Here is a 72,089-nt window from a genome sequence, read left to right on the forward strand (position 1 = left end):
TTAAGCAGTACCACTCAAACTTTATTATTACGCCTGAACTTAATCAACCTGCAGGGTTTAGCATAATAAACCTTATTGAGCTCCTTAAGGGGATGTCATTATCTTATACCGGATACGGGTACTAATACAGATAATCAAATATCATATATTAACCGCTATCACCCAAGATACAGAGTACTCGAGTTAGTATATAACTTTCACCCATAGTAAGTCAAAGTGATATACGAATTAATATATATATCTGAATACTTATTAGTATTAAGATTTATAAGTCACCGAGATCTTGATTCTTCACTTAAGTCAGATAGAAGAATACATCTCAAACTGTGGTCCTATCAATACGTAATGACGTACCAGTATAGACAAGTAGCCAAGACAAACTACTTCCATCTATACTGCAGCCTAAACCAATAACTTGTCCTAGAGTTATTTCGGCTGTGATCATATTATATCTCTTAAGGTTATTCCAATTATATGGTCTTCTGTGATCTACAACACACCATATAATCTACTTATATAGAGATAAAGAACATACATATGCAATCATGAACACAATCAGATAGGAGATTAGATAGTGAACTTAGGAAACATTGTATACAAGCATAAAACGTTCTTGCTTTCAGTATACAAATCCAACAATCTCCCACTTATACTAAAGCAAACTTTTAGTATACAATGCGTCTATTTACCAATCACCTAACACTTCTCCCACTTATACTTAAAGTTTCCTAAGTGGGTGGCATCAATCTGGCATCAATCGCATTCCCATCTTTCAATGACCATTTGCGATAAGCCTTTTGTGAAAGATCAGTAGGTTTCTCCAATATGTGAGAATTTATTCTTTGAGCACAAAAACCTCGATTTACGAATAATCGTATAACTTGGTACTTACTCTCCATGTGTTTGACCCCTTGTGGTTCTAGGATTCCTTAGAGTTCGCAACTACACTTGAGGTATCACGAAGGTGATGCTCTCACGCAAACTAGGAATTACCCTTAGATCCTGGAGGTAGTGGTCAAACCAAAAGGTTTTACCTCCCAAGAAAAACACATAGCTCGAGGTAATTATTCTTTGTTCCGGTCAGCCTGGAAATCCGAAATCATATAATCCAAAAAGGAACTAAACTGTCTAACTGGTAAACTATCCTTATTCTCTAGTAAGGGACTTGAAAATATAATTTACCACAGTTCAGTGTCCTTAACTAGGACTATACAGATATCTTACAACCATGCTAACTGCATAGCAAATATAAGATCTCGTACATAGCAATCCATACATGAAGCTATCTACTGCGGAAACGTAGAATACTGCCTTCATTTCCTCAACCTTAATAGGCATCTTAAGACATAGTCTTTAGATAAAGGAACGCCATATCTAAAAGGTAGCAATCCTTTCTTGGCGGTATTCATACTACAACGAGTATTCTCAGTATCAATGTAAGACACTCGAGATAAGCCCAACATCCTTTTCTAGTGATCCCTTATAACCTTGATCACAGAGACGTATACTGTACCTCCTTAGTCTTTCATCTGAGACTGTTCGGATAACTATTACTTTATGTCTTGACAATAGCTCCATATTGTCGCCAATTAGGAGGATATTGTCTACATAAAATGCAAGATAAACCACATCACCGATGACACGAGAGCGATTGACACGAGATGTTTCTCTCCCTCCCTCACGTAACCTCGATGGTTTAAGTGAGCTGCTATGGGTAAAATGATCCGAATGTTCTGAGCATGGTACTTGCGAAAATATCATCATAACCTATACCCTTACACTGGGCATAACCTTTCGCCACCAGTCTAGCTTCGGAAGCTACGACCTTGCTCATTCGGGCCTGTCATTATCTTGCATACTCACTTACAACCTAAGGCATGACTGCCTCCTGGTAGCAAGATTTTCTAGTATACACCCATATTTTTAATGGATTGCTCCATTGAGGTGTGCCAAGATTCTACATTCTCGTCTTTCACTAATTCCAAGTAGATATCTGGGTCGATTCTCTTATATTCACTACCAGGGACTGAATCCAAAGATTCTCCCAAGAACATAAATCGATCGGGTTGTCCCACAACCCTCCCACAACAATGGATCTGTGGTGGCACATGTGTGTCAACAGTGCGTGCAGTGTCTTGTGGTACAAAACTCTTGCATACTTGGCTTGGGTGATGGAATCGCCTGTCTAATGTCTTCAATTTCTTGAAACACACTATCTGACTTGGATTAGTAATTATTCCCATAGTCCACTTCTAAGAATCGTGTGATATTGCTAATAACCACCTTCTGATTCTTTAGGACTAATTGCAAAGAAGCATAACTCATCATCGGACATATTTTTCCAAGAGTGACCTATTTCTTCTCTCCACCACACCATTTTATATAAGGATCACATGGTGTAGTAAACTGGGTTGGAATCCCAAACACTGACAATGAATCAGAAAAGATCATTCCTAACACATTATTGGTCCTTTATCCCCTTTGCCATGAATGACCCGGTCTCCATCTTTTCCTCTATACAGGATTCGCAGGTTCCAAATGGTACAACCTGGATAAAATCCAATGTACTATTTAGACACGAGCCTTTGGATCCTGTTAAGATAGATGTGACCTAATCTAGGGTATCAATATATGTGTAAGATCCTCATGAGAGATTAGCCTTAACTTTTCTCTTTCTTTTGTTCGATGATGTAAATGCAATATAAAAGGTATTTTGTAGACAAGTTATAGTATGAAGAGAGATGTTCAAAATACCAGAATAGACAACTTTGTCATTTCTTATGATAGAAACACCACTATCAAAAATGACATAAGATCCATCTTTTCAAAATTTTGGAACATGATAAGGAACTCTCAAAAACTAAACTATGTCTTTAGAACTTAAAGACAAGGCTTCAATTGCAACAACTGCGACTCTAGTCACGTTGCCTATGAAGACAATCATCTCATCACTTCTCAGCTTCCTTGTCAGCTTAAAAGGCCATGCAAGGTGTAACAATCATTATTAGTTTCTCTCGTTATCCACTACTCACAACTGAGTAGAAAATGAGCTGATATGTCTCAGTTACTATAGCAAGTGAAGTACCTTAACCCTTTGCCTTGAGTATTGAATGAAAAAATCTTCAATACTCAATCTTATCACACCACTACTCCCACTATTTCCCTTGTCTTTCTTGCCCCTTGGACCCTTCTTCTTCCCGTCATTCGACGAAGAAGATGGCTCTCCTTTGGCAATAACAAGTGCTTGCACATCTCTTTCCCACAACTTCCTTAGCCGTAACTAGAGCATTCAACAACTCAAAAAGAGTATTATCTTTCTTGCTCATAACAGCGTTGAGGCGGAAGTTCTTAATTAAAAGACTTGGGAAGAGAGTTCAGGATAATATCGACTTTTGCCTCACCGTCGATACTCCCACTGAGCAAGTCAAGTCTGTCAAGAATTGCATGACATGCTCGTGCACTGAGCTGTGCTCACTCATAAAAATAATAAGATTACTCTCATCAAATTTAAATGAGCAGCTCAGTCTGACTCTCCGAACACTTTCTTGAGATTCAGCATGATGCTAATAGCATCGTCCATGCCCTGATGTTGGAACTACAAGGTTTGTGATATTATACTCATAATATAGCATATAGCCACATTATTCGTCTTATGCCACCATTTATGTAATTCCTTTTTCTCATCAGTTGACTATTGTTCGGACCATAAGAACGTGGAGTAGTAAGCAACACAAAAAAAAATGTGTTTAGTTTGTGATAAAGATAAAAATCCAAAACTGCGTTTCCATTTTATATATGTGGACTGGTTAAAAGACTTTGTGCAAGAATAAATAAACAATAAGAGACATAGACATATCTGAAAGTAACGAACATAAAGCACATAATTCGTAACAATAATATTGTAACCTTTTGATAAAACAACATTAATGAAACCTCCAACTGCCCAAGGAATCTCACGGGTAAGCCACGATCGTGTGGACGTTTACACATGAACCCCTCAACCAGACTATTTACCTAGTCGTTTAATTTCCATCCATGTCAACTTAACCTTTTGACAAAGGAAATTAATAGTTGGACCTTAACTAGACCATATCATATTCAAGAATGGACTCCGATGGGGAGTTGTACATTGTACTTGAAATGATATCTAAGCAGCGACCACAATTTAACCTCGACAGTTAAATTCTCGAAATTAGCATACTCACGAGGACCATACCGCTTTCAATTTAACCTCTTGGTTATCTTATTTAGAATCCATCCTCTAAAGTACTTGTGAAAATTATACGAGTAAGCCACGATCGTGTGGACGTTTACCGCATAACTCCCACTACTTAAATGGATTTAAATATTTTTGATAGAAACCTCAACTTAACAAACTTGTGAAATTGAATATGAAGTAAGCCACGATCGTGTGGACGTTTACTCACATCCTCAATCACTTTGTCTTGAGGCCGCATGTGGAGGTCTATATAAAATTAAGAATAAAATTTTTTAAACAATTACCACAAACTAACTTTGAAATTAAATTCTCGAATCTTGACATACACACGAGGACCATGTCACATTCAATTTAATTTCTTAGTTATCTTGTTTAATTCCATTTTTTAAAGTACTTGTGAAAAAATTATACGAGTAAGCCACGATCGTGTGGACGTTTACCGCATAACTCCCACTACTTCAATGGATTTAGAAATCTCAACTCAACAAACTTGTGAAATCGAATGTGAAGTAAGCCACGATCGTGTGGACGTTTACTCACATCTCAATCACTTTCTCTTGAGATCGTTTATGGTGGTCTAAATAATTTTTAATCATCTATAAAATTATTAATACAGCTTAGTCTTTTTACATTCAAAAGGTTTGAACATGCTCAACACATAATCCTAAACATGCTCATCTAGAACGCAACATGTAAAACATGCTTATAGAATTCTAAAACATGCTTAAGAAAACGATAAACCTAGCATGCTTGTCTAAGCGCAGTTAATAAACACATATTAACAATCAAAGACAAGGACAGCAGGTAAAGAGCATAGGGATTAACACCACGGCATGCAAAGAACAGAAAAAAAAAAAACAAAAAAAGTTCTTCGTGACCCATTCGTGGAATCCCATATTTCTAATCTATTACAAAGAACAGAAAAGAAATAAAAACAAAAAACAAAACTGGCCCGAACATCTCCTATCAAGCCCGTGTAGGAAAATAGGGTTTGGGCCCCCTAGGGTTTGACGAAACTCGCGCCACCTAGGGTTTGGGATCCCCTAGGCGCCGCCGCCGCCCACACCTCGACAGTAGCCGGACGGGCGCAGCAGCAGCAGCCCCGGCGCCGCAGCCCTCGGCGCGGCTTCCCTCGGCACGGCAGCAGCCTCCTCGGCGTCCAGCAACAGCCGCACAGCAGCAGCAGCGGCACGGCAACCTCGGCTCCTGGTCGCGGCAACCTCGGCAGATCCGGCGCGAGGACAGCAGTGGCCGCGGCGCTCCTGCGGGCGCGCAGCGCGCAAAACGCGCACGCGCAGCCCTCGGCGCGCACAGCCCCTGCTCGCCGCCTATTCTCCCTAGCCCTACCTTACCTGACCAGCCTCGGTAGCCCACGGCGTGCAGCAGACAAATGGCAGCAGCGGTGGCACGGCAACGCTCGACCGGGCGCGAAGCGCTCAGCGCGCAAGAGCGTGCGCGCGCGCAGCCCTCGACGTGCGCAGCCACCACCACTCCTTAGTCCAACCGCAGCCATCCAGCCCGGGAGTTTGTGCGCGCGCCGTGGCGCACGGGGCTCGTGGAGTGCGCAGCCCTTCGTGCCCTCGGCGCCCACCGCCTCCCGACACTCCAACCTCCGTTCATTCGATGTTGATTCGTCGTCGTCCTCGTCTCGTTCCCCAGTTTTACAGATTACAAAGGAAAAACAAATACAATTTGAAGAACCTAATCTAACCGCGGATTTTCTCGCGGTGAAAAACGATTACAACGTCAAACGACGTATCCTACGAATCAACAAGCCACGAAGAACAACAGCAGTAAAAACAACGCACATTATTAATCGTACATAAATTAATAATAGAGCCAAGAAAATAATCCTGGGCTCTGATACCAATTGAAGGAATATTAAACTGAATTAACGTTCCGCTTTGCTCGATGATCGTTTCTTGGATTATTATCAATTTATCATACAACGATTAATCCTAACATGCTCCTATGAATTTAACAGCTGCACGTTGGAGTTCAGAAATACCTGAAGAATTCAGAAGAATTCGTCAATCTGTCGCTGAACAGGTCAGCCAACTTCAACGCTCCGTTTGACCCCTCAAACGACCTCCAATCGTATTTTGTGCCGAAATACGATTTCTTCGTCTTCGAAAGAGCTTTCCGTAGCCGCCTGATTCGTCTGAATCGGAGTTCTGTGGAGGAAGTTATGGCCGTTTTACGGAGACTGCCAGAACTTGGTTTCCAGCGAAAAACTGACTCCAGCTCTGATCTTCTCGACTGTATCCCGCTCAATTCCCAACGTTGGATGGACAACGAGCTATGGAAATTCCCAAGACAGAATGACCACTCACGATTTCCTGCGCTCCGCTCTGCTCTCAAAACCCTAATTTTATCAGTCTGTTTTCCTGAGAGCTGACAGCTGTATTTAATAATACAGAAACTGAGAGGGGGCGCCAGTTTTAGTGTGAGGGCCGAAAATCTGCCCTACTTGGGCTAGGAGACATTGGGCCAGCCCAGGGACCAGATACAATGAATAAAGATGGGCCTCAAATAAATTAATTTATCTATGGTCAGCCCAGACCATAATTAATTTATAAATATCAGTTCATTCCACTAGAGAACCGATACTGACTTACCCCTTTATTGCCGGTGATGAGTCGGGGCTTGTATTTAGACTTATTAAATCTCCGTATTTAAAATATCCGACATCCATTAATTAATTAGAGCTCTGACAGCTTAAATTAATTAATCTCTTAATAATTCCTTAAGCAGTACCACTCAAACTTTATTATTACGCCTGAACTTAATCAACCTGCAGGGTTTAGCGTAATAAACCTTATTGAGCTCCTTAAGGGGATGTCATTATCCTATACCGGATACGGGTACTAATACAGATAATCAAATATCATATATTAACCGCTATCACCCAAGATACAGAGTACTCGAGTTAGTATATAACTTTCACCCATAGTAAGTCAAAGTGATATACGAATTAATATATATATCTGAATACTTATTAGTATTAAGATTTATAAGTCACCGAGATCTTGATTCTTCACTTAAGTCAGATAGAAGAATACATCTCAAACTGTGGTCCTATCAATACGTAATGACGTACCAGTATAGACAAGTAGCCAAGACAAACTACTTCCATCTATACTCCAGCCTAAACCAATAACTTGTCCTAGAGTTATTTCGGCTGTGATCATATTATATCTCTTAAGGTTATTCCAATTATATGGTCTTCTGTGATCTACAACACACCATATAATCTACTTATATAGAGATAAAAAACATACATATGCAATCATGAACACAATCAGATAGGAGATTAGATAGTGAACTTAGGAAACATTGTATACAAGCATAAAACGTTCTTGCTTTCAGTATACAAATCCAACAGAACGTACATGGGCGCCCTCGACAAGAAAATATTTTTGTCATGCTTAGAAGTGGGATTCCGTTTTGAAACCTTCTAAGTCATGATTTTGATATTGGATAAACTGCCTTATCATTTCATAAAATTATTTCGAAAACTTGTGCCCACTGAGTACATTAGTACTCAGCCCAAATTATTTTCAAATGTTTTTCAGGTTAGGCGGCTGGTGCGCACGGTGTTGAGCTAGGGAGTGTTTCATATCCCGACGACTAGCTACTCCTTAGATAATCTAGTTGAATTTCTGAATATCATCAATCTAATTCTGTTGAGCTCAGGCTCATTATTTCTATTCTGCTGCACTGTTTGAATGTTAAAATATCAGGGTTGTGAAACTAAACCTCTTTAGATCCCTGGGGATTTCCTCCATATGATGAACTCGTTCTATGTCATCATTAACCATCTATGTAATAAGCCTTTTTATTTATCGTATTTTATTTCTTCCCAAGCCTGGGCTGTCACAAGTGGTAGCAGAGCCTAGGTTTTCTTTCGCATCTCTGATTGCCACAAATTCTTTAAGACCGAGTCTAGAATTAGTTCCCTAGACTCCTATACATCGCCAACACTCCCAGCTCTTCGTCACACCACCGTCTCAAGGTACGTTTCAATTAGTGAATTCAAGATGTTTGCAAATTTTCAAAAGTATTTTGAAATTTATTCAAATGAAAACGAGGCGCCCTACAAAGAAAATAATCACTCCAACAACATTATCTTGTAAAAGGATACGAATGACTCAAGCAAATGACGTCTTGGGATAGACCGAGCCCTTGACGGATCAGCAGGAAACGTTTGTCGAAGAGGGTTTTCTCGAATCCCCTTGACCTAACAAGAACGATTACATGTTGTGGTCTTAAGTGCCACTACCAATAAGGAATGTTTCAAAAGAGTTACCAACCAATAACCCCACAGATTGTTGTAATAACATAGAAAGCCAGGAGTATCTATGAGATAGAAATAGGACCACTGAATTAGGATTTACAAAACTTGAGAATCACATAGGACGTTCGAAGGAAGAGTATGGACCTTAGGCATTGCTTAAGCCTCTTTTACATTTTTATTTATAGTATCTCATATAGAACTTAATATTTTCAGATGGAACCACCCCAACCACCCCCAAGATTCCCCGCACTTAGGGATATGATCGATCAGATGAGGCACACTCAGGACTTGGAGGATAGGCTCCGACGGTTTTGGCTGTGTCAATGGGATCCGAACGAGCCCTTTGGGGCATTTTTGGGGCGATTCGTGCACGCTTGGCAGTTTGTGCGGACGATCGGCGTCACAGACTGTAACACCCTAATCTAATTAAGGAGTTAAATAAAACTTTTAAATAAATATTTAATGCGGAAGTCTTTAAAAATCTAAAATCAGCTTTTTAAAATGAATATTTTGAAAGAAAACAATTTAAGGAAAATAAATCTTTAAATGAAATGGATTTTTAAAACACTTTTTAAAATGATTTAAAAGACATCTAATTTTTTTTTTTTAATAATAATACATTTAAATACTACCTTGATTTAAAATTGACAATCAACATCCTGTCCCAAAGTATGACATAAAGATGTCATGAAAATATTTAACTATTGAGTAAAACTTCAAATACTTGAATCAACTATTTTCAAAATGACTTGATGCGCCTATTCGACCCTCCACGCGTCTCCAACGTGAAAATACCTGAAATTGTTTAATATGGGATGAGCATACAAAGTATAACTCAGTGTGGGAACATGCAATAATTGTCCACGTTAATAACACAGTAAACACATACGGTCACTTCATATATATCCTCAATATTCGCACTGTGGCAATCCAAGGACTATTAAAGTCCCGGACCCTATTTACGGGCCCCTGGCGACATCCTCAAAATAAACATCAAATCGCATTGTGGCAATCCAAGGACGGTGAAGTCCTGGACCCTATTTACGGGCCCCTAGCGATATCCTCAAAATATACGTCATAACACATATGGTAAACACATATTATTAAAATGGACAAGAATTAACCACAGCATGTACTGAAATAAATCCCACACCTGAAGATTTAATTTGAACTTGAACTCCAACTTCAACTTGAAATTTAACTTAAGTAATTCAATCAAAATTTATGTCCTAGTCGCGCCGCACCTAGTCAGATAAAATTCAAATAATTGAAATATAAGTGCCTAAATAAACTTAAAGTAATTTAATCACTTGAAAATTTATTTTATAAGCCACTGATTTAATTAATAAAGTAGAATAATAATAAAAATACTTAAAGATCCTTTCTTTAGGAAAAGTAGCTAAATTTCTAATTTAAAACCAAGTTCGGTTACGTAAATATGTTAATGCAGTAGATCAATCCATAGCAAATTAGAACTTAAGTCCAAGATTTAAAATCCAACATCATTTCCCTTTATTTAAAACAAGGCTAAACTTAAGCTCATCTATGTAAATGGCCCAACACCCATTCTTCTCCATTAAATCTCGCTATCTCTCTCTAATTCACTACACACACGCACACCCTCACACACACACCAGCGCACCCTCTCAGTCTCTCCCTCCCTCGTCTTCCGCCGTCGCCGTCCGACAGCGGCGCCGCCCGACGTCTCCCTCTCCTTCCCAGCCTCCCTCTCCCTCTTCCTGACCCCTTTCTTTCCCAGCCTTCCTCTCTCCCCCAACCTCTCTCTCCCTCGCGGCCAGACAACCATCTGACGCCGCCCCCTGCTCCGGCGAGCAGCCAGCCGCTTCCGCCTCTACTCCCGCCGTCAACAGCGCAGCAGTAGCGCCGCTGGGACAGCAGCAGCCACCAGACGCTCTCTCTTCCTCTTCTAAACCCTATGTCCCAAATCCTCTTCAACTTCTTCTATTTTCTATTCCAAGTTTTCTAATTTCCTTTCTGGAAAAGTAGTAGTATATTATTCTATATGTTTTTCTCATGAATTAGATGAATGATTTAGGGAAATTGTTTGATTAGAAACATGTATATGCTGAATTTGATTCAAGAATAGAAAATATTTTGGAAAAGCTTGTTGTGTTTCTGCATAAAGGAAAAACAAAAGCATATGGTTCTGAAATTTTACAGAATCATAGTCTTACCTCTGCACACAAGGGAAATAAGCTTGATTGAATAGCTGGGGTAGATTTGTATCGTATAAGTTTAAAGGAGGAAAAATGATGGGGAAATTGAGTATTTAAATACAGCTGAAATTTAGGAAAGTATGGCGGTTAAGGAAGAAGCATGGCGGTGAATGACTTGGAGGATAAAGATCCAAATATTTTTCTTTTGATAAATAAATAAAATTGGCGTGGGGGCTATTGGCGGAAGCAAGCCTCAATAAATGAATGAGAATTGGTAGCTGATAGGCTATAAATATTTAAACTCAAAGGTCCATCACAAAATTTGGCCAATAACAAAAAGCCTAAGTATTAAATAAAAATTATAAAATACTTTATGCTTAACTCAAAATAAATATAAGGCCCAATATATATATATATGAATTTATTCATGGCTCAAAATAAATTAAAGTTTTGACAATGAAAACTATTTTTAAGTCATAACATTTATTTCAAATTTATTTATCTAACTAGGGGCACGACTAAACAAAAACATAAATATTATATATTGTAAAATTTTCAATGACTTCATCGTTTAAATGCATCATAATAACTGAAATTTGAAATAATTTAAAATAAATAATTTTAAATAAATCATTTGGTTTCGGGCTGTCACAACCCTACCCACTTAAAGAAAATTTCGTCCTCGAAATTTAACTTAATAGGTTCTAAATGGGAATAATGAGCTAGGATTTCTTCTTCGCATTTTCAGGTAGTTTGATCAAGTCTGTGTCTTGTCTAGTGATTTGACTAATGGTATATCTCGACCTCGCAAAAACGTGCACTTTCAATCTAACATGGCATACTCTTCTCTGCATGTGAGGTCTTTGTTGATTGATCTTCTTAATGGACGATATCACTGGGATCGTGCAAATATTTTCGCAACATAAACACGTGAAACACGTTGGGAACAGTTGACAGCTATGGCGTTGAAGCTAGACAATCGGCTATCTCCTTTATAAACTCTAGGATTTCGAAAGGTCCTAGCTAAAATTCGAAGTCTCAATCTGCCTTTCTTTCCAAATTGCAGGCCTCATTTCATCGATGCTGCCTTGAGGAACACTTTTCGCCAACTTCGAAATATAGCTCTCTTATTCTACGATATGCATTGGATTCCGGTCGATCTTTATTTATTTCGATCTTCCCTTTTGTTTTCTTGATCACTTCAATTGTTGTCTCCACGATTTTTGGGCCTAATACTTTTCTTTTTGTCAAATCTCGTCCCAACATAAAAATGACCTACACTTTCTCCCATATAATACCTCGTACAGAGCTACGTCAAGAGTCGTTTAAAAACTATTGTTATGCGCGGATTCTATTAATAGTAACTGAGCTTCCCAAAACCTTCGGCTATCGTTTTCTTCATTGCTCTCTACCAAAACAAAAACGTTCTTTTAAGATCTCTGTACTTCTTAGTGCTTCCAGGGTGAGTCGTGTATCGTACAATGCGCCTCATCAAAATTTCCTTCATCAGCTCTTTGCTTTTGGTGACACAAATTCCACCTGCATTCATAAACGTCTCATTACTCGCTAGCTAGAAGCATACGATATCGTGTCTATGGTCCTTATTCGTCATTTTGTGGAGAACATCGTTGGTTTCTTGAGCTTTCTCAATTCGATACAGTAACGTGGGTATAATCAACTAACGCAGCTAATCTAACTTTCTGGGTATTCGAAGTCACCACCTGGAATTTCAATCTCTTGAATTCTCTTATCAATGTATCTTCTTGAGTTGTCATCGAAGCGAATTGTTCTTCGTCATTTCTGCTAAGTGCATTTGCCACTGCACTAACCTCCATGGGTGATACTGTATTGGTGCAATCGCAGTTTTTTTCACAAGTTCTAGCTGTCTTCTTTGTCTCATGTCCAGCTCCTTCAGCGTGACAAAATATTTAAACGCTTATGGTCGGTGGAAATTTCACATTTTTCTTCATACAAGCAGTGTCTCCAAATATTAGCGCGTGAACTATAGGGACAATTGCTAAATCGTGTGTAGGTAGTTGTGTCCGAGCGTCTTCAATTGTCTTGATGCACATTGCTTCGATGCTTCAATATTGACGAGGAAATTGTTTGATCCATCAACTATGGCTAACGTCGATGTTGTTGTAGATTTTCTCTTCTTGAAAACTCTGTTCGCACTTGTCAGTCGTTTTGAAGGTAACTTTTTTCCTTTGCTAATCGTGTCATCAAAGCTGCCATGAGAATTCCTCGATGAATCTTCTATAAAACTAGCGAGTCCTCGGAAATTTCTCTTTTCACTAGCATTTGTAGACGTCCTCCAATTATTGATAGCTGAACTTTAGCAGGGTCCACTTTGATTCCTTGAGCAGTTATTACGCGACTAATGAAAATAATTTGACCTAACCAAAAATTCACCCTTCTCAAGTCTACATAAAACTTCTCGCTCCATGAAGTTAATAATACGATCTTGAAATGTTCTTCACGTTGTACATCGTTTCTTGAGTATAACAAAATATCGTTGATAAAGCCTATGGAGAACTTATTTGAAAAGTCGTCTTCGATACATTGCTCTATTCTATCTTAGGTTGATGGAAACCCGACCTCAAATCGATCTTCGAAATTACGTCTGCTCATTTCAGTTGGTCGAATAAGTTTTCTATTCGTGGCAAATGATACTTCTTCATGATGGTAAGTGGATTGAGCGTGTGATAATCTTACTCATATGCATCGTTTGGTTTTTCTTCTTGACAATTAAGAATGGCGTTCCCCATGGTGACACGCTTGGATATAAAAAAAATAAACCTTATGTCTAAAAGCTTCGCAATTTCGTCTGTAACTCTTCTTATCTGGCGTCATCCTATATGATGCCCTAAAATTGGTGCAACTCCAGGTACTAAATTGATCACGAACTCCACTTGCCTATCCAATGGCGGTATGCAAGTTATATTATCGGGGTAGGCTCGAAAAATCACGTACCACTGGCACACTCTCGAGGGAAAGTTCTTCTGTCTTCTTTGCCTTCGACGTTTACTACACGACCCTCACCAAAACCTTGAGTTAACACGTTCATTGTTTTCATCCCGGATATTGTCATTGCCAAGCATCCTTCGCAAGTTGAATGATAGGACAAAATATTTTTTATTCGTTGATATAATTGATGTGAGTGAAAATACGTTCTAGTCCTCCAGCTCTCTTCGACTGTTAACAACCTATCGAGTCTACTGAACCGAGGCGAGTTGTAGTTTCGTAGTCGTTCGATAGCATGATCCGTCGTGATATGAATTTGAGTTACTATAAGCCGCGTAGCTTGAGCTTGAGTTTATTGTTGGATAAATCCTCACAATGCATTCAAAAACTAACTCATAAAACCACTCCACTAGTTGGACGAATTTCTTGCTTCTTCCTTGCGATTCGAAGTAGTGTTCTTGGCATAGTGGGAATATGCACGTGATTCCTGATGGTTCTATAATCATTGGCACTATTGATTTCTAACTTACATATCCTTACAGAAATGAAAGAATATAGAACAAGGCCGTTTCTAGGAAAATTTATAGGTCATTCCTAATTCGAGGACTACGTTTAAAAATAAAAATTTTCATAACTCATACTTTAACATCATGAACTGTGAAATTTCAAAACACTATATTTGCAATAAACTTCGACATGATTACTTATAAATGAACTTTCTCATAATAACCTCAATTTCATAACTCATGCTTTGACATCATGGACTGTAAAATTCCGAAATAAATTCATAGCTGCAACTGATCCTCAACATAATAACTTGTAATATGAACATCAACTTCCTCACAATAATTTCAACAATTGCAGCAATTTCAACATAATTTCGGAATATAAACAATTTATACTCATCCCCATTAAAATATTTTGAAATACATTTACCTTTAAGTCGGAGCGCGTAGTGGTCGAATGGCTTTCTCACACATGACTTATAAAAATTTTAAGAAAAATTTTATTTTGCAGAGTCTACAGGAAAGTAGACCTGCTCTGATACCACATTGTAACACCCTAATCTAATTAAGGAGTTAAATAAAACTTTTAAATAAATATTTAATGCGGAAGTCTTTAAAAATCTAAAATCAGCTTTTTAAAATGAATATTTTGAAAGAAAACAATTTAAGGAAAATAAATCTTTAAATGAAATGGATTTTTAAAACACTTTTTAAAATGATTTAAAAGACATCTAATTTTTTTTTTTTAATAATAATACATTTAAATACTACCTTGATTTAAAATTGACAATCAACATCCTGTCCCAAAGTATGACATAAAGATGTCATGAAAATATTTAACTATTGAGTAAAACTTCAAATACTTGAATCAACTATTTTCAAAATGACTTGATGCGCCTATTCGACCCTCCACGCGTCTCCAACGTGAAAATACCTGAAATTGTTTAATATGGGATGAGCATACAAAGTATAACTCAGTGTGGGAACATGCAATAATTGTCCACGTTAATAACACAGTAAACACATACGGTCACTTCATATATATCCTCAATATTCGCACTGTGGCAATCCAAGGACTATTAAAGTCCCGGACCCTATTTACGGGCCCCTGGCGACATCCTCAAAATAAACATCAAATCGCATTGTGGCAATCCAAGGACGGTGAAGTCCTGGACCCTATTTACGGGCCCCTAGCGATATCCTCAAAATATACGTCATAACACATATGGTAAACACATATTATTAAAATGGACAAGAATTAACCACAGCATGTACTGAAATAAATCCCACACCTGAAGATTTAATTTGAACTTGAACTCCAACTTCAACTTGAAATTTAACTTAAGTAATTCAATCAAAATTTATGTCCTAGTCGCGCCGCACCTAGTCAGATAAAATTCAAATAATTGAAATATAAGTGCCTAAATAAACTTAAAGTAATTTAATCACTTGAAAATTTATTTTATAAGCCACTGATTTAATTAATAAAGTAGAATAATAATAAAAATACTTAAAGATCCTTTCTTTAGGAAAAGTAGCTAAATTTCTAATTTAAAACCAAGTTCGGTTACGTAAATATGTTAATGCAGTAGATCAATCCATAGCAAATTAGAACTTAAGTCCAAGATTTAAAATCCAACATCATTTCCCTTTATTTAAAACAAGGCTAAACTTAAGCTCATCTATGTAAATGGCCCAACACCCATTCTTCTCCATTAAATCTCGCTATCTCTCTCTAATTCACTACACACACGCACACCCTCACACACACACCAGCGCACCCTCTCAGTCTCTCCCTCCCTCGTCTTCCGCCGTCGCCGTCCGACAGCGGCGCCGCCCGACGTCTCCCTCTCCTTCCCAGCCTCCCTCTCCCTCTTCCTGACCCCTTTCTTTCCCAGCCTTCCTCTCTCCCCCAACCTCTCTCTCCCTCGCGGCCAGACAACCATCTGACGCCGCCCCCTGCTCCGGCGAGCAGCCAGCCGCTTCCGCCTCTACTCCCGCCGTCAACAGCGCAGCAGTAGCGCCGCTGGGACAGCAGCAGCCACCAGACGCTCTCTCTTCCTCTTCTAAACCCTATGTCCCAAATCCTCTTCAACTTCTTCTATTTTCTATTCCAAGTTTTCTAATTTCCTTTCTGGAAAAGTAGTAGTATATTATTCTATATGTTTTTCTCATGAATTAGATGAATGATTTAGGGAAATTGTTTGATTAGAAACATGTATATGCTGAATTTGATTCAAGAATAGAAAATATTTTGGAAAAGCTTGTTGTGTTTCTGCATAAAGGAAAAACAAAAGCATATGGTTCTGAAATTTTACAGAATCATAGTCTTACCTCTGCACACAAGGGAAATAAGCTTGATTGAATAGCTGGGGTAGATTTGTATCGTATAAGTTTAAAGGAGGAAAAATGATGGGGAAATTGAGTATTTAAATACAGCTGAAATTTAGGAAAGTATGGCGGTTAAGGAAGAAGCATGGCGGTGAATGACTTGGAGGATAAAGATCCAAATATTTTTCTTTTGATAAATAAATAAAATTGGCGTGGGGGCTATTGGCGGAAGCAAGCCTCAATAAATGAATGAGAATTGGTAGCTGATAGGCTATAAATATTTAAACTCAAAGGTCCATCACAAAATTTGGCCAATAACAAAAAGCCTAAGTATTAAATAAAAATTATAAAATACTTTATGCTTAACTCAAAATAAATATAAGGCCCAATATATATATATATGAATTTATTCATGGCTCAAAATAAATTAAAGTTTTGACAATGAAAACTATTTTTAAGTCATAACATTTATTTCAAATTTATTTATCTAACTAGGGGCACGACTAAACAAAAACATAAATATTATATATTGTAAAATTTTCAATGACTTCATCGTTTAAATGCATCATAATAACTGAAATTTGAAATAATTTAAAATAAATAATTTTAAATAAATCATTTGGTTTCGGGCTGTCACACAGACTACGAGGCCGGTCAGCAACTGATCCGACATTTGCTTTTCGGCTGGAGAGACTGGGCGGATGAGCAGTTGGATGATACCTCGACACGACAGCTGTTCACGTCCCGACCCCTCGGGAACTTTGTATTGTTCAGCATGCGGATCTTCAACAGGTGGGCGAGTCACGGACTCACTGCCCCCTTACCTGCTGTAGCACCAGTGGAGATGCCCCCACCACAGTACCACCATTATCCTCTGAATCAACCGGCAAATGCAGCAGCCCCTTTTCCGCCGTATCCCATGAATGGGGACGAGTATGAGGACAGCCCACCTAGGGGCCCAGTAGTCGATGCACTGGCACCCCCACTAGTACCTCCACCGCAGGAGCCAGCCGATGAGCCCGAGGTACCTAGGCGGTACCGCATCCGCCTAGATGATTACGGGCAGCCCTTTGCTCTACCAAATGAGGACATGATGGGGCCAGAGATTATGCTAGAAGACCCACCTGCTCCCCCAGCCCTCCCAGCGCCAGCAGACAATGACATTCCCATCATAGAAGTAGAGGATGAGGAGGATCCCGAGGAGGATCCAGAGGAGGACCCCGCAGGCTTTCAGGATTGGGAGGATGATGACTCATCATTGTTGGGAGACGGCTCTGTCACTGACTCATCCTAGTAGATGCCGCCATAACTTTTTTTTGACAGTTAGCATAGGTGTCGGAATTTGAATTGTTTTCATTGGGAGCCGGGAGTAGATAGCCCGAGCTGTGTCTGAACACCACTTATCCAGATGTTTTGATTTTGATGATGAATGCTCAGACATATGTTTCTAATGTTATTAATGGTTATTGATTTATTTTGGTACTTGAGTGGACTCTTTATCTTGTTAGTGAATGTGCGTATTTATTTTTCTAACTGGTTTTTACTTTCTATTAATCGATGAAAACACGCACTATAGAATGGAAAACTACAATTATGAATTCGAGGCTGAGATCCCAGAGGTGGATCCCCTCGTCGGTGGATGTGGACGCGGACGTGGTCGTGGTCGTGGTCGTGGACAGGGACGCGGGTGCGACAGAGGACGTGGAGGCCAAGGAGGAGGATATGACTATGAAAACTTTGTACCTCCAGTAATTCCTGACCGCACTGCCGCCGAAAAATTTAGGAAGGAGAAACCCCCGACTTTCGACGGAATGGGTGGACCCGAAGACGCTGAAAGATGGATAAGGGCGGTGGAACGAATCTTCCACTACATAAACTGTGAGGAAAATGAAAAAGTTAAGTGCGCCACGTACCAACTCGTGGACGAAGCAGATTTCTGGTGGGAGTCGGTGAAGAACACCATGACTGAGGAACAGCTTGGGGAACTAACCTGGGCGGAATTTAAGACCAAGCTATTTGAGAAATATATACCAGAGTGCTACCGTCAAAGGAAGCAAAACGAATTTTGGAATCTGAAGCAGAGAAACATGACGGTATCCGAGTATGATCGGACTTTCAACCAATTGTCCCGTTATGCTCCACACCTGGTGGACACAGACGAAAAACGGACAGAAAAATTCTGCAATGGTCTGCGCCATGAAATTTCAATCGTCCTTGCAAGCCAAGGACGCCTCACCTATGGTCAAACCTTGAACAGGGCACTCACCATCGAGTCACTACTGCCTAAGGAGAAGGCAAAGGCCCCTGCCCAATTTGCTCACGCACCACAGTCTGGCCAAGCATCACACTCGGATGTGGGAAAAGGAAAGAGAAAATGGGAAGAGAGAGGAAATTATGAACACGGGAAGAGGCTGTGGGCAGGCAACCAGGGACGAAACTTCAATCAACAGCAGCAAGCCCCACAAAGGCGACCATGCCCGAGGTGCAACAGAGTTCACCAAGGAGAATGCCTAGGGAAAGTGATCGTCTGTTACAACTGTGGTGAACAAGGGCACTATGCCCACACCTGCCCCAAAAGGAATAGAAGAGCTCCACAGCAGTACAACCCTGGCCGCCCACAGAGAAACTTTGGAAACCCTCCCAGAAACCCAGGAAACCAGCAACAGAACCCGGCAAACCAGCCAAGACAAAATTAGGGTCCGGGTGGAAACCAGAGGCCGCCACAGAATGCTAGGGCCTATGCCCTTAATCAGCAACAGGCAGCACAAGGCCAGGGAAACCTAGCAGGTATGATAAATGTACTCACAACACCTGTTATAGCCTTGTTCGACACAGGGGCATCCCATTCTTTTATTTCACATGCTACCTGCAAAATGCTGAACCTGACCCAGGAACTAACCCAAGAGTCATTGGAGATTAGCACCCTGGGAGACGGAAAAATGACAACTAAGCATGTCCTTCTGAACTTAGAACTGAACATAGGTGCTGACACGCTTAGGGCTGACCTATATGTTATCTCCATGATAGAATTTGACATAATCTTAGGAATGGACTGGCTCACCAAAACAAGTGCCACAATCCGTTGCGACGAAAGAAAAATCTCATTCCATATACCGGGAGGTGGTGAAGGTAACTTTCATGGGATCCGGATGGGAGCCAAGGTTCCAATAGTCTCCGCCATGAAAGCCACCAGAATGCTGGGAAAGGGGAACTGCCAGGCATACCTAGTTCACCTAACAATGCAGCTCGAAAAAGAAAAGACGATCGATGAAGTTCCAATTGTTAAAGATTTCCCAGATGTCTTTCCTGAGGAGTTACCTGGCCTACCACCAGATCGGCAACTGGAATTTACAATTGACTTGGAGCCCGGAGCTGCACCGGTGTCGAAAGCGCCATACAGAATGGCCCCACCAGAGCTACAAGAATTAAAAATACAACTGCAGGAGTTGTTAGACCTGGGTTTTATACGACCCAGTGTGTCACCTTGGGGAGCACCAGTTTTGTTCGTCAAAAAGAAGGATGGCTCGTTGAGGATGTGTATTGACTACCGAGAACTCAACAAGCTCACGATAAAGAATAAGTACCCCCTTCCCAGGATTGATGACCTGTTCGACCAGCTGAAAGGAGCGGGCGTATTCTCCAAGATAGATCTTAGGTCTGGCTATCACCAGCTTAAGATAAGACAGGAAGATATTCCCAAGACCGCGTTTCGAACCCGATACGGGCATTACGAATTCACAGTGGTGTCTTTTGGTTTAACCAATGCACCGGCCGTGTTCATGGATTTGATGAATCGAATCTTTCACCAATTCCTGGACAAATTCGTTCTGGTCTTTATCGATGATGTCCTCATCTACTCAAAAATGAAGGAGCAACACGAGGGACACCTACGCATGGTGCTGGAAACCTTGCAAGCAGAACGGTAATATGCCAAGTTTAGCAAATGCGAATTCTGGCTGAGCGAAGTGATGTTTCTCGGGCACATTGTTTCGGCCAAGGGAATTAAAGTAGACCCGGCCAAGGTGGAGGTCGTCAAGGAATGGAGGACACCAACAAACGCCCATGAGATCAGAAGCTTTCTAGGATTAGCGGCTATTACAGGAGGTTCATAGAAGGGTTCTCCAAACTAGCAAGGCCAATGACACAACTGCTAAAGAAGGGAAGCCAGTACAAGTGGACTGAAGACTGTGAACGGAGCTTTCAGGAACTCAAGACAAGGCTAACTACTGCCCCAGTGTTAGCCATTCCGGACGAAAGTAAGAGTTTTATTGTCTACACCGATGCCTCAAAATTGGGACTTGGGTGTGTCTTGATGCAAGATAGGAAGGTAATAGCTTATGCGTCCCGCCAACTAAGGCCACATGAGTTAAACTATCCAACTCATGACCTGGAGCTAGCTGCAGTCGTGCACGCCCTAAAGATTTGGAGACACTATCTCTATGGTGCCAAGTGCGAAATTTATACGGACCATAAGAGTCTGAAATACTTCTTTGAGCAGAAAGACTTGAACATGAGGCAACGAAGATGGCTGGAACTGGTAAAAGATTACGACTGCACTATCAACTACCATCCAGGAAAAGCGAATGTTGTGGCAGACGCCCTAAGTCGAAAAACTGGAGCAAAGCTAGGAAGCCTGATTACCCAACAGGAAGAGTTAGTACGCGATTTGGCTGCACTCAAACTGGAGATAGTACACCCTCCAAAAATGATATCGGGTTGCATAGCTGCTATGGAAATTGTCCCGGACTTGCGAGCAAGGATCATTGAAGCACAAAGAGGAGACTGGTTTTTGGAAAAGATGAGACTCGCTGCAAGGTCAAATGAACCCAATGGATTCACAGAGGATAAGGACAATGCTCTAAAATTCGAAGATAGGCTTTGTGTGCCTCATAACAAGGCGCTGAATAATGAAATCATGAGTGAAGCACACGACACGCCCTATACAGCCCACCCGGGAAGCACGAAGATGTATCAAGACCTGAGGAGGATATTCTGGTGAAAGGGAATAAAGAGGGACATATTCGTGTTTGTGGAACGATGTCTTGCATGTCAACAAGTCAAAGCTCTACACCAGAAACCATATGGGTTGTTGCAACCATTACCAATTCCGGAATGGAAATGGGAACATATCAACATGGATTTCGTGGTAAGCTTGCCAAGGTCGACACGTGGAAATACCGCCATTTGGGTGATCGTGGATCGCCTGTCGAAGTCAGCACATTTCTTCCCCATACAAATGACTTTTGGATTGGAAAGGCTTGCGAAAATATATGTCAAAGAAATTGTGCGCCTTCACGGTGTACCGGTGTCGATCACGTCTGATCGTGACACCAGATTCACATCAAGATTTTGGTGGGGCCTACAAGAAGCAATGGGCACCAAGTTAAACTTCAGCACATCATACCACCCCCAAACAGACGGACAGGCTGAACGGACGATTCAAGTATTGGAAAATATGCTCCGAGCAATTGTCACGGGCAAAGGAGGGAATTGGGAGGACCTGCTACCCCTCGTGGAGTTCGCATATAATAACAGTTACCAGTCCTCAATCGGAATGGCTCCATACGAGGCACTGTACGGACGAAAATGCAGATCACCCCTTTTCTGGGATGAAGTGGGTGAACGAAAACTGCTGGGACCAGAACTAGTTCAACAAATGATCGAGAAAGTTAACCAGGTCAAACAGAAGATCAAGGAAGCACAAGACAGACAAAAGTCATATGCCGATACACGACGCACTGAACTAGAATTCAACACGGGGGATCGAGTTTTTCTCAAAATCTCCCCCACAAAGGGAGTAATCCGTTTTGGGAGTCATGGTAAGCTGCGACCCCGCTATATAGGTCCATTCGAGATCCTAGATAGAGTGGGCAAAGTAGCTTACCGATTAGCCTTGTCGCCAAGCATTGGAGACGTGCATAATGTGTTTCATGTCTCGCAATTACGAAAATACGTGTTTGACCCAAAACACGTGATAAAGCATGAGGAGGTAGTCCTAGCCCAAGACTTGAGCTATGAAGAGAAGCCTGTCCAGATACTTGATCGTAAGATTCAAGTTTTAAGAAACAAACAAATACCTATGGTTAAAGTGCTCTGGCACCACCATGGGATAGAAGAAGCCACGTGGGAACTAGAAGAGAAGATGAGAGCTCAGTACCCCGAGTTAGACTACTAAGGTACGCAAATTTCGAGGACGAAATTTCTTTAAGGGGGGAGGCATGTGATATCCCGACCTTTTCACTGGAATTATAGAAGATTAGTATACTATTGATACATGCCCGTTATTTAACGATCATATTATATCAAGGAAATTGATATAGATATACTCTCAATAATTTTTATTTTATTTGATTATCGATCGATTTAAATTTTAATCAAATGCCGAATTATGTGAAAAACATTATTACTAATATTCCTCGTTTTATTTAATCTTTTTACCCGTCGTCTAGCTTATTTATTTATTTTTATTTTTAATTATTTTGAGTCTAAGGCCCAAATATATGTACATATGTCTTAATAGTTATGTGAAAAACTTTGGTGTCTTTAAGCCCAAACAATTGTGGATTAGAAATTTTATTTTATTTAGGGCCCAAGAGTGTTGCAACAGCGTGAGAGAGCTGTGATAACAATCTGACAAGATCAGATTTCAGCTATGATAACAATCTGACAAGATCAGATTTCATTTTTCCTGCCAGTATCTGTAAAACCAGATTTCCATCTCTGCCAGTCTCTGCAAATCAGATTTCTTTTCCCTGCAGCGTCTTTACATCTACCCAGAGACCACTTTCTTTCAAATCTGCCCAAACTCTTCCTCTTCCCAACACATCACTTTGCTAGAACATTCTCACTCTTTTTACATCAAATCTGCAGTAACTCACCTTCCTCCTCTCACTTCCTCACTCTCACTAAACATACTTTTCAACTCAAAAGGAAATAAGCTTCACTATTCTACTTCTACTGCAGGAATTCAAGACCACAACACTAACTAATCAAGGTAGTACTTTATTCCTCTTTGTTACAAAACCACCAACCTTCTTTTTGTCTCATTCATTAAAATTATATAGTGCTTTCATCTTTGTTACAGCAAAACAACAAAACACAATCACACCAAACAAATCCGAAACAAGGTTCGTTCATTCTCTATTCTATAAACTTTACGTTTTCTTACCAGTACACTTGATGAAATTTTGGACTTAGAACTCAAACCCTCAGACCACAACAAGAACTTTGACATGATCTTGCCCACTGTATTGCCTTGAACCAATAAGAGAAATACAAGAGAAAAAAAACAGAAATCGAATCTGCACCAAAATTTAATCTTCTTCAAAAAGCATATCTTCCTTTTAAGAGCAAATTCTCTTCTTCCTTGGACTGTTTATGAACTGTCGAAAAAGGGGGGGAGGGAATTTCCGTTTTCCTTTGATAATGGCCAGAGAGAAAAGGGGGGGGAGAGTCTTCTGCCCGGTGTGAGGACGGCGGCGGCACGGCAGCTTCCAAGACGCCGATTGTTCTACCGGCCGCGAGGGAGGAGGAAGAGCAGGCTGGGCGGCAGCGCTGCTGTGGTGGAAACGTCGCCTAGGTGGCTGACCACCAAATGCAGAGGGAGAGACGACGGAGGGGGCTGGGCCGTGAGAGGAAGCGCCGGTGGTTGGCGGTAGCGCGGCCGGAGGCCAGGCGCGCTGCCCGCTGCGAAAATGGCAGCAGCGGCAGTCTCCCTCGGCCGTCCGCCGCAGAGGACGCAAAGGAAGAGGGGGCGCGAGGCGGCTGACGGCGAGGCACGCTGGAGTGGCTGCAGGCGGCAGCGGCGGCGGCGCTCTTCGGCCGCCTGATGTGCGCCAGGAGGAAGAGACGGAGGGGACGGCGATGAGTGAGGGAGGCCTCGGAGCCGGCGATCCTCGCCGGGGTTGGAGCAGGCGGCGGCGACAGATCTTGGAGGGAGGAGAGGCGGTGGTTCAGGGAGAAGAGAGAGAGATCGGTGAGGAAGAGAGGAAGGACCGATGGGATGGAGTGAGGAGAGAGAGATAGGGGCTCTTTTGTTTTAATTTCATTTTTTTTTTCTTTTGATTTTCTTTAGGGCTTTCTTGACTTTAATTTACGCTTAAGTTGTTTTGGACTTTTCTTTTTCTTTATGGGCCGATTTTAATGAGCTGATGGGCTGATTTTATTAATTTTAATGGGTTCTATATTCTTAACATAATACTTGGGCTGCATTATTAATAACAAGTCTTTAAATCATTTTCATTGGGCTTTAGTTGTTACTTTGGGCTTGTAAATGTTTTATAAAAAAAAAATTATTAATTTTTCTTTGATGAATAAGATTTTATATTTTCTTTAATTGACTAATAATTTTTAGATTTAGTATTAATTATATTTATTAAGTTACTAATTATGTATTAAAGTTTATGGATTCACTTAAGGATATTATTGAATTCTTATTCGGGCAAAATGTATCAATAGTTAGCAATCCCCCACTTTACTTAGAAAATTAGGATGACACCTCGAGACCTATTTAAGAATAGATTTCTTGTAGGTTCGAGTAACCAAGGGCTTTAGAGCTACAAGAAGAGCAAGCACTGAATCTCCACATCGAGGTGGGTTATATTTTACATACAATATATCTTGAGTTATATAAGCTCTGATATTTCATGAAAATTATCTGTTTATCCAATATAAATGTTTTTATGTGCGTTCTATAATTGTTTAAGGCTTGCTTAAGTATCGATCGAGATTCTCATTTGGCCTAACACGCTAAATGAGGATTGTGTACACAAGGTTAGTGGCTCGATGGGTTGATCACCATCGTGCACTAACAGATTTAGAACGTTATAAGGATGGGTGCTTGTCTGTACGTGTTCCGAAGCACAGTTAAGGTTATTGATGCTGACTGGGTGCGTCCCGAGGTCAATAACAGATTTTTGGATCTGACTGGGCGTGTCCCGAGATCAATGAATGTGGGGAGAAAGTGAGTAACAATCGAGCGTACATGGGCGCCCTCGACAAGAAAATATTTTTGTCATGCTTAGAAGTGGGATTCCGTTTTGAAACCTTCTAAGTCATGATTTTGATATTGGATAAACTGTCTTATCATTTCATAAAATTATTTCGAAAACTTGTGCCCACTGAGTACATTAGTACTCAGCCCAAATTATTTTCAAATGTTTTTCAGGTTAGGCGGCTGGTGCGCACGGTGCTGAGCTGGGGAGTGTTTCATATCCCGACGACTAGCTACTCCTTAGATAATCTAGTTGAATTTCTGAATAACATCAATCTAATTCTGTTGAGCTCAGACTCATTATTTCTATTCCGCTGCACTGTTTGAATGTTAAAATATCAGGGTTGTGAAACTAAACCTCTTTAGATCCCTGGGGATTTCCTCCATATGATGAACTCGTTCTATGTCATCATTAACCATCTATGTAATAAGCCCTTTTATTTATCGTATTTTATTTCTTCCCAAGCCTGGGCTGTCACAAGTGGTATCAGAGCCTAGGTTTTCTTTCGCATCTCTGATTGCCACAAATTCTTTAAGACCGAGTCTAGAATTAGTTCCCTAAAAAATTATAAACCAACTTTTGATTCCATTTTCCAAAAAAACCGTATCATTATTTTATTTCCTATTTTTTCTTAATGATATAACTTATTGTTGTTATTTAATTAAAATATAAGTTTTTTTTTAATCAAATTTTATTTTCAGGGACGCTATTTTTTTATAACAAAATTGATTATTATATCTCTAAACAAACTCAACAAATTTAATAGGAGTATTAACAATATTAATATAATTGGCTCTTTTAAAAAATAATGTAAAATAGTTGAACTTTTATTTATGTTTAAAAATTTAATTGACTCTTTTATTTATGTAAAAAAATTATTGATAGAATAAAATAATATTACTATCAAAATACATCAAATTATTATAATTTATTCTATGAAGAAAATTATAAAATTATTACATTCGGAAGGATTATATATATATATATATATATATATATATTAGTTTTTAATTAATTTTAATGTCCCTTAATGGGTTACAATTTCTTTTTAACGTTTTGTAATTTTTTCTCATTGTTATTTTTTTATTTATGACATTTCGGAAATAATCCTATTTATTTTACATTGAAAATTTGTTAAGACATTTGGGTTGGAATTAAATCTACCCACATCAATAAAATGTCTTGCAAAACTACCCACTTTGAAAGTCAAAGCCGAAAAGTACACTTGATGGTGATGGGTTGCTTGGTTTTTTGTAAAAGTTCTTACACTTTTCTTACACAAGTACAATTGTGTAAGAAAATGTGTAAGATAGGTAGTTAAAAATGCACAAAACCAGATAAATGTGCAATTATTGTAAGATGATTGACGTATAATGCCCTAAGTTTGAAAATAATGAAGGTAAGTTTGTGTATAATAAAACAGTAATACGAGGATGAAAAAAATTGTACTGTAAGTATATTTGGAAACAAAAAAAAATTATGAACCTAATGTATACATTATCCGCCAGTAAAACATAGCCGCTAGCATTAGCCGCTGGGTTTTTTAAACCCGGCGGCTAATGCTAGCGGCTATGTTTTACTGGCGGATAATGTATACATTTGGTTCATAATTTTTTTTTGTTTCCAAATATACTTAAAGTACAATTTTTTTCATCCTCGTATTACTGTTTTATTATACACAAACTTACCTTAATTTTGTATTTCTTTTTTTAAAATATATTCTATGAAGTAGAAATACATAATAGGCTTCTATTTAGACAAATTTGGATTATAGTGGTGTAATAAGTCTCGAATTTTTTATTTTATTTTATTTAACATGAATTAATATAGCCTAACGCATAAAATAATAGAAAATGTTGGATAAAAATAATATATAATCATATATTATGAAACAGTAAAATACTAGAGAGCCTACCATATAATTATCCGCCAGTAATTCGTATCCTCTAGAATTAGCCGCGTGAAAGAAACCCAAAGCGGCTACTTCTAGCGGATACTTTTTACTGGCGGATAATAGTACCATGTCATTTATTACTGCTTTTTATATCACAATATATATAAATTTTATTTATTATCGTTCCAATTAATGGTTGTTGTATTTTTTTCAATTTTGAAGAGCTAAAGCTAATTTAATTGTGATTGGACAATTCAACCGGCAAGGGTGAAGCTTTATAGGGTGGGAATCTATAGGCTTTGCAGCAAATTAAGTCACGGGCGGCTAGAATTGAGTGGGCACGGCTTTTGTGGGATTTGTTTGAAAAAATTGAAGCTTTGATAAGAGAGATAAATTGGGTAGGGCCCATTTACACAATATTTTATGTTAAATTAGGGTTAAGAAGTAGAGAAGCAGCCGCGCACTTGAGAGAAGGAAAAAATCAGCCGCTGGAGGAAAAAACCCATTGTTTTGGTTCCTCTTCTTCAAATCAGCCGCACTCCACTTGAGAGAAGGAAAAAATCAGCCCATTTACACAATATTTTACACAATTCACGCCATGGCTTCTTCTTCAAACCAAGTAAGTATACTTGTTATTTGTTTTGTATATGTTAGATATATTTATATGTTAAGAATCTATATGTTTTGTATATGTTTCGAATTTTGTATATTTTTAAGTAAGTATATGTTTTGTATGTTTCGAATTTTTATATGTTTTGTATATGGGTGAATTTTTATGTTAGAATCATTATGTTAGAATTTATATGTTTGTATGTTACAATTTATATGTTTCGAATTTTCATATGTTTTGTATAGTATTGAATTTTGATTTAGATATAGTATTTGTTAGATTTATTTATATGTTTCGTATATGTTAGATATAGTGTAGTTGAGTGCTGTTACAAGTTTGAGTATAGTTTCAGTGTTGTTAGAATTTTTATTTAGTTGAAGCATATTTAGATATATTTAATCGTCTATTTAGATCATTAGGTTAATTTTACTGTATTACGCATAAAATAATAACGTTTTTTTGGTTATTCAGAATTTAAAAATTTATAACATACTAATAAAAACATATAGAACCATAATTACCTAATATCCGCCAGTAATTAATCTTTTTAAGAAGTAGCCGCCGGGTTTGAAAACACCAGGCGGCTACTTCTTAAAAAAATTAATTACTGGCGGATACTTGTTTATTGTGGTTCTATATTTTTTTATTTATGTTTCTAGTAATTTAATAGTTAATTATGCATTATTATTAGTTGATGTTTGTTAATTCATTATGCTTTGTAAATTGAGTTATTTTTTGTATTGAATAGGTCCCTTATTCGAGGCGCGAGCAAATCAATCGTGTGGCAGTTGAGATCAGTACGTACAACAATATTACTTACCTATCGACAGTAGTCTCGAGACTAAACGAAATTGGCGGTTTTGCACTGGAGAATACGTTCAGGCGCGGGTGCTTTGGGATGATGTTGGATTGGCAGCCGGGCCAGAAGTGCAATGCTGCATTGCACCATATTGTCTCTCGTCATCTTAAGATCACGAGAGACGATGAGGATGATGAGATCTGCTTCTACATCAACGGGAGGAACGTTGAGTTTACTCCGAGAGATTTCGCTCTCGTGACAGGATTGTCCTTTGGGGATGATCCTTTTGATCCCGAGGCTGAGCACGATCTTAGTCGGGCTCATACATTTAGACAATTTTGCCGCTCTCAACCGGTGTCAGTGCGGGAGCTGGCGGATATATATTTCGACACCGTCAATCCAGTGGTTGACACCGACGGCGGGTTGTACCTCCGTGTGGCCCACTTGTTGGTGCTACACGCATTTGTATTAGGAGTGGACGTGCGCCGACCCGTGCAGTCCTGGACTTGGAAGCTGGTGGATGATTTGCCGACCTTTTCCAGATTTCCTTGGGGATCGTGCGCGTATAGAAGCTTGAACTACAGGTTGAAGCACAGCACAATCAAAAAGGATTGTAAAAAGTATCACTTCTACGGTCCTTCTTGGGCCCTATTCATTTGGGGTCTTGAGAAAATTCCCTATTTGGGCCCAGCCATAGCCATATGCAATGCGGGGGTTTACCCTAGATTTCGGAGGTGGACGTTCGTGAAGACCAAGTTGGATGGGTTACAGAGTTATTTTGAGTCTCCGGTAATAATTTAGTTGTTTATTTGTTAATATTATTTTAGTTTATGAATATTAATGTTTGACTACATTTTTTTTGTTTCTAGGAGAACGGGATATGGGAGATGGTCCCCGATGAGTACGAGGCCAAGACATCTTACTGGCTATCGGTGGCAGGCGTCAATGCCGGGATAGGGGTTCGAGTACCAGAGCCGGCAGTCTTTGGTCATAGGCAGCCTCGGCAGCGCTACACTGGTGGGGACCACAACGAGGATGCTCCGCACTTATCTTCTGTTTTTTCTCTCGGAGGTCCTCTTCGCAGTGTAGCGACGACTCTTTGAGATCTCCGCACTTATCTTCTGTTTTGCCTCTGGAGTAAGAAGGTCATCGCTCTCTTCCGCAGACGCAAGTCTGTCATTGAACCACTGCTCCAGAACCATCCTGATTGCCTCCAGCATGGAGCATATAGGAAGGCGTCTGGCCCACAACAAACGGGCATTCAAAGCCTCGGCAGCATTAGATGTAAGAAAACTATAACGGGTCACCGGACTTTGTGATCGTGCCCACTTCTCAGGGCCTACGCGCATCAACTTCCCGTACGCCGCCGGCTTCAATTGAGCCATAGCCGACATTGCACGTGAAAATTCTGAGTCCGTGTAGGCGTATGCAGCCTGGCGGAAAAGCTCAACAACAGCTTGCCCGTAGCCCTTAATTTTGTTCTGCAAGTGGTAGTAGCAAAGACCGTGAGTAGCATTTGGTAACTCGCTCTTCACAGCATTAGCAATGGAGACATGCGCATCAGAGACAACTAGTAAGTTGTCGGGCTGACCAAAAGTTTGTCTCACATTTGAGAGGAACCACTTCCATGACTCATCATTCTCTGAGCGTACAACTTTTGCCTCAGCCCCTTGCTTCATATTCCAGAAGCCAACAGCAAGGACCAATTCTTCTTTACTGTTGTAAAAAGAGTTCTTCCCCAAATCAGCAACTCTGGACAGCTCACTCTCGCGAGCAACGAGCGAAGTCGTGGCGTCCACTGGAATCAACGGAACTATCCAATTAGATAGTTCACCGGTCGAGTCCGTCGGATTTCCGTGACGGGTTCTACTTTGTCGGATCCAACCTGCTCGCTCGGTCGCCGTGAACTCTATCAGATCATCGTCTAATAAATCCTCAGAGGCGGCAGAATCTGTGCCCGACTCGTTCGTTGGATCGTATTCTTCGTCTTCTTCATCAGAATCGTCATCAGGTTCTTCGGCTTCGTCTTCAGGTTGTACGGCTTCTTCATCAGAATCGTCATCCGTCCGCACCTGGTTGAATCTCCCGCACATTTCATTCAGATTCCATGCGGATTCGTCCAACAGTTGCCCATCCCATGAAAAGTACTGTGTTGGAGGCGCGCTCTCGCGAGCATGATACGACGTCTCATACTGACTAGATTGTGCTTCATCATCTCCGTATCCCGAAGCCTGGCCAAAATCAAAAGTAGGGATGTACGCTTCTTCGACCGGGTCGTTGTTGTGCTCAACGTACACCATGGGATATTCGGCAGTTTCCAACAAGCCTTGCACATCATCGTCGTCACTTATTACGCATTTCGTCTCCCTTCCAAATCGATTGGTCGCCAAATAATACAATTGATAGTTCGGGCTCAACGAATGCATTGTCAGCACATTGTTGATGCTGTATATCAGGCTCGCAACTGTTTCATTTAAGAGGGGAAGGACCTCCGTAGCCCCGCCAACATAGTGTATACCATCGACGACTCCGTTGTATCTCACATATATGTATCTCACGAATTCCATCTATAAAACCACATAAAATACAGTATTAAAATACGTTTAAAAAGTTCAAAACATCACAATAAGCTCGAAAATGAAGTATCCGCCAGTAAATCATTATCCGACACCAGTAGCCGCTGACCTTGTAGGGTCGGCGGCTATTATCGTTTTCTAATGATATTCTGGCGGATACTTTATTTTTTGGGTTCAAAACTTCAATTATATTAGAAAAAAGTTTAATATTTCCCTAATATGCTTTTAAATTTCAGATAATAAAGAAATTCATTAAAATAACGTAAAACATGCTCTCAACGTTAAAAACAACGTACGATTAAACATGCAAACTATAATTTATACAAACAATACAGGAGAATCACCTTTTCGGGCTGAAATTCAACACAAATTGCCTCCTCTCGCACAAAACCACTCAAATCTTTAGGGTATGCCTGAATTTATGAAATTCAAGGTGAGTATTTCAATTTGTGTTTTGGTCATTCACAAATGCAGCCTTATAAGGACTAAACTTGATTCCTTACAAAAAGTTCACGTGAAGTGCAGTGTTCATTCAATACGGCTTCAATCTATTATTGCATGTCACCTCACGCATGCATAAAATTAGCATTAATGCCCCACTACAACCAAATTTTTTGCAGAGTCACCTTCTCAGTATGTACTTTTAATTTTTAAAACTAAAAAATTAAAAGTAAAAAATCGCAACAAATACAAAAGGGGAATGCGTATGTTATATTTAAACATTCATAACAAGCTGAAAAATTAAAAATTATACATAATTTGACATAAAATATTATTTTCTGCCTAACAGACCAAGTATCCGCCAGAAAATCGTACAAAAAGTTCAGTAGCCGCCATATATTTTTTGTTAGCGGCTACTGATAAATCAAATAATTTAATGGCGGATACTTTACTTTTTGGCTATATAATATTATTTCATTACCGAATATATGAATTTCCAAATAATTGGTATATAATTTCTTATTATTTTATGTGCAAGTCTATTATTTTTTGCGTAGTCAAATCATGCATAAAGTGAGTGTTATTACCCCCACTATAATCCAAATTTTGGCAGATTCACTATCTCTCATATTTCCCATCCATGTGTACTTCTTGTACTGTACATATTTCACTATCTCTCATATTTCCCCTTGTAAAATTAAATAAAAATCTAAAAATAACGGTGCATATGTAACAATAAAAAATCACGAAGGATAAAAATTCACAATCATACTAATTATGAACAAAGTATTTTTTTTGAAGCGAATAACACAAGTATCCGCCAGTAATTAGTAGCCGTTGAATAGTAGCCGCCGGTCACAAACTTCAGCGGCTACTTCGGCCGGCTACGAATTACTGGCGGCTACATAGTTTAATGGTTTCAAAAAAAAAAATCTTAAGAATTGACATGTTCGTGATTTTTTGGCCTTCGTATTAATGTTTGTAACACACAAACGTCCCCTAATTTATTCAAAATTTGCAAATCTATTTAATCTTATAATGCATGAAAGTGACGTTTTCTCACATTTTGTACCAATTTTAACTGTTTTCTTACACAACTCTTACACAATTTCCATCATCATCAACTTTTACACAAAAAACCAAGCAACCCATCACCATCAAACTTGCTTTTCGGTCTTTGACTTTGAAAGTGGGTAGTTTTGCAAGACATATTATTGAAGTGGGTAGATTCCCCTATTAACACATTTGTTAATATGACACAATGTTACTATTATAAGAAGATAATATTACTCCATCCGTCCATAAAAAATAGGCCTAAAAGGGAACAACACGAGTTTTAATAAAAATAGTTGAGTTTATTATAAGTGAAAAAAAAGATCTCACTTAAAAGTAGTGTTAATAATGATAATTAATTAAATTGTGAGTGGAGAAAGGGGCCCATCATGTGATAAAAAATTTCTAAAAATGAAAAGTGATTAATTTAATCTCATCCTTAATTTAATCTCATGTGTGCATTTCTTATAATGGTAGAACCTTTTTTCACTACATAAAAATCACCACTCATTTTATGAATAATTATATTCACCAATAGTGTCATATTTTTGGTGAATTGAGGAAGTAATTTTTATGTGTAGCTCTCGCAAGTTTAGAATCATAACCACCGCGCGGGAGATACACTAGTATATAGAAAGACCAAAAATCTTGACTCCAACTAATTAAATCAAAACCGCAATTAATTTAGTTCGTGTATTTCAATTTACGAATTCAATTCAACTATCCAAAATTTCCCCAACGAGAGCACCTTAGATATGTAATTCAATAATTGACAAAAATTATTGATTTTGGTTGAATAACAAGGTCAAATGTTAAAGATGCGTTCTATAATTTAGGCCAATAAACAGCAATAGTGGAATTCATAATTATCTGAAAAGATGAAATTGATTTGAAACTGTTGAATCCGAAAATTTTAAAGATAACCAATAACAGGCGAGTAAAGGCTCACACAATCACACGCATTATGTTATTTTGAAGCACAACCGCAGAGAGAGCCATAAATAATCACACAATATATAGCTGTATTTTGAAGCAACGCCTTTACTTAAATAATAATCGGAAAACGGCCACTGCCAGAGCTGCAAAGCAGCATAATTTTTCTCATTTACTGCACCAGCTCCACGACTTCTTCACCACCTACTTAAATTCATTTAAGAGAGAGAATGAAATGAATCCACTCTGTCGCACTTTCAAATTCATACTCAAACCGAGTTTAAGACCAACAAATCCAGATTCGCAACAACCTCAACTTAGTGCAATAGTAGAAGCTAACAAATCTCATTAAGTGGACAACATATTAATTAGAAATTTTTAAGGTTAATAAGAGTTTTAGCCTAGGATTGAAAATTTGGCACTGGAAAGCCAAATAAAAAGAATTCGGCGTTCAAAACCTGAATCACCTCGGCCAACTCGCTATGTTTGGCTAAGCTTACAAGCTCTTTATAACAATTTATAAGATATTTAGTACTCTCTTCGTTCTACGAATCTTGATACATTTGCTTTCGGCACGAAAATTAAAGAATTGTAGATTAGTGTTTTAAGGTGTGTCGATAATAAAGTAGAAAAATGATAAAATAGAAGTATATAGGTAATAAAGTAGAAAAATGATAAAGTATAAAAGTGTGTGGGTAATAAAGTCGGTAATTAAGAACCCTTATTTTTTAATTAATTGTTACTATATTTAAAAATGCATCAAGATTCATGGGACGATCCAAAAAAGAATATGCATCAAGATTCTTGGGACGAAGGGAGTATATCTTATAAGCTTCTTCAAAGTAATTAGCAAATTAAGCTTTTAAACAACTTATAAGCTCTAAAAATAAACTCCAAGTGCTTATAAGCTCTCTAAAAAATAAGTTCATCTACCCAATTTTTTTTTTAAATCTTATATGCAACAATCATTTTACAAATATTATTTAATTATAAATAATTATTTCATCATATATTATTTTAAGTTCTTCTCTTTTCGATTGTCTCTCTCTAACAAAAAAAGCTCTTTCTAATAAGTTTAATTATCTAAATATTTTAATAATTTATAAGTTTTTGAGAAACCACATATATTAATTTTATAATTTTTTGAAATATCTTATAAGTGATTAGAGCTTATAAGCTCTTTAAAATAAGTCTAACCAAACACCCCTCATCCTAGGAGTTGATTCAATTCTTCAATGCCAATTCTTTATCGTGATGATATTTTTTGGAAAAAAAATTAAAGCCTTTAAATTCGTGTTATAAACTACATTTAACCTGCAATTTTGTAGCAAATTTGATGTTACAAACTATAGAGATGTTAGTGGATAAAATTAATGAAGTCAAATTTGACACAATATAATTCACCTAGGTAAAAGAGAGAATGAGATTCTGTGTATCACATTTTATGTCCCACTTTTAATTTTGTTTATTTACTTATATATTTTTTCTTAAATTTCAACTTTGTATACTTTAGTTTAATTTTGTGATTATTAACTAGGGTTTATTCCATCACTTTAAGGTATATAATTATTTTTATCATTTAATTTCTCTTTTATTAGCTAATAATAGGTTGATAAATTCAAAGTCATGGTATATACTTTTTTATAAACTTAATTTTTTGAAATAAAAATTAAATATAATTCATAGTATTATGGAGTAATAAATTTTATTTTTGTAAAAAATATTTTTAAAATAATAGATATAAGCATGGGACACAATAGCACACATAAAATTGTGGGACACTGAATCTCATCCTGTAAAAGAGTGCAGTTTAGCAGAGTAGAAAAAATAGGGTGCAATGAAAATGAAGAAACGGAAAAGCCTAAAATTCCACCAATCCAAGAACCAAGCACAGATTCTTACAACACCTAAACTAGGTAGAAACTTGGGCATCCCATTTCATGATGCTGCAATAAATTGAGACAGTTAGGAGATGGCTTGTCTTCTCCAAGATAATAAAAACAATTTGGCTTAATGCCTAAACATAGAATGTGAGGTAGAGAGATGGAGATTTAAATGCAGCAGCAAGGCACACACACACACTCATGCTCTTGGTCTTTATATAGGGCGCGCTCCTTCCCCTACATCCCTCATCTTCTCTACTTTACCACAAGATGAGAAGCATAGTATTGCTTGTGTGGGCTGCGTCCCTCGTGTCCGCGCTCGAGTTTCATGATCAGAAGAACTTCTTCTATCCAGATCCAAACGCATCCACACCTCCCACAGGTAATTACATTACATATATCTCTTGCATTGCATACATCTAATCAACATCCTATCTCTCTAGTTTCATACTCTCCTCCAGCAACTCCAGCAACTCCAAATCCGACAACTTCCCAAGGAGGGACCGGCACCCCACCGGCTAGCTGTGGAGCTCCCCCGAGTGGAGGCCACCACACCTCCGATCCATCGCCACCAGCAGGCCAAGGATACAACCCGAACCCACCATCTACTGTCAGCCCACCATATACTTGCACGTGAGTATAAATATATATGCCGATGAGAAATATTTAGTAGGTGATGAATTGTATGATGATCAGGTACTGGAAGAATCACCCGAGTCTGATATGGGGGATGCTGGGGTGGTCGGGATCGGTGGGGAAGGCGTTCGGGGTGAGCAGCGTGCCCGGCCTCGGACCAAACATCAACTTGCTGCAGGCGCTTTCCAACACGCGCACAGATGGTTATGGTGAAATCTGCAGGCAAGGCACGGCTGCATTGCTCAATTCAATGGCTGATGCCAAATTCCCTTACACTACTGCGCAGGTAAGGAATTCATTCGCTGCTGCACTTAGCTCCAACGACGCCGCAGCAGCTCAGGCGCGTCTCTTCAAGCGAGCCAACGAGCCGAGTCACTAGCTACACTCTTCATTTCAACTTTCAATTATTCTATTTTTACTCTAATGTTGCAAAATCATTCCGCAACTGCTTTGTTTTTGTAACCTACAATTTGCACATCCAATGCATTTCATTTTTAATTTCAACTCCGTCCACAATCAATGTCAACAACATACTATATAAAAGTCTATTCAATAATTGGAAGGGAAAAAAAAAACTGATATATCTACGATTTTGAAGAATCTGAGTGTAGACGAAGCAACAACATACTACGATTTTGCGCTTGCCGTACCTGAAAATTACAATGCACCCAATGTAATAATTCGGTCACGTTGTTTATAAAATTTACAAACTATAAACCGAACAATCCAGGATTTCTTGAACTGATCATTTTTTTTTTCCAAACCAAACCAAAATCGAAACACAAATACTCCTGTGCAATCGGTTGCACCGTGCAACTGGTTTCCAGAATGACACTACTTCATTCAGAAAATAAGACTTGAATATTTTCAAATGACACTACTTCAACATACAAATGACACTTGAAGATCTTCAAGTGTCATTTATATGTTGAAGTAGTATCATTCAGAAACCGATTGCACAGGAGAGTGCCTCAAATGAAAAAGGCTGAAAAACTTAACCCACCAAAATATAACAATTTAATTGATACTAAACATAGATCATCCCTTATCAAGAATCATAAATCTCCATGCATCCATCAAGACTCAAATATAAATGGTCGTAGTACGTCACATCGTCAATACTAAATTCTAAATTTGCAAGCATGCACTCGAGTGTGAGTGATTAAATTAACTATGGACATTTGATAGTGCACCTCAACCAGAGCAACTAATGTGATCTAACCCTTAAAATATAAATACCAATTTCAATCAAATTGAGTGATAAATATTCAAAATGCCAATTAATACTGTAAAACCCTAATTTATTGAAAACAAACAAATGCATCGGTTGGTCGGTGCCGCAGAATTAATAAATTAATTTGGGGTCGGGAAACATTAATGTACAGCAAGTGGGCCGCTTGGCTGCTCTGGGCTTTTTCTGGACCCATATGTAATGGGCTTTAAACTTACAAGAATAATTGAACATATCAATGAATGACACCAACAACCAAAGGTGTAAGCTGAGTTCCAAAATCTAAGTTGTTGCGAGTTATACTAATTAAAACATGATAACATGATTTTCTAACTTATATTATGTACTAGTACATCCACCTATACGATGCAAGGCCAACAACGAAATTGAACAATATTTCAAAGAAATAAATATACGTACTAAACATAATCAAAATATAACTAAATGCAAATTAGTATTATTATTTTTATAAAGAAAAACTAAAATAATCCACACCATTTACTTTTCATATAAAAAACATGAATATCAAATATATGAATTTCAATTTTGTATTTTCAATATTTGAAATATTAATTAATTGATTTTAATTGATAATGAGTATAGATATAAAAATTTATCAAAAATCAAAAGCAAATATAAATGATAACGAGTATCATTATGTATCATATAGATATTCTAAGATGTAAACCATCTATTTTCATATAGTTTAATATATTTTTTAAATGTGTATTCAAATAATTTTATTTATTCGGTCATTTTGTTTAAATAAATTTTTTTAAAATAAAGTTCCTATGGTACATCCAAATATCTGATTTTGCAAAAAAGGATAGGATTTATTTTCATAAATAAAATTTGTCAATTTATTAAGTTAATTATAATATTGAATAATAATGTTGCATTTTTTATATGAGTTTTTTTTTTTTCTAAACTTATCTGGACAATGGTCTGTAGTGTATACATGCCAAGTAACTTGAATAAACATGAAAATAACATTTTTATTTTCATTTTAATTTTAATTTGCGATGTTCTGCCCAAAAATATATGTTTTATTAATTGGTTAGTGAAAAAAAAGTTAACATGAAACACGCATCGTTCATTTTCAAACTAATTGTAGATTATTTCAGTAAATTTAAATAGATTAAAATAAACTCTTAAATTTACTTTTGTTTTTAAAGAGGATTAATAATGATTTCCAATTAATCATTTTGATGCTTAATATATACCTAATTGTCAATCTAATGTTAAATTTGACAAAAAGATAAAAATTGCAAATATGTTAATATTAAATAAATACAAAAATTCATACGCAAGCATAACTAAAGATTTAATAAAATATAAATCATATTTGAAATTCTACTTTTAAGATATATATATATATATATATATATATATATATATAATATGAATAATTATATATTTATAATTTTATATTTTAAAAATTATTTTGACAATAAAGAGTTCCAAAATGAACCAATATAATTTTTCTCTTTATAGTTGCAGTAAAACTATTATAATAAAATATATAGATAGAAAATATAAAAAACGATATCTAACAAATATATAAAAAATAAAATAAAATAAAATAAATATAGAAAAAGGCTTGAAAGAGAACACAACTGTAACTTCAACGTCAAAAGAAATTAATGTAGTGACTTTAAACGATTTTAACTTATTCCTTTAAAATTTATTTTTTATTTTTACATCAAATTAAAAATCTTGTCATGATGTTAGTTTAATCCATATTGAATATTTTTTCACCAATCGAATTTAACAACTTTCAAAAGAGAATCAAAATAGAAAAAATGAAGAAAAGAGAGAGAAAATTTGGCGATTTTTTTTTCCCATTAAACTGTATTTTCATATATATAGATTATTTATAAATAGTGAGTAGTTAAGCTGATTTTCTTTTGTTGCCGTAACAATAAACAACTCCATTCAACTCGACTCATTTATACCATTCCCAACAACAAACCAATAATGTCTAAACGAAGATTTTAAGATTGAGTCTATCGTTGATGTGATTTATAAATTTATTGTTATATTTACCAAAACAATAAGACTAGTAAAACGATTTTGAGTTATTTTCTATGTTACAGTTAAATTTTACTAAGGTACCAGCCTTTCTACATTTGTTTATATATTCACGATAATATATAGTATAATAATATAAACACGTGATATGCATGAACTGGACATGTCGAGCACCAGTTAATATATAAAAAGTCGATAATTTAGTTAACCCTTTTCACTATAAGACGATTTCAGACAAATTGTTGTGTATATTGATATAGAAAATTCATATGCAACATTGTCTCATCATCAGATTAATCAATATCTTAATTCAAAACTCAACAAAATATTTTTATAGTGACATGATTTTTGATAAATAGTGATATTTATAAATGTCACTAAATAAAATTGTTACATGTTGAGTTGAGTACTTATTATGTGTGATACAAAAATAAAGATACATCGCTAAATTAATGACATTTGAAGTTGTAATTATTTTTGTGATATGTAAAAGTGTAATTATTTTTGCGACGTATGAAAGTGTAATTATTATTTTTATTACAATATATATTACTCCCTCCGTCCTGCGAACCTTGATCACATTCTTTTCGGCACGAGTTTTAAGGAGCTAGTATTTAGTATGTTAATTAAGTGTGGTAGGTGAAAAAAGTGAATAGATGAATAAAGAAAAAAAACTTTTGCCATATAAAGAAAATGATCAAGTTACACATAGAACAACTTGCAAATGAATACTAATCAAACTTTGCGGGACGAAGGGAGTATTAACACACACAGAGATATTGTGACACTTATGTGATAAAAATTCTTGTGATATTTTTAGATGTCACAAAATTTGTTACACTTTTAAATGTAACAACATTTTTATGTGTAACTAAAGTATATAGATACACGTGTGAGTGTAGCTAAACTTTGTTACACTTAAAATGTAACAAATTTTGTGATATATCTCTTGATGTCACTAAAATTATGTCACTTGACAATTTTGTTGTAGCCTCATATCCAACAATAATTGTATAATTCTTACACAAACAAAATCACAAACATACACTAGTTAAATACTCATTCTGCCCATAAAAAATAGTCTTTTTTTTGTTATTTTAGAATGTTCATAAAAATTGGTCCCTTTTTATTTTTGAAAACTATTTATCACATGGTGGATTATATTCTCCACTCACAATAAAATTAAATCATTATAAATATTATTTTTTATTCTTTCTTCACTCGCAATATAATATTCATTTTTGTGAAAATCATAATGTATCTTATTAGAATTATTTTTTATGGACGGATTGTATAAATTTAGACCTGAATCAGGACTCGTCTCATGATAAGAGAATCTCACACAAATTTGTAGGTATTTATATTATGCATATGTGTGATGGTACTGTTGTTCTTATTTTTACTATTAAAATGAAAATGAAATAAAATCTGATTTACCAAGCAAAAGATACTGGGAAGACTGGTGGTCTCTTTTGTTTGACAACTAATCCTTTAACGCAGACAAATGTACGAATCTGAGTTGGGTTTTGCTGTAAAAAAGAAAAAAGGGCAAAACATCAAAACAGCAAAACCTAGATGTAGTGGGGTATGTCACACCAAAAAAGAGATGGAAAGTGATATATATATTATTTAAAAATTATTTTCTAAATTATAGTATTAATTAAAATTGATAATGTTTTTTGTGCAAATATATTTGAACTTAAAAGTATTACTACTATTATTTCCGCTGTCGACGTTTTTCTTTTCTTTTTTGACTTGTGACGTTTTATTTTGATTTATGAATAAACTTTGTTAGCGTATACAGTATGTGATATATAAATTGGGGCGTTATAAAACTAATCCTGCATATTCGACAAAGTATCATTTTGCAATAGCATATAGATACTCTTTTACAAAATATGGGTCGATATTTAAATGAAGAAAAGAAAATTTTATAATTTTTTTTTTCAATAAAATCGACACAAAAGAAAGTGATTTATAAGACCGGATTTCTATTAATCCTTCTCGACGTTTTTTATTCACAGATTAATAAGCATACGATAATATCAGTATTAATATCACAAAGCACTTGCAAATGTTTGGGATGTGCCGGCTCCACACAAAGCGAGAGTGATAGCATGGAGATGCTTGAGAAATAGGCTTGCTACTTGCGATAACCTTGTCAAGAGGCAGGTGGAGCTCAACGTGGAAGAGACGTGGTGTAATGCTTGCATCTCGAGTGAGGAGACGGCAAATCATCTGTTCTTACTTTGTCCGAAAGCTACAATGGTTTGGGACTCTATTTTGAGCTGGCTTGGAGTTACAACAGTTAGATCGAGAGGCATCGTCCAGCATTTCACTTCGTTTTGCCATCTCGGGCGAGGCAAGACTTGTCAGAAGATTCTCAAGGCATTATGGACAGGTATTTTTTGGCTCTTGTGGAAAAAAAGGAATGAGAGTAGATTTGATGGAAAAGCCTGGGATGTTAAAAGAATGGTGTTGGAGGTGAAAGGAAGGTTGTAGAGTTGGATTAAAACTTTTAATATTTCTGGCGTTGACGTTAATTAGTTTTGATGTTTGGTGCTCTGGTGATTTTTTGCTCTCATCTTATATTAAGTTCTTCTAGGTACTTCTGGTACCGGTGAAGTGGTTAATAATATCTCTTTTCTTTTCTGATAAAAAAAAGTATTAATATCACAATAATTAACATATTCGCGAATAAATTATTAGGTTAGTATTTTGTTTTTTTAGTCAATTTCTGTGTATTAGACGTATAGGAGTGAGGTAGGCGAGGTTAGTATTCTCATTATTTTACATACAAAACTAATGAAAATTTGTTCCCGTGAAAACACCAAGCGGTGCGAACTCTTATCTATGAACAATGAGGTTTAGGGTTCAAATCCGACGGTTTCCCTCCCCAAAGTAAAAAAAAAAAAAAAAAAACTATTGAAAATTTCATTATGAAGTAATTTATGCCCTTTCTATGTTCTTAGCTATATATAATTGGCAAAGTAGGAATACGGAATTTGGTAGCAAATGTTATTGTCCGGAAAAATAACGAATTTTTCTCTCTCCCTCTTTAATAAATAAGGTGAAAGTTATGGATATAAATCGGGGCAACTTCACACAATTTCAGGTTATTCGAATTTTTTAATCCCGTCTAAATATTTTTGACTGTAACTCTAAACCTTCAATTTTCAAACTAAACTATGGATCAAAAAGTTTACGAAAAAAATATGATTTTATATCATTGTAATAAAAAAAGATAATATTTTTTCAATCAAGAGTACACTTAACCTTGCATTACATAAAATTTAATTATCATTTCAATATTGATTTACATAATAATTAATAGAGATTTCGTAAGAGGTAAAGATTTTATGCACAATATTTAACTTAAATGATTATATTTCTTTAATTCTTATGTAAGATTGTTTTTATTATGATTTTGCATTGGATAACATTCCACCTTTATTAAAACTTTATAATCAAATTAATGAATTTGAAAATGAAGTAATAAAAGAATTTTTAATTAATCGAGTCAACTCACTTTAATTTGTTTTCAGGCTAGCCTATCAGACTCGTGCTATTTTTGGTTTGAAGTCGTTCAAACTTTTATTTATTTTAGACTAAAGAATTTGACTAACCCAGTTAAAGCTTTTGCAGATGATTGTATGTTTTTCTATAGGGCTTCTGTGTAGGAATGTGTTATTCTTAAGCAAGTCTTAGAAGTTTATGAAGGGGCGTCAGGTCAGGCTATCAACCTTCAGAAATTTGGAATTTTTTTTTCAGTGCGAATGTGGAGGATGGTGTTCGTGGTGATGTTTCTACCATGTTGGGTGTCTCCCATCCCCTCAATACTGGGCGGTACCTTGGCCTCCCTCTCTCGTAAGGCGCAAGAAAATGGAGATTTTTCAATAACTTCAGGACAGATTATGGAATAGGATTAAAGGTTGGAATGATAAGAAATTATCCAAGGCAGGGAAGGAAATTCTTATCAAAAGTGGTGCTCAAGCGATCCCCTTCTATTGTATGTCTATTTTTTCCGCTTCCTATTGGCTTAACGGACGAAAATGAGAGAATGCTTAATACTTTTTGGTGGGGGAACAAAGGTATTGTTGGAAAGGGTATAAGTTGGTTGAAATGGGAAAGGATTGTGTGGATAAGAATTTGGGAGGTCTTGGCTTTCGAAGCTTACAACTCTTGAACGTTGCTATGTTGGGTAAAATGGGATGGCGACTCATTAACGAGCCTGATGCGTTGGTGTGTCGAGTCCTTAAGGCTAAGTACTTCCCTCATGGAGACTTTCTCACGGCCAAACTTGGCCACAGTCTGAGTTTTACCTGGCGAAGTATAATCTGTGCTCAAGATTTGGTTAGTAGAGGCTTAAGGTGGAGAATAGGTGATGGTTCCAGGGTTCGGTTCTATGGTGATCCTTGGCTGCGCTCTAAAGACTCTTTCCGTGTCTCTGTAAGTATCCCTCCTGGTTTTGCGGACCTTACTGTCCAGGAAGTTATCACCCATGGGTCTTCCTCTTGGAACGTTGCTCTTTTACAACATCTTGTTGGAGAAGAGGATCTTAAGGCGATTGTTAGCATCCCGGTTAGGGCTGAGCATCGGTTCAAAATCAAACTGAACCGAACCATTTTGGAGAAACCGAAACCGAACCGACATTGGTAGTAGACGGACCGAACCGAACCGCCTGAAGCTTGAAAACCAACCATAACTGAACCGACCGAAACTGATCGGTTTCAGTCGGTTACCAAACCGACCGATAATTTTTTTTATTTCCAAAAAAATAATAAACCTGCCAAATTTTTTAAAAACAGCCTGTAAAATTTGAAAGAAAATAGACTAAAATTTGATTTATCATGCAAAAGAAAGTCAAAACATTAAGTTATGTGGAAAATAGACCAACAAAGCATAAGAAATTGGCTTACCTTTCGGAGGAGGGGAGAAAGCTGGCGGGGGGAGGTCTGCGTCAGGCTTCAGCGGCAGTACGGCGGAGGAGAAGCCGATCTGCAAGGCGGGTCTGGCTCGTGCTGGAGACGTCAGACGCGGAGGGCGGCCATCGGCTGGCAGCTCTGCTCGTGCTGCCGTGCTGGTCTGCTCGCCTTGGAGGAGAAGCGATGAAAATCAAAAATTAGGAATGGAGGCGGTGGGGGTGGTCACCGGTCAGAGAGACGCCGGCTGGGACTGGGAAGGGAGGGAGGAGACTACTAGGGTTTCGAAATGAAGAAGGTGAAGGTGTGCGCGACGCAGCACTTTCGAAATGGGAGGGGGGGTTTCAAAATTGAGAGTAGGGTTTTTAGTTTTACTTGTAATATAAAATATAGAATAAATAATATATCTCATGTATCAGTTCGGTTCGATTCATAACCAAACCAAAATCTCAAAACTGAAACCGAACCGATACCTGATCGGTTTTTTACTCTAAAAACCGAACCAAAATCTGAACCAAAAATTCCAAAACCGAACCGAACCAAAAATGGTCGGTTCGGTCAGTTTTTTCGGTCCGATTTGGTTTATGCTCAGCCCTAATCCCGGTGCTGCATGACGCAGGTCCAGATATGTTGGTGTGGCATTATTCTGAGAACAATATTTATTCTGTTAAATCTGCCTACAAGCTTGCAAGCTCTCTCACTATTGATGAGTCTCATAGAGTGGATGGTCAGTGGGGAAAAATTTGGAAAATGGAGGTTTCACCGAAAGTTAAACATTTCCTTTGGCGTGCGGCTCGAAACAATCTTTCTACAAAGGACATGCTTCTGGTTCGTAGGGTGGCTGTTACTGGAGAATGTCCCATTTGTAAGAATGGTTTTGAGAATTCATGGCATGTGTTTCTCCATTGCCCATTTGCAGAGAATTGTTGGAGAGCGAGTCGATTGCAAGCTTTTATCACCAATATAGCTAGTAGCAACGATTCCTTTGATATGGCTCTTTTTTCTATTGTTGGCAATCCTAATGATGAGATCAAAACGAAGGTGTGCATGCTTTTGTGGCAGATCTGGAAAGATCGAAATGTCGCAGTTTGGAATAACTGATTTCCGGATCCGGCCACTTCGGTAGTGGCTGCGGCGGTTGCTTGGTCAGATTGGAAAATGGCAAAAGAGCCTACTGGTCAGCGACGTGGCAGACAATTGTCGACTTTTCCTTGCTTGGGGTGGTATGCTCTTTCTGCGGGTTCCGTTAGATGCAATGTGGATGCGGCCTTCTTCGATCATGATCGAAGCATGGGTATTGGGCTGGTTATTCGCAGCAATGATGAGAGCTTTGTTGTTGGGAAAACTATCAAGCTTCCTGGTCAACGTGGTGTGGATGAAGGAGAGCTCATAGGCATTAAGGAAGCACTCTCATGGATTAAGGATCTTGATTATGCGAGGGGCGTGGTGGAATCTGATTGCAAGAGGGCGTGCGATGTGACTAGTTCGGGCGAGAGATATATTTTGGAGAATTTTTTTTTCCATCATTCGCTGGTACGTAGCCCCCGCATTTTTCAAGCCGAATGGCATACTTTTCCAACCGTAAACCCCACAGCAAACGGCGAAAGCTGTTTTAGCGATGTCCCCTCTGTTCATTTTTACTTGGTGATATCCCTGGTATGCGTCCATCATGGACAATAGCGCGCAGCCCGATGTGGAATCTACTAATTGATCAATCTTCGGCAGAGGATAGTGGTCTTTGGGGCAGGCAGCATTGAGATCCCTGTAATCTACGCACATACGCCAACTATTCGTCTTTTTTGCCACCATCACCGCATTTGATATCCACTCTGGATATTGGACTTCTTCGATATGGCCCGCGTCCAACAACCCCTGAACCTGCTCCCTGATTGCGGTATCTTCTCGGCACCGAAATGCCTTGTTCGCTGTTTCACTGGTTTAACTTTCGGGTCCACATTAAGGCAATGTTCCGCCAACCCTCTGTCTATTCCCTTCAGATCAGCCGTGCTGAAGGCAAATACATCCGCATTTCTCCGCAGGCAGCTAATTAGCTCCTCTCTGGCTTGGTTGTTCATAGAAGATCCAATCTTGATCTGGAAACCCTCTCGCCCAGAAAATAATTCTATCATATTACATACATCGCTAGTGGAGACCAGCACGGATTTCTCTGTACTGTCCCTGTCATTTAACAATTTCGCCAACTCCTGACGCTTCTCTACTGGAGCGGTGATTTCGCCCACCTTTCTCTTTTCCTGGGTATCCGGTCCCTCTGTTATTCTTTCCCTTTTCTGCCCCGAGGAGTGTGTAAGCATCTGTACATGGCATGTTTTCGACATTTTTTGGTCACCCCATACTTCTCCCACTCTTCCCCCTCCGATGGGGAATTTCATCTTCAGGTGGAACATGGAGATGATTGCCCTGAACGTCGTCAGGGCAGGTCGGCCAAGTATCACATTGTAGGATGGTTTTGGCATATTCACTACCAGGAATCGTATTACCCTGGTCTTGCTGGCATCCGCGTTGCCGAGACTTAACGACAACTCCAAAAAACCTATTGGCATGACCATTTCTCCCCCGAACCCGAATAACGGGGCATTTGTTGGTTCAATGTGGGCTTCGACTCCCATGTTCTGGAGGCACTCCAGATATAAGATATTTACTGCACTGCCCGAGTCTACGAAGACGCGATGAACAATGCAACCGGCTATGTCTGCCGTGATAACCAGCGCATCGTCATGTGGATACATAAGCGTTCGCAGGTCCTCTGCCCCGAAGCTGATGACCAGCTCTTCTGCCGCGCCCGTAATCTCCATCACTTGCTTGGGATAATACCCGGATTTTACTACACGTACAACCTATTTCTTGGCCCTGTTGGATGTAGGTGTCCCATTTTCCCCAAAGATCATGTGTACTTCTCTTCGGTATGGGAAGGGAGGTACCCGACCCTCTGCTCCTCCTCTGCGGTTATGATAACACTCATGTTTCCATGGTTTTTAATGTTATTATGATGTTAATTTTATAGGAAATTGAGTGTTGGATGATTGTTTTGTGCTTAATTTGCTTTATCTTGTGAAACATGATTCTTACTCGAACTTTGAAGGAATTTTCAGATTTATTGAGTTCGAATTTGGAACAATGTTCTGAAATAGAAGTTGTAGATCATCTCGATACGAGTTCGTGAGCGCAAACGGACCATAAATCGGAGTTCAGACGAGAAATATATGACCGAAACAAAAACGTCACGCGCAGTAGTCACAATTCGGCGACCTAAACGGCGACCGCCGAATTTGGGCGATTTTATGAGCAAAATCGGCGACCAACTCGGCGATCGCCGAGTAGGTCGCCGAAATCCCTGGATTGAAATTGGCTTTGAGGAGAAAATTCGGCGATCGCCGAATTTCAGCTGTTTTCAGGCCAAAATCGGCGACCTGTTCGGCGAACGCCGAACGGGTCGCCGTTTTTGACGCGTGTTTTTATATCTTCCGCGTTTTTACGTTTTTTCCAAGTTATTTTCGAGCTCAAACTCTGTATTTTACCCTAAGACTATAAATAGGTCCTCTTTTGACCTATCTAGGGTTCCCAACTTTAGTTTTTCAGTTCCCAACATTCATATTTCAGTTTTATAACTTTAGAACTTTTTAGCTTTCCAGTTTTGAAGGCTTGGATCAAGATTGAAGATTCAAGCCGCTACAATCGTTTTAATTCGGTTTTTATACAATTTGTTTTTACAATTGCGTTCAATTTAATTATGTTTATGTTTGATTTTATTATGTCTGGCTAGTTCTTTTATTCTGAACCTAGGGTTTGTATATAGCTGATTGATTATGTGTTTTTGATTTATTGATATCAATTTGCCCTCCAACTTGTGATTCATGATTCCTGGTGCTTAATTTCTTGTGAATGATCTGATCAATGATTTACATGTTTAGCTGTTCAGTTTGAGTCTTGAATGCGATAATTGTTCAGCCGATTCAGGATTGCATGATATAGTGTTAGCCTTGAGTCTTGAATGCGATAGGTGAAGCTATAGGAAGCTATTCTTTATGTGCTATTTGGAGTTAATTTATTCCTTGGAGTCTTGAATGCGAAAAGGGATTAATTAATCTACGTTCATAGGTGGCCGTTAGAGACGCTTGTGAATAATATAGTGATCTTTCATCAGGGTTGGATTAAAATTGGTAATTGAATCAATAGGTTAAATGCATGTAGTTGATTAGTGAAAGTACATTCCTAGGGTCGGAGTTTTCCATATATTTGAGTTAAGTAATCGTTATTTATATGCTCTTTAGTTTTAATTTAGTTAATCTTAGTTCATAATTCACCTTCATTATTGTTTTACTTGTCTACTGTTAGAGTCTGTTTAGGAAATAGATAGTGCAATTTCGTTTTACAGTCTCTGTGGATACGATACTCTGCTTGCTATTTGCGTACTACAATTGCATTGTTTAGTTGCAGTTATTGCTGCTATAAAAATAGTGATCAACTTTTTGGCGCCGTTGTCGGGGACTGTTTAGATTTTGCTTTAATATTTCCAATAGGACTTTATAGTACTGCAAGTTTTTTTTGTTTTTATTTTTCTTTTCTAACTTTTATAAGTTGTGTTTCTATAGGTTGCATATGAACACACGATCTCACGGGAATCCTCTCTTTGAGTTAGACCCTGAAATCAACAAGACCTTGCGCAATCTAAAGAAGCAGAACGATCAAGTTGAGACAGAAACGATGGCTACTCCAGAGCAAATCCAAATTCGAGCTCTGCAAGAGCAGTTGAAGAAGCTGCTTGATACACAGGAGACGAGAGAGGCTCAGAAACAACCAGCCATCAATGAAACGTTCATACCACAGTATGTGTACCAGGAGCCCCCACGAGTGAACGTTAACAACTTTGAGCTGAAAACGGGTTTGATCACGATGGTCCAACAGAGCCAATATGGTGGACAAGAGATTGAAGACCCTAATGCGCACTTGGCGCATTTCCTGGAGCTGTGTAGCACGGTGAAGATGAATGGTGTCCCTGATGACATTATTCGTCTTCGTCTTTTTCCCTTCTCACTGCGGGATAAGGCGAAGTCGTGGTATCATACGCTGCAGCTGGGAGAGAATATCGTGTGGGAGAATTTGGCTCATGCATTCCTACGCAAGTTTCATCCGCCTGGCCTTACGTTGAAGTTGAAGATGGACATCGTGCAGTTTCAACAGTACGATGGAGAAAACCTAGCGGAGACTTGGGAGCGGTATCAGGAGAAGCTCAGAAAGTGCCCAAGCCATGGATTTGATGAAGGCACGCTCGTGATAATGTTCTACAATGCATACGGGGAGCGTACAAGGATGCACATGGATACAGCTGCATGTGGCTCTCTATTGCAGAAAAGCAGTTCTGAAGCATGGAGCATTATTGATAGCATGGCTTCTACAAGTTACCAATGGCCATCTGAGCGAGTACAATTGAAGAAGGTTGCAGCTGCGTCAAGTTCTGATCCTATGGCAGCAATGGTTACTCAACAGGCAGCGATGGCTACACAGCTGGCAGAGCTGACTACAAAAATTGGTGAGTTGAATGTTGGACGTCATGAGCAAGCTGTGATAGACCCATCAGGCATGGAAGATGTCAATTATGTGACTGGCAGAAATTATGGGAATTTCCAGCAAGGACAGCCAGGAATGTATGGCAGAGGTCAACAATTTCAGCAGGGTCAGCAGCAGTTCCAGCCAGGAGCACGCCCGCATCCTAACCTTTCTTACGGAAATTCGAACAATGCTTTGCAGCCTCCACCTGGATTTTCTGTGTCTAGCGGAGGAGTTATAAATGAGCCGAAGAAAGTATCACTGGAAGATATGATGCAGCAGATGTTAACAGAGATGTCTAGCATGAAGACAACTGTTAATTCAAGGATGACTAATTTGGAATCTCAGGTGGTAAATATTGGGAATAATTTTTCAGCACTGTCCAAGCAAGTGCAGATTTTGGAGACTCAAGTTGGTCAGATGGCCAACCAAGCAGCTGCACAGCACAAGCCAGGCCAATTTCCTAGCAACACTCAGTTCAATCCGAAGATCCAACATCAACAGCCTCAGCAAAATCAGCAATGTCATTCCATCCGGGTGGTTGATAATTTAGTTGAGGATGAAGGTATTTCTGTTTCTCCTCCTCTTCCATTCCCGAGGCCAAGATTAGATGAGCAAAGCTCCAAATTTTTGGAGACATTTAAGAAGCTGGCTGTGAATATTCCTTTCGTGGAGATCTTGAGAAAAAGCCAAATGAGGTGCAAATTGTGAAGGCTGTGATGGAAAAGAAGAGTGCATTCAATGAATTTGAGGAGGTGCTCGCAGTGAAGGAGTATCAATTGCCTCCAAAGAGAGAAGATCCGGGCAGCTTCAATATTTCTGTGAAGATTGGAAAGTCATTGTTTGAGAAAGTGATGTGTGACACCGGAGCAAGCATAAATGTCATGCCTCTCAAAGTTTATAAGAAGTTGCAGCTGGGGAATTTGATGCCAACCAACAAGACAATTCAGCTTATTGATAAGTCTTGCTCTAAACCTCTAGGAGTTGCGGAAGATGTGCTTGTGAAGGTGAGTGATTTTTTCTTCCCAGTCGACTTTGTAGTGTTGGATATTCCGGAGGATCCAAAGATGCCTTTGCTGTTAGGGAGACCTTTCCTTGCCACTTGTGGAGCAAAGCTAGATATGCAAAGGGGGACGATGACATTGGGAGCCTATGGGGAAACTGTGATTTTCAAGAAACCTCCACCAAAGGAAGTTCCCCAAAATGAAGTGATTAATTTGGCTGACAGTTTTCTAGCAAATTTGGAGGATGAAGAGGTTGAGAAGAATGAGCTGCCCAAGTATGAAGCCAAGAAAAAAACTCCAAAGCCAAAAGAAGTTCTGACTTTTGAGATGTGTTTGTTTTTGGAGCATGATGGGGGGTCTTTGAAAACCCATACCCCCAAGAAGAAAAAAGTGAAATTTTGGATTTTTCGGAACAAGAATGAGAAGGGGGCAATGCTTGTGGAGGATGTCCGAGCCAAGAGAAGTGTTTTTGTGGAGAGGGCACCCAAGAGTAGAAAAGCTTTCCAATGGTTAGAGTGCTGTTTCCGACCTCCATGAGTTTTTGAGGTATCGTCAAGCTCTAGATGTTAAATTAAGCACTTGTTGGGAGGTAACCCAACCGTTTTCTTTGTTTTGTTTTCCTTTCGTTTAGTTTATTTGTTTTCTTTGTTTTCTTTGTTTTCTTTGTTTTGGGGTTTTTAGTGCAGCGTTGAGCTTGGAAGATGCGGGAACTCGCGCTTGGTTCATACCACCACCATGGAGCATATTTTTTCTGTGAGTAGTGACACACATATCATCATCCCTCCAAACTTATTTTCGAACTTATGTTCTGTAATAAGTTTGGGGGAGGGGGGTGAGAGTAGATATGTGTATCACTTTTATCTTTTTGTTAGCTTTATTGTTTTATCCTGCTTGGTTGGTGGTGTGTGATTGTTTTTTAGATGATTATTGCTCCTTTAGATTTCTGGTGAGATGCCAATGATGATTTCTGTGAAAAAAAAAATTGGAATTTGATTTTCTTTGATGATTTGAGCATATTGAAACTAATTTGCATAATTCTAGAGTGATTTTGACCTTGACTTTTAGACGTTGAATAAACCTGTGAGATTTTGAGCTATATTTGTTTATCATACACAGTTTATTCTTTGTTGTGAGTTTTGTCATTGCATGTGGTGATCTTCTAGAACTTGCCATGGTTTCTGTGTCGAGGTTGCTGTTGTGCCCAGGATTAGGAGATGATTTTAGGCCATCTTTTGCTAGCCACATTATTATCCCAAACACTGTCCTTGAAAAAATTATCATTTGTTATCCACTTTCAGCCTATTTAGCTTTTATTCTTTAGCTGGATGATAGGGGGTGATGAAGTATATGGGAATCTTTATGTGGTGAATATTCATAGTGGGTTGTGAAGAAGAAGGGATGATTTTGTGTTATTATTTACTCTTATGAGCTCTAGAAAAGTTATGGAAAGAAAAGAAAAAAAAAACTGTTCAAGAAAAAAAAAAGAAAAAAAAAAGAAAATAAAAAGAAAGAGAAAAAAGTATAAAGTCGAGTGTATATTGAGATATTTGTTAGAAAATCGACTTTGTGTGTTGGAAATAAATTGAGAGCATAAAAGAGTGTTTAGTTCTGTATTGTGATGATTAAATCCCTTGAGTTGTGTTGTTTATGGTGATATAGTTGGGTGGAAGATGGAATTTATTTCATGCTTGATTAGTGAAGTCAGAAGGTTGGTGTTCTTGCTTTATTTGAGTCACTTAGCCTATATTTCCCTACCTTAACCAATGTCCCTACATTATAACCCGAAGAAAAAGACCTTTTTGATCTTAGTCCTGGCACACTTTTAGCGATGGAGATTGTAGACGATTGGCAAGCCTATGGTAAGAGATCTGCATTGCATTGAATTCGATGAGAGCATACACGTCCTATATATTCCATCAAATTGAGAGTTGAGTGATACACATACCTTGTGAGATTCAATTGTTTGGAATGTCAAGGTTGATTTTGCTATAGGTTGTGTTTATTGGTGAATTTTGTGCTTAATTATTGAGGATTTGAGAATTCTATCATTCTTTATTTTTCGGAGGCATCGATGAGCTAGATTTCTTACCCATTCGTGTTATTGATTGTGTTCTTCTCATTATTCGAGGACGAACAATGACTTAAGTTTGGGGGAGTTGATAACACTCATGTTTCCATGGTTTTTAATGTTATTATGATGTTAATTTTATAGGAAATTGAGTGTTGGATGATTGTTTTGTGCTTAATTTGCTTTATCTTGTGAAACATGATTCTTACTCGAACTTTGAAGGAATTTTCAGATTTATTTAGTTCGAATTTGGAACAATGTTCTGAAATAGAAGTTGTAGATCATCTCGATACGAGTTCGTGAGCGTAAACGGATCATAAATCGGAGTTCGGACGAGAAAGTTATGGCCGAAACAAAAACGTCGCGCGCAGCAGTCACAATTCGGCGACCGCCGAATTTGTGCGATTTTATGAGCAAAATCGGCGACCAACTCGGCGATCGCCGAGTAGGTCGCCAAAATCCCTGGATTGAAATTGGCTTTGAGGAGAAAATTCGGCGATCGCCGAATTTCAGCTGTTTTCAGGCCAAAATCGGCGACCTGTTCCGCGAACGCCGAACGGGTCGCCGTTTTTGACGCGTGTTTTTATATCTTCCACGTTTTTACGTTTTTTCCAAGTTATTTTCGAGCTCAAACTCTGTATTTTACCCTAAGACTATAAATAGGTCCTCTTTTGACCTATCTAGGGTTCCCAACTTTAGTTTTTCAGTTCCCAACATTCATATTTCAGTTTTATAACTTTAGAACTTTTTAGCTTTCCAGTTTTGAAGGCTTGGATCAAGATTGAAGATTCAAGCCGCTACAATCGTTTTAATTCGGTTTTTATACAATTTGTTTTTACAATTGCGTTCAATTTAATTATGTTTATGTTTGATTTTATTATGTCTGGCTAGTTCTTTTATTCTGAACCTAGGGTTTGTATATAGCTGATTGATTATGTGTTTTTGATTTATTGATATCAATTTGCCCTCCAACTTGTGATTCATGATTCCTGGTGCGTAATTTCTTGTGAATTATCTGATCAATGATTTACATGTTTAGCTGTTCAGTTTGAGTCTTGAATGCGATAATTGTTCAGCCGATTCAGGAATGCATGATATAGTGTTAGCCTTGAGTCTTGAATGCGATAGGTGAAGCTATAGGAAGCTATTCTTTATGTGCTATTTGGAGTTAATTTATTCCTTGGAGTCTTGAATGCGAAAAGGGATTAATTAATCTACGTTCATAGGTGGTCGTTAGAGACGCTTGTGAATAATATAGTGATCTTTCATCAGGGTTGGATTAAAATTGGTAATTGAATCAATAGGTTAAATGCATGTAGTTGATTAGTGAAAGTACATTCCTAGGGTCGGAGTTTTCCATATATTTGAGTTAAGTAATCGTTATTTATATGCTCTTTAGTTTTAATTTAGTTAATCTTAGTTCATAATTCACCTTCATTATTGTTTTACTTGTCTACTGTTAGAGTCTGTTTAGGAAATAGATAGTGCAATTTCGTTTTACAGTCTCTGTGGATACGATACTCTGCTTGCTATTTGCGTACTACAATTGCACTATTTAGTTGCAGTTATTGTTGCTATAAAAATAGTGATCAGGTTATCCCGATTTTTCTCTTGTCTACGATCCCTGTTATTCCCCTGATCCTGTCGGGGCTCATTTCTCTGTTCTGGTCTTTGAACCTGATCTTCGTTTCTTTTGGCTATGAACTGATCTAAGTTACCCTGGCGCACCAGAAACTCCAACTGATGTTTGAGATGTCCGCAGTGCTTGGTGTAATGCCCATAAGCATTATGGTATTCACACAATTTATTATTAGGGCCCTGTTGTGGCTGCCCATCCCGATAAGTGTCGGGTGCCCGGAAAAATGGTTGATTTTTGATTAAATGAAATATCTCCTCCGGAGATTTGTTCAAGGGGGTATACTCATAAAAACGATTGACCTTATTCACAGTGCGCTGCTGGCGAGGTGGCCTTTCTGACTGGTGAGGAGGCACCCTCGGGGGTAACCCTCGGAAAGGGGCCCGATCCTGGTTTCTATTGTACCGCTCTGTTGTATCCTCGACCTTTTTAGCCTTGTGTTTGTCGTTTTCTGCCTTCCTTGCTATCCTGGCATCCTCCAATTGTAAATACCCTGGCAGCCTAGCCATGATATCATCGAAGTCCCTGGCCGGTCTAATTTGCAGCTCATCGAAGAAGAGCCCCGGCTTGAGCCCTCTGACGTAGGCGCAATTCTTGATATGAGATTCCGCCTCCGGCACCTCCAGGGCGGCGAGGTAAAACCTTGCAGTGTACTCCCGCAGTGTTTCATTTTGATCTTGCTTAATATCCGTCAGGGAAAGGGCTGACTTCCCCACCCTTCGCGAGCTCGCGAACTGTCTTAGAAAACGTGTTTGTAAGTCTTGAAATGAATGAATAGAGTTTGGGGCAAGCGTCCCAAACCACAACTGGGCAGGTCCAGTTAGGGTGGTAGAGAATATCCGGCACTTGATGCCCTCAGTGTACATGTGGAGTGTGACTAATCCCTCAAACCGGTTGAGGTGTACCTCCGGGTCGGTAGTACCATCATAGTCCAGAGAAATAGGCTTGTAGCTTCATGGCAAAGTATCCGCTAAAATGTCCGCAGAAAAGGGGCTCCGACTGGCAGTGGTGGGGACCCTTGACGTTCTGGCCCGCTTATCTCCCTTATATTTCCCATGCTCCCTCATTTCTTTCGGTGCGTCGTGGGCATGATGATGCTTGTGGGCCCTGTGTTCCTGCCTCCCAGAGGAGTACTCCTGGTCTCGTCCTTCTGACCCTCGAGTCTAACGCGACTTCTCTGATCGGTGCGATTTCTCTGCCCGGTATGATTTCTCTGACCTCAGTACCCTATCATCCCTCTGAGATTTCTCCTTCAGACTGTCCTCCAGATCCCTGAGTTGATGTTTCAGCTGTGATACCTGATTCTTCAGTTTTGCGGTATCCCTTGGTCTTTCCTCCTCAAACATAGGAGTGATAGAGTGGCTATCGGATTCGTCCACCCCCTCCCTTCTGACAATGCTTCCTAGACGGGCGCGGCTCCCTTTTGGGCGTCTCTCCAATTCCCTCTCAGCGGGGAATCTCTGTGTTTCCTTGGGTGGCAGGGTTTGTTTAGCGGCGAGTTGATTGTTAACCTCCAGAGCAGCGGGAGGCGGGGCTTCAATGCCCTGGGGGTTGAGCCCTCCCAGCAGGGGAGTTGTGGCGGGGACGGTGGATAACAGGGGAGTTCCCATCGCCTGTCGCACAGCGGCGTAATTGAGCAGAGCCATCATCTGCTCTGACAGCATAAAATTCAGCGGTACACCACCAGATGTGGGGACCAAGCTTGGCATATCGGAGCCCGGAGTCACCAGAGCAGATCTCTGGGTGTTAGCGTTCAGACCCGTCAGTGGGGTGGCAGAGATGGTGTGAAAGCCTGGTGGTGCAGTGAAGACGGTGCTGGCCGGCAGACCGTTAATCAGCGAAACAGGAACCTTAGTGGTGTGGGCAACAGAGCTGAGCCCTGCGTTGTCAAACTCCTTATCAAGAGTGCGACGAGCTTCGGAAGAGTCCATAGTACCTACACAAGAAAAATGTGAGAAAATATTTTGAGTAAAGAACAGATCGAACCGTCCGTTATCAGAGAACTACGAAATGTAGAACATCCCGCACAGTGGCAGGAAATCCATTAAGAGATCCCAAGAGAAACACCCCCGTGCACTGGGAAATAAACCCAGGACACGGTGTAAAACGTGAGCAGAGAGAACGATGGATATTTCCCATAGATTCGGAGTCAAACACGTGAGAGAGAGCGTTTTATCCGGCAAAATAATCGTGAAAACCCAAAAAACACAAAAACAGAGCACCAATCAACTGATCGTTAGTGAAATACGTTAGATTCATGAGAAAAACATAAATTGTGCGAGAGGACATTACAACCACACACAATTATCATGATTACGTACAAGTAAACACAGATTAACACCCGATTCTCCGCGCCTATCACCTTCCCAACATGCACATGCAGGAAAAAACGTAAAATGTCACAGATCTCAAAGGCTCGTAGCTAGATTAGCAGAAACAACATGAATATTGGTCCAGATTCGCTTGGGTAATTAGATCATCGGCTCAATCGGTGCCTGCGCACGCAAATCCGACCGTAATTACGGATCTGCATACGCCGACGATTAAAACTCACGTCCTAGCCCAGATTTCCCACAGACGGCGCCAGCTGGTGAATTATAATTGAACGTATATAGATTTACTTGGTGATTTGTTATCGGATTATGAGTTATACCTAGTGTTGTTTGGAAGAGCGAGAGAGAAAGGTAAAATTGAGAACACGAGAATCTGATTGCTCTTGTATTGCAAGTGAAGTAAGCGTGTGTCTACAAGGTACATGCTAATGGCTATTTATAGATTACACGTTAAGGGTAAAAGGGTAATTTTATCGCTGGAGCACGCATCTCGCGTGGTCGGGGGCATAATAGTAATTCTGTCCTCAAGCGGGAGATTTTTCCGCTCTTTTGGTGATTCCTCTGGCGAAAACCATTTCTCTGGCGAGAATGACTTCTCTGGTGCAGACCGTTCCTCTGATAGGGCCCATCCCTCTGACTTCTCTGCGGAAGCTCATTTCTCTGATGAAGCCCGCTCCTCTGTCTTATATCATTTCTCTGCTCTGCACATATTACTCCTCATCAGGTGCGATTGCTTCTCTTTGTCGTAGTGAACTAATGTTGCTTTTGGGTTTTAGAATTAGTCATATTAAGTGTGAATGAAATGTCGTTGCTCATTGTTTAGCAAAGGCTGCGAGAGATATTTTATCACATCATGTTTGGAATGAACCTCCATCGTTTGTAGAGGGTCATCTTCATCTTCCATGTACTTGAGATCAATAATATTATCTCTACTCTTTTCCCCTAAAAAAAAATACTCACTTGTATAAATATATATGATATTCAAATTGATTATAATAGCAACAATCATGCAGATAGTTAAATTTGTCGGATCAAAAAATTGAATTGTCCGATGGAAAGAACACTTGTCGCATCGAATTTTTTGATCGAATTTGTCAAACATAATATTTGATTTAAAATCCGACCAGACAAATTAAATTGCGTGATTCGATTAGAAAATATGATGGAACAATAGAATTTTTTGATCGGACAATTCAATTTTTTGATACAGACGACAGTCAATATTCGAGAATTGTTTTGTTCCATCAATTAGATATATATTCTACATATTTTTTTTAAAAAAATAGAATGGATATTTTTAATATAATCGTATAAAAAATGGGTTATCTCTATAAATTAACACTAATAAATGTAAAAAGAAAATTTAGTAGTGGTAAAAATAGTGTTGATTTCTTTGCTTGATAAAATCTAAAGTCAGTGTAGATAAATTAATCAAAGTAATTGTTGTGACAGAATATGATTATAGAGCACAATCAAAACAGAAAACGTAAAGAAGACACAGATTTACGTTTTCTATTTTGATTGTGCTCTATAATCCTATTCTGTCACAACAAACTGGTATCTAGTTTCGATCAAGGTTTTTTTTTCGTACTGTTTGGATTTTTTTGGAGTCGATCGAGAATGTCTGCTTTCAACGTAAATGTGGATAAAATCACCGGGAGAAATAGTTTGGCTTATGGTAGATCAAGATGCGATCTCTGCTGAAGCAGCAGGGTCTGTGGGCGCCGCTCTCTGGAAAGAAGAAATCTGAAGACGTTGATGAAGAAGAGTGGAATACTTGAGAAGAAAAGGCCCACTCAACTATCATGCTATGTCTGTCTGACGATGTTATCATCGAGGTTGCTGATCAAGAAACTGCCGAAGATGTTAGAGAGTCTCTATATGACAAAGTCTCTAACCAACAAGCTACTTCTGAAGCAACGTCTGTTTCGTTTACGCATGCAGGAAGGTATACCTCTTCGGGATCATCTAGACAAATTAAACAAAATTTTGCTAGATTTGCGTAATATTGATGTTAAAGTAGAAGATGAGGATGCTGTGTTAATTCTGTTAGTATCTTTGATTGAATCGTATGAGAATTTTGTTGAATTGTTTATTAGGAAAGATACTCTGCCTCTGGAATATGTTCGATTTGGCCTCCACAACAGAGAAGACCGCCATCAGGCCACTAGCTCGGCCACAGAAAATCAGGCATCAGGGCTGTCTGCGTAAGGGACAAAAGAAATCTGGGAAGAAAACTTGGAAGGCGAACCATAAGGGTTCAAAAGGTCCTAAACCCGAAGACATCTGCAGTTACTTTAAAGAACCAGGCTAAGAAGAAGAGGAACCAGGAGCAGAAATGGGGTGCCAGTGGTTATGTAGCTGTGGCAGAAACTAACACGAATTTTGAAGAAGATCTGGCTTTGGTTGCAGCTGGACAACCACATCGTAATGATGTGTGGATTCTGGATTAATTCTGGGGCATCATACCATATTTGTCCTAACAAGGAGTTCTTCTCAATCTATAAGCAGATAGATGGAGGTAATGTTTCCATGGCCAACAGTGTTGTCTGCAAGGTGGTTGGAATTGGCTCAGTCTCGATACGGACACATGATGGGGTATTCTGCACTTTGAATGAAGTCAGGCATGTTCCACAGATGACGAAGAATCTAATATCATTGAGTCTTCTTGGCAGCAAGGGTTTCAGTTTCAAAGGTGAATGTGGAGCTATGTATGTCTGTCAAGGTTCAAAGATGGTTAAGACGGGCTTGAAACGTGGTACTTTATATTATCTGCGAAGTTACACGGTGACAGGTTCTGCTGATGTTGCATCATCCGAGGTTCAGATCAAGGATATGACCAAACTGTTGTTGGATTTGTATACTGAAAGCAAGAACGTTTTATGCTTGTATACAATGTTTCCTAAGTTCACTATCTAATCTCCTATCTGATTGTGTTCATGATTGCATATGTATGTTCTTTATCTCTATATAAGTAGATTATATGGTGTGTTGTAGATCACAGAAGACCATATAATTGGATTAACCTTAAGAGATATAATATGATCACAGCCGAAATAACTCTAGGACAAGTTATTGGTTTAGGCTGCGGTATAGATGGAAGTAGTTTGTCTTGACTACTTATCTATACTGGTACGTTATACGTATTGATAGGACCACAGTGAGATATATTCTTCTATCTGACTTAAGTGAAGAATTAAAGATCTCGGCGACTTATAAGATCTTAATACTAATAAGATGTCAGATATATATATATTGATTCGTTTATCACTTTGACTTACTATGAGCGAGAGTTATATAGTAACTTGAGTATTCTGTATCTTGGGTGATAGCGGTTAATATATGATATCTGATTATCTGTATTAGTACTCGTATCCGGTATAGGATAATGACATCCCCTTAAGGAGCTTAATAATGTTTATTGCGCTAAACCCTGCAGGTTGATTAAGTTCAGGCGCAATAATAAGGTTTGAGTGGTACTGCTTAAGGATAACAAAGAGATTAATTAATTTAGGCTGTCAGAGCTCTAATTAATTAATGGATGTCGGATATTTTAAATGCGAGGATTTAATAAGTCTAAATACAAGCCCCGACTCATCACCGGCAATAAAGGGGTAAGTCAATATCGGTTCTCTAGTGGAATGAACTGATATTTATAAATTAATTATGGTCTGGGCTGACCATAGATAAATTAATTTATTTGAGGCCCATCTTTATTCCTTGTATCTGGTCCCTGGACTGGCCCAAAGACTCCTAGCCCTAGTATAGAGAGAACACGCCTCCTACATTATTTCTGGCGCCTCCTACGTATTTTATTCAATATATAATACAGCTGTCAGCTCTCAGGAAAATACACTGATAAAATATTAGGGTTTTGGAGAGCTGTGTGGGGCGCAGGAAATCGTGTGGAGCATTCTCTCTTGGGACTTTCACAGTTCGTTGTCCATCCAACGGTGAAAGCTGAGCGGGATACAGTTCAGAAGATCTGAGCTGGAGTCAGATTTTCGCAGGAAATCAAGTTCTGGCAGTCTCCGAAGAACATCCATAACTTCCTCTACAGAACTCCGATTGAGGTAAACAGACGGCCACGGAAAGCTCTTTCAAAGACGAAGAAGTCGTATTTCTGAACAAAATACGATTGGAGGTCGTTTGAGGGGTCAAACGGAGCGTTGAAGTTGGCTGACCTGTTCAGCGAAAGATTGACGAATTCTTCTGAATTCTTCAGGTATTTCTGAACTCCAACGTGCAGCTGTTAAATTCATAGGAGCATGTTAGGATTAATCGTTGTATGATAAATTAATAATAATCCAAGAAACGATCATCGGGCAAAGCGGAACGTTAATTCAGTTTAATATTCCTTCAACTGTGACATATGAGGCTCGGTCATATGGAAGAAAGAGGGATGCAATTTTTGTCCAAGCGGGATCTTCCTTCTGGGCATCAAGTGCAGAATCCTGAATTTTGCGAACACTATGTGTTTAGGAAGCTTCATCGCAGCAAGTTCTAAAGAAGGCCTGATGCGTCTTCGACTTTTGGGCCATTTGGCCCTATTTTTCTCTTTCTTTTGTTTTGTTTGAGTCCTCTAGGGGAGAAAACAGGTATTCAGGAGGAAGAAGGCTCAGTCAAGGGCATATGCACGAAATGTGGTCAGAATGGGCATTACCGGAACAAAACTATCCAAACTTCCAGAAGTGAAACTTATCAGGAAGAGAGCTCGGCGAAGTACCCCTCAGAACTATTCGAGGCGCGGGAATCTCCGAAGTGTACCACCTGGTGTGAGGCTAACCGAAGGAAGCAGTTGGTAAGGCCATGACAGCAGTCGCAGTCAGCACAGATGAGCTACATATGAACCAGGAAGACAGCTCGATGAAGTACCCGTCAGAACCATTCGAGGCGCGGGAACGTTTGAAGTGTACCACCTGGTATGAGGCCAACCGAAGAAAGAAGCTAGTATGACCATTCCCGTCTACAACAGTCAGCAGCTGGAGCTATATATGGAAAGACGTGTGAAGGAGATTGCCCGGAAGATTCTGGCGAATTCTAGCAATGGAAGGATCTGGAATAATGTGGAGTCAACCCCAAATCCGCTGGAGATCCATTATCTATCAAATCAAATCAAAGATCAAGCTAAATATGGAAGGAAATAATATGCCAGATTTGGTCTGCCGGCTAGGGTTTACCGAACTGCTATATAAACCTCAGCATGTGTGGCTGGTAGAGGGCAGTTTTAGAGGAGAGTAATCCACGAGTTTTTCATTACTTACATAGTATTTTTAGTGCTCTTCTAGACTTAGATTTTAGTTAGTTCACCAAGAAATAATTTATTTTAGTTCTTTTACATTTTTCGCACCAAACGATTTAGTTGCTTTTCGTATTTCAATTCTGTTGTGACGAAAAAAGCCAAGGTTGTTGCCTTAGGTATTTTTATATCAAGTATTTCAAATTTCCTTTCATTCATGTGTTCATTTTATTTTGCATTTATGTTTTCCATTATGTGTGAGTAGTTCCCTTGGTGAGGTTTAAGGGGTGGAAATAATTGTTGTTAACATGTAAACATTCGTGAGGCATTTGTTCTTTCGGTTGAGTCTCGTGGTTCCAGACGGTTCTGTGCCAAACCATGGACAGTAGGGGCCTAACGAGTGATCTCCGTTTGGTAAAACGCTGTCCGTGTCAAGCAAAGGCCAGGGTATACCAGGGCGTGACAACCGGTATACCCAAGACCGAGTAGCTGAGCAGCGTCAACAAAAGGCGTTGTAGATCCGGAAGGTGGGGAAAGGATTGATGGGATACACTGTCCTTCCTCAGTCTTGGGCTTCTCTAGAGACTATCCATCAACTGTGACGAGGTATCAAGCCATGGTTATCAAACGAGGAAAGCAATCTCGGTGCCGTAGCATGTCTGACTGGTCGGCTGACAAAGCCGGAAATGGTTGTGTCCAGGAGGCATGTGTCACTCAAAGTGCGGAGTTGGGGACCTCGGGAGAGAAGGTTGGTGAGGGTCATACTTGGTGAGTAACGGGTATGACTACCATCTAAGGGGAAGTGAAGCACTGCCTTGTGACCGGGGAATGTGTGACCTTCGGACCAAGTGACCACAATGGGATCAACCATCCTAAGTGTGAAGTATAGCCTCTTGAAACGCCCCAATGTCTTTGGGCCACACCTTGAGTCTATACGGATCATGGACGGATCATCAGTATGCCTATGACCGAAATAAATATTGACAACAGTTATGACCTAACCGTAAACCTTACCCCTTGTTATATTTGATGTTTGTTTGAGTATACATGTGCAGATAAACAGGTTGAGACCGTGACAACTCAATTTGTGCACCCGAAGAGTAAAGTAGTTCCTCACTCTCCGTGGGATCGACCCTATACTTGCTGCTAAGACTATTTTTTGGTTGCGAGCAATAGGAGCGTGTACTATCCGTCTAGGGCATACACAAATTATTTTTGATACCGCGCGCCGGGCGACGGGCGCGCGCGTCCCATCAAATTGGCGCCATTGCCGGGGAGTGACGCGCAACTATTTTACTCTTCATTTTTCATCTTTCGCTTACTGTGAGACGCGGTACGGCGAGAGACGGGATGGCAACTGCCACCCCGCAGGCCATACGTCAGCCGGCATACCCCGCTGACCTGAACTTGAAGCCCAACCTGATCCAACTCATGTAGGGATGGGCAACGTCGAGCTCAAGACAATAAACAAGAGCGCTGACTGGGAGGCAACCCAGAATAAGGTCGTTCGTATGACCATTACTGCTTTATTTCATGTTTCTTTTATTTTTCCTGTGTTTTGTGTTTCTTGGAGGACTAACCATGCAGATGAGTTGAGCTGGATCCTATGCATCGAAGATCAAAACCCACTTTGCGAAGCAAAGTGTGTAGGTGGGGCCGGTGGAGATACAGTAGGTGGTCAAGGGATTACCGCATCAGCAGTATGATTGGTCAGGGTCTGCCCGACTGGCAAGACCTTTGCATTTTGAAGGATCGGGAAATTGATTCGCCCACTCTCCACCACTCCATGGCTGCTACACATGATCTCAATGCTATACTGATGCCAAGATAATTTTGTTGGACATTTGGGATGCATTCCACCGAGTTCTCACACTCCATGAATAAGTTTTCTCTCCCTAGTAGTCTTTGTTTTTCTTTTGAGTCTTGAGTTAGAGTCTGTCTGCACTTGTTGTTGGTATTGGTGATTCATGCATGCTATTTGGTTTGACTGGTTTGTTGGTATGATGAGCATGATCACATGATAGCAGTAGAGAGCATACTGAATACTCCCACCTGTGAGATCTGAGCCAAAATTGCATTTATTTTCTGTGTGACTATGCTGCTTGGTAACCCTAGAACTTGTTTATGGATTTTAGCTAGTTGGTATAATTTACATGATTAGGGCAATTTTCTTCAAATTAGAGCCCCAAAATTATTTCCTTGAGCTTTAAATGATAAACCTTTGCTAAACCACTTTGAGCCGAATGAAATTCTTTTGTAAGCCCTTGAATTGAAATGGATGAAAAGATGTGACTTCCACACTATGCAAAAGATAAGGGGGAAGTTTATTGCTCTAAGTGAAAAAGCATAACTTGAGAAAGGAAGGTCTGGGCACAAAAATGAAACAATAAATTTGCTTGAATTGAAGAAGTTAAAATAATCTGTGCCAAGAATAAATGGAGAAAATGAAGTGGGTGTGCCATTACTGAAGAAGATAGGTCGGTATGACTGGAACCAAGTTTTAAGCTACTTATCCAGAAATCCTTACCTCTACTCCGTATGCCCCACTACAACCTTTAAAAGACCCTTTGATGAATTATACCAATTTGAACACTTGCTATGAATCCGTGATCAAGCCTATAGGTGACCTAATGCAGCATAGTATGAGAGTATACACTTAGCCATACACTTGAGTGTGTGAGAGAAACTGCTATCTCTACATGTGATTTTTCTGCTCAATGGTTTGCGGTATGACATTACGGATGATGCATGCATGTTTGATCTGAACTGATAACTGTGCAGTTTCGTGTCTTGAGTCTTTATTTCTTTTCTTTCCTCTCTTTTCGTTGGTGTCTTTTGTGAATCCATCTGCATACTTGAGGGCAAGTATGGTTTAAGTGTGTAGGTGTGATGCGTCTTCGACTTTTGGGCCATTTGGCCCTATTTTTCTCTTTCTTTTGTTTTGTTTGAGTCCTCTAGGGGAGAAAACAGGTATTCAGGAGGAAGAAGGCTCAGTCAAGGGCATATGCATGAAATGTGGTCAGAATGGGCATTACCGGAACAAAACTATCCAAACTTCCAGAAGTGAAACTTATCAAGAAGAGAGCTCGGCGAAGTACCCCTCAGAACCATTCGAGGCGCGGGAATCTCCGAAGTGTACCACCTGGTGTGAGGCTAACCGAAGGAAGCAGTTGGTAAGGCCATAACAGCAGTCGCAGTCAGCACAGATGAGCTACATATGAACCAGGAAGAGAGCTCGATGAAGTACCCCTCAGAACCATTCGAGGCGCGGGAACGTTCGAAGTGTACCACCTGGTATGAGGCCAACCGAAGAAAGAAGCTAGTATGACCATTCCCGTCTACAGCAGTCAGCAGCTGGAGCTATATATGGAAAGACGTGTGGAGGAGATTGCCCGGAAGATTCTGGCGAATTCTAGCAATGGAAGGATCTGGAATAATGTGGAGTCAACCCCAAATCCGCTGGAGATCCATTATCTATCAAATCAAATCAAAGATCAAGCTAAATATGGAAGGAAATAATCTGCCAGATTTGGTCTGCCGGCTAGGGTTTACCGAACTGCTATATAAACCTCAGCATGTGTGGCTGGCAGAGGGCAGTTTTAGAGGAGAGTAATCCACGAGTTTTTCAATACTTACATAGTATTTTTAGTGCTCTTCTAGACTTAGATTTTAGTTAGTTCACCAAGAAATAATTTATTTTAGTTCTTTTACATTTTTCGCACCAAACGATTTAGTTGCTTTTCGTATTTCAATTCTGTTGTGACGAACAAAGCCAAGGTTGTTGCCTTAGGTATTTTTATATCAAGTATTTCAAATTTTCTTTCATTCATGTGTTCATTTTATTTTGCATTTATGTTTTCCATTATGTGTGAGTAGTTCCCTTGGTGAGGTTTAAGGGGTGGAAATAATTGTTGTTAACATGTAAACATTCGTGAGGCATTTGTTCTTTCGGTTGAGTCTCGTGGTTCCAGACGGTTCTGTGCCAAACCATGGACAGTAGGGGCCTAACGAGTGATCTCCGTTTGGTAAAACGCTGTCCGTGTCAAGCAAAGGCTAGGGTATACCAGGGCGTGACAACCGGTATACCCAAGACCGAGTAGCTGAGCAGCGTCAACAAAAGGCGTTGTAGATCCGGAAGGTGGGGAAAGGATTGATGGGATACACTGTCCTTCCTCAGTCTTGGGCTTCTCTAGAGACTATCCATCAACTGTGACGAGGTATCAAGCCATGGTTATCAAACAAGGAAAGCAATCTCGGCGCCGTAGCATGTCTATGACTGGTCGGCTGACAAAGTCGGAAATGGTTGTGTCCAGGAGGCATGTGTCACTCAAAGTGCGGAGTTGGGGACCTCGGGAGAGAAGGTTGGTGAGGGTCATACTTGGTGAGTAACGGGTATGACTACCATCTAAGGGGAAGTGAAGCACTGCCTTTTGACCGGGGAATGTGTGACCTTCGGACCAAGTGACCACAATGGGATCAACCATCCTAAGTGTGAAGTATAGCCTCTTGAAATGCCCCAATGTCTTTGGGCCACGCCTTGAGTCTATACGGATCATGGACGGATCATCAGTATGCCTATGACCGAAATAAATATTGACAACAGTTATGACCTAACTGTAAACCTTACCCCTTGTTATATTTGATCTTTGTTTGAGTATACTTGTGCAGATAAACAGGTTGAGACCGTGACAACTCAATTTATGCACCCGAAGAGTAAAGTAGTTCCTCACTCTCCGTGGGATCGACCCTATACTTGCTGCTAAGACTATTCTTTGGTTGGGAGCAATAGGAGCGTGTACTATCCGTCTAGGGCATACACAAATTATTTTTGATACCGCGTGCCGGGCGACGGGCGCGCGCGTACCATCAAGGCCGTACATCAGACCAAGGGGACTCTTGACTACATTCATATGGATTATTGAGGTCCATCACGTGTTGAGTCTATTGGAGGTCACATATATTTCGTGTCTATGATTGATGACTACTCAAGGATGACTTGGGTAATTATGATGAAACACAAAAGTGAAGCCTTCAAGAGTTTCAAGAAGTGGAAGGCATTGGTAGAAAATCAGATTGGGAAGAAGATCAAGCGACTGCGAACTAATAATGGTCTGGAGTTCTATTCGTCTGAGTTTAATGAGTTCTGCAAGGATGAAGGAATTGCTCGACACCACACCATTCGACATACACCGCAAAAGAATGGTGTGGCAGAACGCATGAATCAGACATTGCTGGAGAGAGCGAGATGCGTGCTCTTGAATGTTGGTTTGGCTAGAAGGTTCTGGGCAGAAGCAGTAAACACGACGTGCTATCTGATTAATCGTGGTCCTCACACTAGTATTGACTGCAAGACACCTTACGAGGTATGGTCTAATAAACCTGCAGATTATTCGCTGTTGAAAGTTTTTGGTTGTACTGTTTACTATCATGTTAGTGAGGGTAAATTGGAGCCAAGGGCTAAGAAGGGTACATTTGTTGGTTTCGGGGATGGAGTTAAGGGTTATAGAACATCGTCTGCTTAAAGCAAATGGGAGGAAAATAGCAAAGCTCAAGACATTTTCATCCGAGCAATCTAACCCATGTCCGCCGCCTCCAAAAGAAGTCGGTTCAACACCTCTTCTGCCAAACCAAAAAGAACCGGCAACAAGGGGTCGCCCTGGCAAACTCCCCGTGAGCAACCAAAATAACCGTGCTGCTCCCCGTTAAAGAGGACAGAGATCCAAGCCGACATAAAGATGACTCTGATCCACTGCCGAAAAGTCTGAGGAAAACCAAAACATTCCAAAACAGTATCAACAAAGTCCCAGCTAAGAGTATCAAACACCTTCTTGATATCAACCTTAAGAGCCAAGTTCTGGCCCTGCAACGAACGCTCCATGCAGTTGACCCCTTCAGAGGCCAGAAGAATGCACTCTTGAATAGACCGGCCAGAAATAAACCCAAACTGAATAGTCGACACAATCTCAGCCGCCGCCACATTCAACCTAGAGGCCAGAATCTTGGTGATGATCTTGAAAAAGAAGTTGCCCAATGATGCGTCTTCGACTTTTGGGCCATTTGGCCCTATTTTTCCCTTTATTTGTGTCGGTACAGGTCTGTCAGGAGGAAAAACGAAGTTGTGAAGGAAGGAAGGTCAGTAGAGCGGAAACGGAAGAAATGCGGTCAGAATGGGCATTACCGAGCCTGGATTGCTAAGTCATGTTTACCAGCATGGAGCTTCGGCCAACAAGTACCTCTCCAATTCAACTTGGGGCATGGGAACCTGGAGCAACCCACCTGGTATAAGTCACACCAAAGAGAGCAATCCGTCTGATCGTTACCATGAGAAGCAGACAGCCAGAGCCATAAAAGGAAGGTCAATCTCGGAGATCTCGAAGAAACAAGTAGAAGGTGGGAGAAGAAACTGGAAGGATCGAGGGAATGGGAAAGGTTGACTAAGCTTGCAACTGGACGCCATCTTCAATCAGGATCAATCAAATCGAGCTAATTAAGGAAAGAAGATCCCGGCGAAGATTTGGAACCGGCGCAGCTAGGGTTAGGCCTTTACCCTCCGGCAGTATAAAAGACTAATGGTGTGCAGCGTGAAGAGGCTCTTGGCACCTTGAAACTCTTGTTTTAACTTTTAGTATTCAATTAAGTTCGCCGTGTGTGGCATCCAAAACAATTACATTTTCGTGCTTTTCCATTTTCCCGTTGTGTTTCTACTTTTGAACAAGTTCGAAGGCTTGAAGCCTAGGTACTATTTATCTATTTCAGCATTTCTTTTCGTTCTTTAATGTGTTTAATCCCTTTTGTATTTATGAATTGCGTTATGTGTGAGTAATTCCCTTGGTGAGGTTTTAGGGGTGGAAATAATTGTTGTTAACATGTAAACATTCGTGAGGCACTTGTTCTTTCGGTTGAATCTCGTGGTTCCGGAAGGATCTGTTCGAAACCATGGGCAGTAGGGGTCTAACGGGTGATCTCCGTTCGGTAAAACGCTGCCCATGTCAAGCAAAGGCCAGGGTATACCAAGGTACAACAATCGGTATGCCCAAGACCGAGTAGCTGAACAGCGTCAACAAAAGGCGTTGTAGATCCAGAAGGTGGGGAAAGGGTTGATGGGATACACTGCCCTTCTTCAGCCTTGGGCTTCTCTAGAGACTATCCATCAACTGTGACGAGGCATAAAGCCATGGTTATCGAACGAGGAAAGCAATCTCGGCGCCGTAGCATGTCTATGACTGGTCGGCTGACAAAGCCGGAAATAGTTGAGTCATGCTTGGTGAGTAACGGGTATGGCTACTATCTAAGGAGGAGTGAAGCATTGCCTTGTGACCGGGGATTGTGTGACCTTCGGACCAAGTGACCACAATGAGATCAACCATCCTATATGTGAAGTATAACCCCTTGAAACGCCCCAATGTCTTTGGGCCACGCCTCGGGCTTGTATGGATTATAGACGGATCATCAGTATGCCTATGACCGAAACGAATGTTAACAACAGTTATGACCTAACCGAATAACCTCGCCCCTTTGTTATTATTGATCTTGTTTATTTCTTGTGCAGAGTATACAGATTGAGAATTGTGACACCTCAGTTTGTCGTAGGAGAACAAAGTGGTTCCTCACTCCCTGTGGGATTCGACCCTACACTTACCGCTAAGGCTAAGTTCTTATTGTGAGAAGTAGGAGCGTGTATTGTCTGTACTGGGCATACACAGGTATTTTGTCCGCACCGCACGACGGGTGTGTGTCACCCAACACGATGGGCCTATAATCAGTGATGAGTACCGTATTTATCTTCTTAGGGAGTAAACAAAGAAGATTCGAATTGAGGCCACTGGAGAGGTACCCATGAGAAAAGGAACGGCGAACCGCCGCCACAACATCCTCCCCCACCACATCCTAAGAATGCTGAAAGAAAGCACCATTAAAACCATCCGGACCAGGCGCACTATCTTTATCCATAGAAAAAATCACAGCGCGAATATCGTTCGCCGAAGGAGAGGCAATGAACATCTCAGAATGAGCAGCAGAAATAGAAACCGGAATGTAGTTTAAAATCCAAGAACGGTCCACCGCATCAGAATTCGGCTCTGAAAAGTGAGTCTCATAAAAATCCACCACATGAAAAGCCATAGTAGCTGTGTCCTCAGAAATAACCCCATCAATGCTTAGACTTTTGATGGCCTGACTGAAGTGGCGCCACTTCACCATGGAGTGAAAGAACCTGGTATTCCTCTTGCCATCCGAAAGCCAGGAAACGCTGCTCTACTGCCTAAGATGCTCAGACTTGCGCATCAAGAGCGTGCCAATCCGGGCTTGCAACTATACCTCTTGGTCGAAAAGATCAGTAGTGTAACCATGTTCATCAATCCCCTCCTAAAGCGCACTCATATCCTGCTGAAGATCAGCTAAAGCCGTGTTGTAAATCCCAAAAGCATCCAAATTCCAAGCTTTTAAAATCGGCCGAAGGCGCTTCAACTTCCTCATCACACGAACCATAAGACAAAGCACATCAACCAGAAGAGCCCAAGAAGCCTGGACCTGATCCAGAAAACCCCTCGTGAGTGCACCACATGTTGAGAAAATGAAACCGACGGTGAGTAGGGATAATAACATAATCCTGACATCTCAAAAGAATAGGAGAATGATCCGATTCTAATTGGGGAGAACCAGAACAGAGGAAGAATGCCAAATATCGGAGAACTCCTGGAAGAACAGAGCTCTATCTAGAATAGACTCCACCGGGGAAGGAAAATGCCGACGGTCTGTCCAAGTGAAAAACGGGCCAGTGGACTCAGGCTGAATAAGATCATGATCCTCAATGAAAGCCCTGAATTCACTACAGGGGGACGAGGCAGGAACACGACGTCCACGATGTTCATGAGCACCTAGAATCGAGTTAAAATCCCCGATCATAAGAAAAGGGCCATCAATAAAAGGCTCAACATCCTGCCACAGCTGACGGCGCTTAATATAACTGCAAGACGCATGAGTAAAGGCCAGGGTAGTGGAGAGCCCCATAATATCACACCGAATAATAACAACCTGATCTGAAGAGAAAACCACAACATGAGCTAACAAATGATCAGTGAAAACCTAAATGTTAGAAGACCGCCGACTACGATCATTCTAGTGAACCGGAATAAGACTTAAAGAACGCTAATAGGAACTTGGAATGCCAGAAAACCGAGACTTGGGATCCAGAATTCCAAGAATACTCGACTGGTAAGTGCTGCAGTAATGACAAAGAAAAGGCATTGCATTGTTGTTCATGCCTCTACTATTCCAAGAAAGCACATTCATTGATAATTGTGAAAAAGGTCATCCTCTCGAAAAGGATCAACATCATCATCATCCATATCTCCTCATTTCCGATTAGCCACCCCAGACATATTCTTAGAGGCGCGAGAGGAGGAAGAATCAATGAATCCATGAATAACAACACCCACAGAATGAGCAACAAAAACTTTATCCAAGAATTCAACCGGAGAACTGGAAGAGACGCGACGGGGCTCAATTCTTCCCTCATCCGATCTGCTTGGGTGGGTCAATGGTAACACCCCCTGTAGTGGGAGAGTTCCTGAAGGAGACATAACTGAATCTGTTCAGCCCCGTGTCATATTATTATTCTTCCCGCCCCTGCCCGGCCCTGAGGTAAAGAAGGACGAAGATCTGCCAGCTTTTTGGGATGAGGTGAGTTCGGACCCATTTGGCATTGAGGTTAAGAGGATAGAACGCCTGCAATAGGTTCCTGTCTATT

At 39.6% G+C, this 72,089-nt stretch overlaps 5 protein-coding genes and 1 long non-coding RNA gene across 6 annotated transcripts; 5 read left to right on the forward strand and 1 right to left on the reverse strand.

Annotated features, from left to right (window-relative positions):
* The first annotated feature begins 8,451 nt into the window (after positions 1-8,451).
* On the forward strand, positions 8,452-17,995 carry LOC131012234 (uncharacterized). The gene is made up of 2 exons (XM_057940150.1): positions 8,452-8,925; positions 17,136-17,995. The coding sequence occupies exons 1-2, from the start codon at positions 8,730-8,732 to the stop codon at positions 17,786-17,788; spliced, it is 849 nt and encodes a 282-aa protein (XP_057796133.1). The 5' UTR covers positions 8,452-8,729; the 3' UTR covers positions 17,789-17,995.
* A 76-nt stretch (positions 17,996-18,071) lies between these two features.
* LOC131008397 (uncharacterized) lies at positions 18,072-19,190 on the forward strand. Its single transcript, XM_057935280.1, has one exon. The coding sequence runs from the start codon at positions 18,072-18,074 to the stop codon at positions 19,188-19,190; it is 1,119 nt and encodes a 372-aa protein (XP_057791263.1).
* A 3,873-nt stretch (positions 19,191-23,063) lies between these two features.
* Positions 23,064-25,935, forward strand: LOC131012253 (uncharacterized). Its single transcript, XR_009097250.1, has 3 exons — positions 23,064-23,488; positions 25,025-25,085; positions 25,661-25,935. It is a non-coding gene; the product is annotated as an uncharacterized LOC131012253 (long non-coding RNA).
* Positions 25,936-27,387: 1,452 nt separating this feature from the next.
* On the forward strand, positions 27,388-29,893 carry LOC131008398 (uncharacterized). Its single transcript, XM_057935281.1, has 3 exons — positions 27,388-28,000; positions 28,740-29,579; positions 29,660-29,893. The coding sequence occupies exons 1-3, from the start codon at positions 27,980-27,982 to the stop codon at positions 29,891-29,893; spliced, it is 1,095 nt and encodes a 364-aa protein (XP_057791264.1). The 5' UTR covers positions 27,388-27,979.
* Positions 29,894-29,966: 73 nt separating this feature from the next.
* Positions 29,967-32,182, reverse strand: LOC131008399 (uncharacterized). Its single transcript, XM_057935282.1, has 4 exons — positions 31,711-32,182; positions 30,344-31,357; positions 30,134-30,271; positions 29,967-30,029 (listed from the first exon to the last, which is right to left on the reverse strand). Exons 2-4 carry the CDS (start codon positions 31,355-31,357, stop codon positions 29,967-29,969), a joined length of 1,215 nt encoding a protein of 404 aa, XP_057791265.1. The 5' UTR covers positions 31,711-32,182.
* Positions 32,183-35,823: 3,641 nt separating this feature from the next.
* LOC131012239 (protodermal factor 1-like) lies at positions 35,824-36,816 on the forward strand. The gene is made up of 3 exons (XM_057940155.1): positions 35,824-36,058; positions 36,120-36,309; positions 36,373-36,816. The coding sequence occupies exons 1-3, from the start codon at positions 35,947-35,949 to the stop codon at positions 36,689-36,691; spliced, it is 621 nt and encodes a 206-aa protein (XP_057796138.1). The 5' UTR covers positions 35,824-35,946; the 3' UTR covers positions 36,692-36,816.
* Positions 36,817-72,089: the final 35,273 nt, after the last annotated feature.

This window comes from Salvia miltiorrhiza, chromosome 2 (genome assembly GCF_028751815.1).
Source record: "Salvia miltiorrhiza cultivar Shanhuang (shh) chromosome 2, IMPLAD_Smil_shh, whole genome shotgun sequence".
NCBI lineage: Eukaryota > Viridiplantae > Streptophyta > Magnoliopsida > Lamiales > Lamiaceae > Salvia > Salvia miltiorrhiza.

Coding starts and splice junctions, on each gene's coding strand:
- LOC131012234 (XM_057940150.1), top strand. CDS start 8,730: ATGGAACCACCCCAACCACCCCCAAGATTCCCCGCACTTAGGGATATG. Junction 8,926..17,135: donor GACGATCGGCGTCACAGACT/GTAACACCCTAA, acceptor GCTGTCACACAG/ACTACGAGGCCGGTCAGCAA.
- LOC131008397 (XM_057935280.1), top strand. CDS start 18,072: ATGGAAAACTACAATTATGAATTCGAGGCTGAGATCCCAGAGGTGGAT.
- LOC131008398 (XM_057935281.1), top strand. CDS start 27,980: ATGGCTTCTTCTTCAAACCAA. Junction 28,001..28,739: donor TGGCTTCTTCTTCAAACCAA/GTAAGTATACTT, acceptor TGTATTGAATAG/GTCCCTTATTCGAGGCGCGA. Junction 29,580..29,659: donor AGAGTTATTTTGAGTCTCCG/GTAATAATTTAG, acceptor TTTTGTTTCTAG/GAGAACGGGATATGGGAGAT.
- LOC131008399 (XM_057935282.1), bottom strand. CDS start 31,357: ATGGAATTCGTGAGATACATATATGTGAGATACAACGGAGTCGTCGAT. Junction 30,272..30,343: donor TAGTTGTCTCTGATGCGCAT/GTCTCCATTGCT, acceptor TACCACTTGCAG/AACAAAATTAAGGGCTACGG. Junction 30,030..30,133: donor CGTACGGGAAGTTGATGCGC/GTAGGCCCTGAG, acceptor GTTGTGGGCCAG/ACGCCTTCCTATATGCTCCA.
- LOC131012239 (XM_057940155.1), top strand. CDS start 35,947: ATGAGAAGCATAGTATTGCTTGTGTGGGCTGCGTCCCTCGTGTCCGCG. Junction 36,059..36,119: donor CGCATCCACACCTCCCACAG/GTAATTACATTA, acceptor CTATCTCTCTAG/TTTCATACTCTCCTCCAGCA. Junction 36,310..36,372: donor AGCCCACCATATACTTGCAC/GTGAGTATAAAT, acceptor TATGATGATCAG/GTACTGGAAGAATCACCCGA.